Raw genomic sequence first — 72,089 nt, forward strand, 5'->3', positions numbered from 1 at the left:
GATATGATCTCAGGTAGTTTTAAAATCTCGGATGTATTGGTCCTTCGTAAATGTTCATGATCTCTCAAATTCGGTCATATCCGGATTTGTACGTTCTTGGTATAATTTAAGTACATATACAAATCAATATTCGCACCTACTTTTTCAACACAAGTAGATTACCTCTCCACTATTTACTAGTTGATCATCAGGGCACTTAAAAAGGTAAATCTTGATGTACTTAGGTATATACTACGTGTATAATCAACTATATGACATCAGTTTGTTTTGGGGAATACAAAAACATTATGGGTAATGGTCTTAGATGGAAATGACACCCTATATGACATTGAAACTAATAATTAAGCATTGAAATTTATCAAGGCGAAGACAGGATTAATTAAAGGATATATAACGTGATTCAGAGGAACAAAATAGACGCGAGACACTAAAATAATTGCTGCATACTTAGTTTGCGAGCAATTAAATATAGGTATATAGAAAAAGTAAATTCACATACCAAATTGTTCAAATTTGCATAATTTTAAGCCATCCGGTGGCGCGAAAAGAAATGAAAGTTTTGAAAAATTGAAGGCATTATCTGTCGAGATACAAAAACTGAAGACAACTCATCAAGGATCAATTCAGTTTTTCAAGATCTTCTCAATCAGAACCAATTGGTATTCTTCGGAAAAGATATCAATCCCTCAAAGTTTACTCAGAAAAGCCAGATTAGCTTCAGAGAGTTTCCTTCCTCTTTAACCTGCAGCCAGAGAGCTTCCTTCCTCTTTAACCTGCAGCTCCTTGGCCGGACTTTCTTACAGACAGGAAACTCACTTAAAAAATAAAAAACAAAACAAAACGAATTTCCTATGTACATGATTATTGAACATATTTAAATATTTACAGCAAAAAGGGTCTGATTTGCAACTTAACAGTTGTCCCCTTTTAAACACTGCTAAGTGTTAAAAGTACTATTAGTGCATCACACGCAGTACTTCACATGAGAGAATGTGAAATGAATGTGACAAAACTATTTTTAATCATGATTCCGAACTCCAATCAAAAAGAAACGAAAATCACATATTTTGTGCCCAAACAAATTTTTGACAGGATACTTTTCTATTAAAAATTGGTTTCATTTCTGTAGCCCATTTTTCAGAAAGAAGTTAAAATCAAAAATAAGAAACTAATATTGGAATTCCTCCCGAAAAACGAGAGCTCGAACGTGGTTTACATTCAGTACTTCGAACGTCGTTCAAGAGCAATTAAACAACTATCTAGCGTCCAGCTAATTGCTTTCAAATGATCGCCGATACTTTGGATTTGGCAGTGGGCAATTGGATGCGGTTCAGTTAAAAGCGCCATTCGAACAATCTTTCCAGCAAAAAGATAATACCACATGACTAAATGTTACGCACTTAATGTTATATAATATGGCTTTTTTGGTATCTTAGTCTGCCATAATTGTAACTATTTATAATGAAGCTCTGCTAGTACTGTGAATTATAAATTGCTTTGCGCGGTTCGGATGCGTGTAGTGCACTATTGGCTAATTTTTATTCCAACAGAAGACTAGTTTTTTAGCGTGTAACTTAATTTTTTAACAGATTTAAAAAAGACATTTTCTATAACAGTTGTCAATTACTCTCTCAGTTTAATAGCACGAAAAAAGTTCCGAGGAGTTTCAACTGATTTTCAGTCGGAGATCATACCGGAGATCATATCAACACAACAACGGAAAACCACCGTTTTTGTGTGGATATGATCTTCGGTAGTTTTATAACCTCGGATGTATTGGTCCTTCGTAAATGTTCACTGATCTCTCAAATTCGGTCATATCCGGATTTGTACGTTCTTGGTAAAAATTAAGTACATATACAAATCGATATTTGCACCTACTTTTTCAACACAAGTAGATTACCTCTCCACTATTTAACAGTTGATCGTCAGGAAACTTAAAAAGGTAAATCTTGATGTACTTAGGTATATACTACGTGTATAATCAACAATATGACATCAGTTTGTTTTGGGGAAAACACAAATATTAGGGGTAATGGTCTTAGATGGAAATGAGAACCATATATGGCATTGAAACTAATTTTTAAGCATTGAATTTTATGAAGTTTATCAAGGCAAAGACAGGAGTAATTAAAGGATATATAACGTGATTCAGAAGAACAAAATAGACGCGAGACACTAAAATAATTGCTGCATAATTAGTTTGCGAGCAATAAAATATAAGTATTTAGAAAAAGCAAAATTACATACCAATTTGTTCAAATTTGCATAATTTTAAGCCATCCGGTGGCGTGAAAAGAAATGAAAGTTTTGAAAATTTGAAGGTATTTTCTGTCGAGATTAAAAAAACTGATGACAACTCATCAAGGATCAATTCAGTTTTTCAAGATCTTCTCAATCAGAACCAATTGGTATTCTTCGGAAAAGATATCAATCCCTCAAAGTTTACTCAGAAAAGCCAGATTAGCTTCAAGTTGCTGACCCCCCTCCCCAAGAAATTCGAGGGTTGCAACAAAAACTTGATACCAACCTCTTAAACAGAGCTTCCTTCCTCTTTAACCTGCAGCTCCTTGGCCGGACTTTCTTACAGACAGGAAACTCACTTAAAAAATAAAAAACAAAACAAAACGAATTTCCTATGTACATGGTTATTGAACATATTTAAACAATTACAGCAAAAAGGGTCTGATTGGCAACTTAACAGTTGTCCCCTTTTAAACACTGCTAAGTGTTAAGAGTACTATTAGTGCATCACACGCAGTACTTCACATGAGAGAATGTGAAATGAATGTGACAAAACTGTTTTTAATCATGATTCCGAACTCCAATCAAAAAGAAACGAAAATCACATATTTTGTGCCCAAACAAATTTTTGACAGGATACTTTTCTATTAAAAATTGGTTTCAATTTCGTTGCCCATTTTTCAGAAAGAAGTTAAAAAAATCAAAAATAACAAACTAATATTGGAATTCCTCCCGAAAAATGAGAGCTCGAACGTGGTTTACATTCAGTACTTCGAACTTCGTTCAAGAGCAATTAAACAACTATCTAGCGTCCAGCAAATTGCTTTCAAATGATCGCCGATAGTTTGGATTTGGCAGTGGGCAATTGGATGCGGTTCAGTTAAAAGCGCCATTCGAACAATCTTTCCAGCAAAAAGATAATACCACATGACTAAATGTTACGCACTTAATGTTATATATTATGTCTATTTTGGTATCTTAGTCTGCCATAATTGTAACTATTTATAATGAAGCTCTGCTAGTATTGTGAATTATAAATTGCTTTGCGCGGTTCGGATGCGTGTAGTCCACTATTGGCTAATTTTTATTCCAACAGAAGACTAGTTTTTTAGCGTGTAACTTAATTTTTTTAACAGATTTAAAGACATTTTCTATAACAGTTGTCAATTACTCTCTCAGTTTAATAGCACGAAAAAAGTTCCGAGGAGTTTCAACTGATTTTCAGTCGGAGATCATATCAACACAACAACGGAAAACCACCGTTTTTGTGTGGATATGATCTCCGGTAGTTTTATAACCTCGGATGTATTGGTCCTCCGTAAATGTTCACTGATCTCTCAAATTCGGTCATATCCGGATTTGTACGTTCTTGGTATAATTTAAGTACATATACAAATCGATATTTGCACCTACTTTTTCAACACAAGTAGATTACCTCTCCACTATTTAACAGTTGATCGTCAGGAAACTTAAAAAGAAAAATCTTGATGTACTTAGGTATATACTACGTGTATAATCAACGTTATGACATCAGTTTGTTTTGGGGAAAACACAAATATTAGGGAGAATAGTCTTAGATGGAAATGAGAACCATATACGGCATTGAAACTAATTTTTAAGCATTGAATTTTATCAAGTTTATCAAGGCAAAGGCAGGAGTAATTAAAGGATATATAACGTGATTCAGAAGAACAAAATAGACGCGAGACACTAAAATAATTGCTGCATAATTAGTTTGCGAGCAATTAAATATAGGTATATAGAAAAAGCAAAATTACATACCAATTTGTTCAAATTTGCATAATTTTAAGCCATCCGGTGGCTTGAAAAGAAATGAAAGTTTTGAAAATTTGAAGGTATTTTCTGTCGAGATTAAGAAAACTGATGACAACTCATCAAGGATCAATTCAGTTTTTTAAGATCTTCTCAATCAGAACCAATTGGTATTCTTCGGAAAAGAACGCAATCCCTCAACATTTACTCAGAAAAGCCAGTTTAGCTTCAAGTTGCTGACCCCCCCCCCCCAAGAAATTCGAGGGTTGCAACAAAAACTTGATACCAATATTTTGAATAGAGCTTCCTTTCTCTTTAACCTGCAGCTCTTTGGCCGGACTTTCTTACAGAGTGGTCACTCACTTAAAAAATCAAAGACAAAACAAAATGAATTACCTATGTACATGATTATTGAACATTTATATATTTACAGCAAAAAGGCTGATTGGCAACTTAACAGTTGTCCCCTTTTAAACACTGTTGAGTGTTAAGAGTACAATAAGTGCATCACACGCAGTACCTCACATGAGAGAAAGTGAAATGAATGTGACAAAACTATTTTTAATCATGATTCCTAACTCCAATCAAAAATAAACGAAAATCAAATATTTTGTGCCCAAACAAGTTTTTGGCAGGATGCCTTTCTATTATAAATTGGTTTCAGTTTTTTTGCCCATTTTTCAGAAAGAAGTAAAAAAATATCAAACAACAAACTAACATTGGAATTCCTCCCGAACAATGAGAGCTCGAAGGGGGTTTATACTAAGTACTTCGAACTTCGTTCAAGAGCAATTAAACAACCAACTAACGTCCAGCAAATTGCTTTCAAACGTTCGCCGATAGTTTGGTTTTGCAGTAGGCAATTGGATGCGATTCAGTTAAAAGCGCCATTCGAACAATCTTTCCAGCAAAAAGATGAGACCACAAGACTACATGTTACGCACTGAATGTTATATATTGTGGCTATTTTGGTATCTTAGTCTGCCATAATTATAACTATTTATAATGCAGCTCTGCTATTACTGTGATTTATAAGTTTTGCGCGGTTCGATTGCGTGTAATCAACTATTGGCTAATTTTTTATTCCAACAGAAGACTAGTTTTCTCGCGTATAACTTAATTTTTTAACAGATTTAAAAAAAGGAACTTTCTATAACAGTTGTCAATTACTCTCTCAGTTCATTAGCACGAAAATGTATCGAGGAGTTTCAACTGATTTTCAGTCGGAGATCATATCCACACAACAACGGAGAACCACCGTTATTGTATGGATATGATCTCCGGTAGTTATTTAACCTCGGCTGTATTGGTCCTTCGTAAATGTTCGCTGATCTCTCAAATTCGGTCATAACCGGATTTGTACGTTGTTGGTTTAATTTAAGTACATATACAAATCATTATTTGCACCTACTTTTTCAACACAAGTAGATTACCTCTCAACTGTTTACCAGTTGATCGTCAGGAAACTTAAAAAGGTAAATCTTGATGTACTTAAAAAGGTAAAGACAGGATTAATTAAAGGATATATAACATGAATCAGAGGAACAAAATAGACGCGAGACACTAAAATAATTGCTGCATAATTAGTTTGCGAGCAATTAAATATAGGTATATAGAAAAAGCAAAATTACATACCAATTTGTTCAAATTTGCATAATTTTAAGCCATCCGGTGGCGTGAAAAGAAATGAAAGTTTTGAAAATTTGAAGGTATTTTCTGTCGAGATTAAGAAAACTGATGACAACTCATCAAGGATCAATTCAGTTTTTTAAGATCTTCTCAATCAGAACCAATTGGTATTCTTCGGAAAAGAAAGCAATCCCTCAACATTTACTCAGAAAAGCCAGTTTAGCTTCAAGTTGCTGACCCCCCCCCCCCAAGAAATTCGAGGGTTGCAACAAAAACTTGATACCAATATTTTGAATAGAGCTTCCTTTCTCTTTAACCTGCAGCTCTTTGGCCGGACTTTCTTACAGACTGGTCACTGACTTAAAAAATAAAAGACAAAACAAAATGAATTTCCTATGTACATGATTATTGAACATTTATATATTTACAGCAAGAAGGCTGATTGGCAACTTAACAGTTGTCCCCTTTTAAACACTGTTGAGTGTTAAGAGTACAATAAGTGCATCACACGCAGTACCTCACATGAGAGAAAGTGAAATGAATGTGACAAAACTATTTTTTAGTCATGATTCCTAACTCCAATCAAAAATAAACGAAAATCAAATATTTTGTGCCCAAACAAGTTTTTGGCAGGATGCCTTTCTATTATAAATTGGTTTCAGTTTTTTTGCCCATTTTTCAGAAAGAAGTAAAAAAAATCAAACAACAAACTAACATTGGAATTCCTCCCGAACAATGAGAGCTCGAGGGGGGTTTATATTAAGTACTTCGAACTTCGTTCAAGAGCAATTAAACAACCAACTAACGTCCAGCAAATTGCTTTCAAACGTTCGCCGATAGTTTGGTTTTGGCAGTAGGCATTTGGAACTTAAGCTTAGGGATGCTAGCATAGGTCTTAGTCTGCCATAATTATAACTATTTATAATGCAGCTCTGCTAGTACTGTGATTTATAAGTTTTGCCCGGTTCGGTTGCGTGTAATCAACTATTGGCTAATTTTTTATTCCAACAGAAGACTAGTTTTCTCGCGTATAACTTAATTTTTTAACAGATTTAAAAGGAATTTTCTATAACAGTTGTCAATTACTCTCTCAGTTCATTAGCACGAAAATGTATCGAGGAGTTTCAACTGATTTTCAGTCGGAGATCATATCCACACAACAACGGAGAACCACCGTTTTTGTATGGATATGATCTCCGGTAGTTATTTAACCTCGGCTGTATTGGTCCTTCGTAAATGTTCGCTGATCTCTCAAATTCGGTCATAACCGGATTTGTACGTTGTTGGTTTAATTTAAGTACATATACAAATCAATATTTGCACCTACTTTTTCAACACAAGTAGATTACCTCTCAACTGTTTACCAGTTGATCGTCAGGAAACTTAAAAAGGTAAATCTTGATGTACTTAGGTATATACTACATGTATAATCAACATTATGACATCAGTTTGTTTTGGGCAAACAAAAATATTATGGGTAATGGTCTTAGATGGAAATGAGAACCATATATGGCATTGAAACTAATAATTAAGCATTGAAGTTTATCAAGGCAAAGACAGGATTAATTAAAGGATATATAACATGAATCAGAGGAACAAAATAGACGCGAGACACTAAAATAATTGCTACATACTTAGTTTGCGAGCAATTAAATATAGGTATTTAGAAAAAGTAAAATTACATACCAAATTGTTCAAATTTGCATAATTTTAAATCATCCGGTGGCGTGAAAAGAAATGAAAGTTTTGAAAATTTGAAGGCATTTTCTGTCGAGATAAAAAAACTGAAGACAACTCATCAAGGATCAATTCAATTTTTCAAGATCTTTTCAATCAGAACCAATTGGTATTCTTCGGAAAAGATAGCAATCCCACAAAATTTACTCGGAAAAGCCAGATTAGCTTCAAGTTGCTGACCCCCCCCCCCCAAGAAATTCGAGGGTTGCAACAAAAACTTGATACCAATATCTTGAATAGAGCTTCCTTCCTCTTTAACCTGCAGCCCCTTGGCCCGACTGTCTTAGACTGGTCACTCTTAAAAAAATAAAAGACAAAACAAAATGAATTTCCTATGTACATGATTATTGAACATATTTAAATATTTACAGCAAGAAGGGACTGATTGGCAACTTAACAGTTGTCCCCTTTTAAACACTGTTAAGTGTTAAGAGTACTATAAGTGCATCACACGCAGTACCTCACATGAGAGAATGTGAAATGAATGTGACAAAACTACTTTTGGGCAGTAAAGTTATTGTTCTAATCTGGGCTCATTGGGTTGAATAACGGAGTTCGAAGCTTCCGCTATAATACGTTTGTAAGTTGCAGAATTGAACTTGAGCCCAGAGTAACTCCTATTTTTCAGACAGAGACGAAATAGCGAACAAATCTGAGCTTTACGACATCTGAAGGACCGTCAATTTTCACATTTGGTTGGACCCAGTGATAGTAAAAATGAAACAGCAAATGTTCGCGGGCACTAAATTTCATCTCTATTCTATTCTATGAATTCAAATTCGCAATTGTTGATAGGAACTGTTTCATTTTCTCTCGATAGATTTTTCCATTCCATAATTGATAATTTTAACCTTTATAACGATACATATAAATTGTAATGCGTAGTTTCGCCTCCTATTAGGGTAAGGCGACCACTGTCAATTTTAAAACACGCGTTAGATTTTTTGTTCATAAGCGTCAATAAAAAATTTTTCTTAAGAGGGAAGAAACAGTTCCTTATTGACCTGCAGGAATGTTACATGAAAAAGTCCTCGGAGTTAAAGGGATCAACTAATCGCTCTGTATACTTCTTTTTCAGATCCTCAGGTAACAAATCGAGATCGGATGAATCCTTGAAGACACCTTTGGGCAAATATCCTAGGAGCTTCTCGGCATGCTCCTGGATCAACTTTCTTCTCTCTTCCTCGATGATCTGTCTTCTGAACTTCTCCAAAGCCTCCGCTTGTTTTGCCATGTCCAAGTCTGCTTGTCGTTCTGCAACCTGCATCTTGCGTCTGTCCTCAATCAGCTGCTCAATTGCGCGTTTGTGTTCCTGTTGTTTCATTCTTCTCTTTTGAGCATTCATCTGTTCAATTCTGTCATCATTCGCAAATTTCTCCAACATCTTTCTTCGGAACTCTTCCTCTTCCGCCAGCTCGGCTTCCCGTTGCAATTCCTAAACAAAAGCGCTATTATGTATCTCAACTCATAACTCATGGAATAAACAAGCATAATTTGCAACCAAAATTATAGAGTTGATCGAGCTAACGGTTTGAAATGTAAAAAAAAGTACAACCGCAGTAATACTCAAGTTTGCTTAATTATAGACGCAAAAACAAAATCCAGCTATTTATCTCAAGAACCGGAATTTGCAAATCAATCAAATATTACGTCTTGATGTCACAACATTCAATTGCTACAAGTATTGACCCTTGCAAAAGACCAATACACACGTTTGCATCAATTCCCAAATTTTTCAAAAAAAAATGTAGAAAAAAATATCTTTATAGTTGTACCTTCAATTTCAATCTCGACAACAAATTTTAGCTGTGCAATTTATTAAACATATACTGTTAAGTCAATCATAAATTTGGTACCTTGAGCTGTTGCTGTTGTTCATACGACCTCTGCAGTGCTATCATGTCCCTCAGTCGTTTCTCAATCGCGTCTCTTTCCTTCATTCTTTCGTTCTCTTCCTGCTCTTCCATCAACAATTCAGTTCTAATCCTCTCCAGCTCCTCGCGATCTGCAGCTTCTTGTGCCAATTTGCTACTCAACTCCTCCACCAATTTCTGCTTGACAGCCTCTCGCTTACGAGCATCGGCCATTCTGTCCTCCTCCCGACGTTGCTGCATCTTGGCGAACTCCAAAATCTTTCGATTCTCCTCTTCTAGCGCTGCTTTTTCTGCATCTTGCCAATCTTTGCGTTTCTTCATAAACTCCGCAATGTATCTCTGAGTTTGTTTTTGAGTTTCCATTTTGATCTCTTGTTCTCTCTGATCTTCTTCGTAAATCTTTCTCACGATTTCATCAATCATCAATTTATCTTTAAGGAACTCTTCGTAAGCTTCTTGTTTTCGCTGTTCTTGTTCTATGAGTTGGTTCTCTAGCTGGCTCTGGTAGATCTCTTTCTCTTTCAGTCTCTGAAGTTCTAGAACCTTCTGTTGTTCTTCAGCCAACTCGTGTTCTTTTTTCATCTGCACAGCAATCTCCGCCTCTCTCGCCTTCTTGTCGTGTTCAATCACCTAAATGAGCCAAAAGACAATTATTTCACACCCAAACATGTTTCCTGAAAACGCTAAACTAGTGAATATTTATTATTGGTCCAAATTTTATTTTGATAAGATTTTTCTAGAACAAAAGATAACATGCTCAGTCTTCCTGCAATAACTTTTTGAAAAATCTGAAAAATTTTACTAAAACAACCACAACTCAATTGAACCCCAATAGATCAAAATATAGTCCTAAAACGTGAAGATTACTATTATAAAAAATTTGTGATAATGATCTCCTATGTTATTACGAAGTTCCATAGCTCTTTTACATAATCTTTCTCCAATTTTTGCCAGCAGCGAATAGCTCTGTTACATAATCTTTCTCCAATTTTTACCAGCAGCGAATTATTGTACGCTGACAGAGTCAAAAGTCCTTCGTAAAATCTTCTAAAATTAACAATTGCTGTACAACCCACCTGTTTTTCCATAATCTGAGCCGCCCTTTCCTTGGCCACGTATCCCTCCTTCAGTTTGGCTTCCAACTCTCTCAACTCAATGCTACTCTCTCTCACCTGCTGTCTCATTTTATCCTCACTCATCTGGGCCAGCTTGGCTCTCGCCAGCTCAGTGGCCAGTGCTTCCTCCCTCGCAATCTCCTGTTTCCTTTCTTCCTCCCGGTGGAACTTGTCATAAATTGCCTGTTCCATCAGCTGTTCTTGTCGCATTGCCTCCACCTACGCAACCAACAAAGAGCTCAATAATTTAACTTGAAACTGTTTTCAAAATGCACCAGCTACGGTTTTCAAAAAGCACCAGCTATCAGGTATTACAGGTATTTAATAACTCATTCTACAATTTTTTTCTCGCCACTGTTTCTATATGACGAACGGCGAGAGAAGAGTGGCGCGAAGAAGCAGTCTAATCACCTACGCAGAAGGCAACTTGTAATCGCATTAAAAATCTATACACAGGATGTTACTGACTTCTCGACATTTTTCATCAACTCAGCTTCTCGCTGGCCAATAACAACGTTGTGGCTGAGTTTTTCTATCCATTTTGTAGTAACTAATCTTGGCGATTAGCTGAAAACGAGACAACACATTTGTCAGTGACCTTTCACTACTATAAACAAATACTATGACGCATATTACTGAAACCTATGATCACGCCTGAAAATGTTCGATTTTTCTCTGGATTTTTTTTCTGTTTGGGTCAACCCCAACACCCCCCTCTAGTGTGTGTGCATACTATTCGCACCCTCAAGTGCACGTGCCATATTTTTACATTATAAATTACTATGTAATGCCAAGTGCTCTGTATATGGGGGGTGCATAACATAACGTAGTGGGGGGGGGGGGGGGCACAGAAAATATCCCTTCCCCCTTTTCTCCTTTTAACCTGTCTAATTTGACGTTTGGCATCTGCCCTCTCATCCTGTGCACTCTGTGCCTCCACTAACTTCATCTTCCTCAATTCCTTCTCCAATTCCTTGTTAGCGTATTCCTGTTCACGTGCCTGAGACAGCCTCTGTGCCTCCGACTGGTGTGTTCGCCTCAAGGAAGACATAATTGCAGATGCAATTGTAATTACAGACAAATTCTAACTGAAAAAGTTAAATCTCAGTTTAAATGTTGAAACGTGGAATGAAAACGTTTACTCAATCATCAGGCTTTTAGCTACGTATGTAGACGAAAAAGTAGTAACTCTTTCAAAACCAAATTTGTCGTACAGAACCTAATAAATCTTGACTTGGTGATTACAGATGTCCTTTATTGTTCCGACCCCTCTTGAGGGGGGAGGAACTATATACACAAATGGGTTTTTTTGTTCAGACAATTTTGGCCGATCGATATATTCATCGTAGAGAGTTGTGAGTGGTATCATTAGAAAGCTCGTCCAGCGTAGAATATGGAATTATACAGATTTTTTATTTTCTCTATTTACAGGGAATTATCGAGGTTTAAACTTCTGAGGAAAGTAGAGTGAATTCCGTTGTTTTTATTCACATTTTCCGGAATTTTTGCCTAAAATTTCGGCAATTTTGCAAAATTTAGTTAAAATTTTGAAGAATAGTGTTGTTAATTTTATTTTCAAAGACAAAAAAAATAACGTCGAATACTTTCATTATATTTTTTTTCAAAAATTCCGGCTAAATATTTCAAAATTCAGTCTTTCTCATCAAAAACAGCATGAAATAAGCTTTTTTTTGCAATTTTTACTCGTTGACTATCAAAAATGCATTTATTTTTGATTTTTTAACTTACAAATTATCTATATCTATCACATTCGAAAAATTATGTGTTCCGAATGGGCGAACAGCATTAGCAGGGCTATTTTTGGACCAATCTTGGACTGTTACAATCCAAAGAGAATTCGGATTGTAATCAGTCGATCTTTTTTATTAAAAAATCGATCTCCTTTATATTAATTAAAGAACATATCATTTCAAATCAAAACTCAATGATTGATCCAATTGGCTTCATAAGCAGCTAATTCGGATCCAGAGCTTACTCCGGGCTTTACCTGCTTAGCCACTTAATGACCTCCGGGCTTTACCTGCTCAGCCCGTTTTTTAGGACAAAAAGTCAGAAGGGTAAGACAAAAAAATTGATGGAAAATCGCATAAAAAAACCACAGAACTAATATAATTGCTGCAAACTTCGTTTGAGAGCAATTAATCAATTATTAGAATCGGGAGTTTTAAAAGATAGTAGCTTGCCATTTAAAATAGCCAATAACATTATTACGCGTAGTTTTTTAAAAGGGTAATACCTGTCCAATAAAAAAATCAAAATTTTCACTGAATTATTCAAAATATTTGTTAGATATGAATAACGATGATCAATAACAATGTTTACGTTTGAAATTACAATTTAATCTAGACCAAGTTGAAAAATTACAATGAGCGGAAAACCTGATTCTTCTCCATTACAAAGCATGTTAGATTGAGATACCAGCCCCTGTCAATTCCAGATTCTAGTTGAAGTGCTGTACCCGTTGAAAACAAAAAAATTATCTAGTTGCCCACAATAAATAAATATACCCTTGTATTTATGCAATTGAAAATGGAGAAAAACCCTTTGCACTCAAAGCATGCTCACTTTAGCACTTTTGTCAATTTAGAGCAGCATTCATTAACTTTTGCCGAATTGAGTTTAGTAGTAACATTTTCAATAACATGAACGAGATTACTTCCTTTGCACGCTTCTCGCATCACTTCACAATTTTGACACACAGTCCCAATTGCAACTAGGCATCTGAATGTAGTCTCCTCGTCGAGAATATCACGTGAAATCATTTGGGAAAAGGCTGGTACCAGGTACAGGTAACTCATTTCAGAAGACTCTTTGTGAGCCAACACAGAAAGATTCAAAATCAAAGTTGATAACGCTAACGATACGGGATTGATAGTGCTACTGCTGTAGCTTTCAACAACGTGCGTTAATTCTGAAGCACAATTGTTCAGCGCATTTTGACCGCATGAATATCCTGACAGATTGGCAAGAAACCTCATCGCCATAGCTTGCGACGGCTTTGATGGCGAATTCCGAATCTCAATAATTCTATCCAAAATTGCTTTCATTTTTGGCTCTATCGATTTGCAAAATTTTTCTGATTTAGTGAAATGTATGCAGATATCAAAGAATGGGAACACAAAGTCAATTTCCCAAGTGAGAAGACAAGATATAATGTCGGAAGTTGCGTTGTCGATACTACTCAGATCCGGATTGGTAAATAGCACCATTTTGAGGGCCTCTGAAGGTAACTTGTATTGTGTTTTTTCATTAAATTCCACAATCTTTTCTGCATCTTTTGCGAAATTAGAGTTGAACAGTGTCAAAAAATCATTGAGTGGGAAATACTCATTTTCCGTCAAATCAGCACTAGTTGATACCCCAGACATTGCGGAATGTCCAGTGTATGGATCTACATTGCCAAGGTTTGACCCAGCTCTGAATGCACTTTCTTGGTTGGGAGTTGGTGTTTGTGACGTCATTGGAGTTGAGTTGGCATATTGGGCATCTGGGTTACCAGTGAAAGGATCAACGTTCCCGGTAGAACGACCAAGTTGAACACCTAACACACAATAAAGAACCTGCAGCTTCTGTAGCTGTTAAGAATAAGAGTTCTGACTTTTTAAACTTAGAAAACATAACCGACTAACGTCGGGCGAAATGCTCTCAAACGACCGGCGAGCGGTTGATTTCGTCATTAGCTACCACGGTTTAGTGAGGCTAGCTTTAGCTTAATTGAAGGGGCGTCAGGTGAGCGCAGCGGGGGGTGCAGTAAAGCCCGGGGGTCTCATGGGTGGCTACCGTGGGGGGGGGGGGGCAACAGTGGAGGAGGGGCAACGGTGGGACGGGGGTCTATGATGTGGGGAACGGGAAGTTCTGGGGGGGGGGGGGGGGGGGAACGGGAAGTCCCACCATAGGTGTAAGTCTCCAAAACAGTTTCTGTGAATCGCATACTTGGATACTAGTGAGCTGAAAGGCTCTAAGAGAACTTAATGCCCGCTGGTCGCTACCTGTTTATTCCGTTTTTGAGGACGAAAAGTCAAATGGGCCAGACGAGAAATAGGTCAAGCGAAAAATAGCAAAAAAGACCAACAGGACTAATATAATTGCTACTAACTTCCTTCGAGAGCAATTAAAAGCTTTTAACTAAACATCTTTGAATAATGTTTTTTGAAGACACAGCAAACATATTTGTTCTGTTCTTTGTCATAGAAAACAATGTGTTCAAAATGGGATTACAGAATAATATTGGCTCGCTCTAAATCACGGTGCTCCCGTGGGAAGAGTTTTAGGGCCATTAATTTTCATAATTATTGTAAAGGATCGATGTTAAAAGAAACCAATTAATTTAAAGAAAAAAACAGACTAAAAGAGGGGAAACCTAATTAATGGTTTCCAACAATGAAAAATGGTTTTCGACAATGGAAAAACATAGCCGGCAGATTGTCGGAAAATAGCCGCGATAGACTCCTGTGGCCTTCCATGAATTGAAACAACTAAAGAAATAAGATACAGATTGAACAGGCTCTAATACTCAAGAATTAGCGCATATAAGTTTGGGACCACTTAGATGCACACTATTGACCTTTAATTAGTAAATGTTACATAAGTGAGTTCAGAAGTCGTTTTTTTGAGTGGGGTAAGTCACGCAATTGACCTAAAAGCAGAAATGACATCACAAACACAAATTTTAGCTGCAAAGCACTAGAAGTCACTGAAGTCATTGAAAAAGTCAATTCCAAGAAGTCAGGGTGAGACAAAACAAAAATCAATTAGACGATAAAAAAAATTAGGAGCGCAATATTAGCTGCCTGGAATTGCTGACGCGGCCATTAATTAACAATTGTTCGAAATGCCCATTTCACTGTCTACAACCAACTGATAAATTAAGATATTTTCGGTGTACCTATTGATAAAGAAATTAAAGCTTACGTCACAAGGCCTAAGATATCAACTAAGATAAATATTTCTGAATGCCTAATGCTCGGAGCGCTCAAAAAAGAAACAAAACACGCAAAATAAATGCAAGTTTAAACTTTAGAAAATGTTATTAGCTCGCTGGAATTTTTGAATAAATAGGGGGTTAGGTTCGGAGGGCTTGATCCGGTTGGGTTTGACGGGAGTGGAGTGGGGGGTTGTGAGGCGTAGGGAGTGAAACTCCCCAGAGTCAAAGATTAAGATTCGCCCTTCGCACTATGAATTTGTCTCCTCAAAATAGTTTAGATGAATCGCAGTCTTAGCGACTACTAAGGCGTAAGACTCAGACACTTGCTCAGTCACTTGCTGTCCTCCGCGCTTTAGCTGTTCATTCTGTTATTGAGGACAAATAGTTAAAGGGGTCAGCCCACAAACCGGTCAAGCGAAAAATCGTTTCGTAAAGACCAAAGGACTAATATAACTGATAGAAACTTCGTTTGAGAGCAATTTTTTAATTTTCATTCAAGTTCAACCGCGTATTGTTACAAAATTAATTCTATTATTTTATACGGACAATATAGATAGCATAAATTGAGGAAATGCGACTCAAACTTCCTAAAAATATGCTAATTAAACAAGAGAAGGATCTATTGTGTTTCGCTCCAAGTGTTTTTATGACTGACCCCCAGTTACAAATTATTAGTTTTTATATAGCACGTTACTATGTAAAAAAACATAACCGACTAAACGTCGGAAGAATTGCTCTCGAACGACTAGTGGGAGCTCTAATCAAATGCAGCCTGTTTGAGTTGGGGGGGGGGGGGAATGGGACCAAGAAGTTCAGAATCTATTAAGATTTAAAGTGAAAAATGGCACCAGTTTCGGTGCACTTTTCATTTGACTTTGAGTATTAAATTGCCGCCAATTGAGTTTAGCTGCTTGAAATTGTGATTGAGAGGGAATTTTAGATCACGCAAAACGCAAAAAGTCAAGGGCGTAAAAGTCACTCGAAAAGTCAAAACGGTCAAACAAATTTTGAATAAAAAAAGACACACGTTCACAAGAATTGCTTCTCTACGAGAGCAATTAATAATGCACATGCGCCTGCGGATCATAAAACATATATTCCCACTAAGCTGTGGGCCGAAACAGAACGTATCCCAAGAAAATTTAAGTGAACTATACATTTAGAGGCCAGGAGAACTGCATCAGAAGTGCACAGTTACTTCAAGGCTTCGAGTGTGAAAAGTGAAATCACTCAATTATTAAACGCGGCGCGCTTTTCGTTTATTCTTAGTAGTAACCGGGCAATAATTGAGTTCAGCTACTTAATATTTTGAAAGAGGGAACAATTTAATTCGAGCAAAACGCAACTCAAGGACCTTAGAATCAATTGAAAATCAAAAACGATTAGGCGAAAAAAATATAAGACACATGATTACATTAATTGCTTTGAGAGAAAAAATGTTCAATAGAACGCTCCATCTATTGCATTTGTAGGCTACAGTTTTTATGAATGAAAATATATTGAAGACATGCTTGATAAAGCGCCAGAGGTCCGTTGTGAAGCCCGTCAGAAAAATCATTGTATTCCAAAACGCCAACTATGTACTAAAAACACCTTTAATTGTAAAATCAAAAGTAAATCAGACTAACAATCAGACTAACAATTAGTCTGACTCAGCCAGTCAGACTAACAATGGTCCTATTCTAAATGGTCCTAAGGCGTAGCTTCAACTGTCCCAAAATTGACATCTACCATTTTTACAACTGTTTGCAAGATGCACTATTTGAAAATTTTGTTTTTAATTAAATGTGGACACATTAGAATTACATTTCAAAATAATCTAAACATTCTAAAAGTTTAAACATAACCGACTAAACGTCGGAAAAAATTGGTCTCGAACGACTAGTGGGAGCTCTAATCAATTGCAGCCTGCTCTAATCAATTCAGTCGGGGGATGGGGGTAAGAAGTAAAAGTAAACGCAAAAAGTCAAAGGCGTAAAATTCAATCGAAAAGTCAAAACGGTCAAGCAAAAATTTTGCATAAAAAAGACACACGTTTACAATAATTGCTTCTCTACGAGAGCAATTAAAAATTGGTGTGAGCAGAATCTCGGATCTGCATGTAAGTTCAATTTCAAAATATCGAACAATAGCATATGAGGTAATTCTATATATTCAAACTACAGAAGCATTTGAAGAATGGGATGACATACCTTTAGTGTTATTTATGATGAAGTTAGCTACTTGGTCCAAAAACAAGGGGTCCAACTCGTTGTCCAAAATAAACTGTCTAGCTGCATGCCAGGGATCCTGTGTCACATTGAAAGGCAATTTAAGGGCTTCTTTATCATCGTCGAGCTTGACAGAAAAAACGTAATCGTACTCTTTGCCTTTGTAGAGCTGCTTGCCAGATGTCACCTGGGTGCCACCGGATCCTCCCAACACCTGGCCCACTTTCTCCCATTCGTTCTTACTCGATGACCACTGGTAGCAAAAGGCTATATCTGCACCTTCTTTGATCATGATCGTTTGACCCTCTCTGCGCCCTGCTTGGTACAACGCTTCGGGACCTGGAAGCTCGTCAATTTTAAGATCGCCAATAGTCGATTTGCTCGGGACTGACGATGTTGCAACTTCTTCAGAAAAAGCTTTCAATTCGTCTGCAGGAGCGATTCGATTCGGATTTGCGGAAAAGACTCGAATAGAGGCATCACTGCATCCCACAGCTAAATCTCCATTCGGAAGAACTGACAAACACCAATTAGACTGAGCAGGCATTGCTATAGATTGGACAGGATCAGTAGAAACTGCATTTGCAAGATTCCAAACTTTGACGGTTTTATCTTCGCTGGCTGTGAAAAGCAACCCTTTATAATGTTTTATTGCATATATAAAATTAGTATGACCGTAAAAAATCTGCAAGCAATCTGCAGTCATTAGTGACCATCGTCGAACTGTGGCATCATTGGCACATGACACAAACTCTTGTTTCGAAACGACCGCAATGCCTCGAACGCAATCGGTGTGACCAACGAAAGTCTGCACACATTTTCCAGAACTCCAGGCTTTGATTGTTTTGTCAGCGCTGGCCGAAAGGATCTGGTCGGACTCTAGGGGAAGCTCCACGTCCCATACAGCAGCCTCATGGCCTAAAGTATAAAGACATTTTATGTTATTCCTTACTTAAACATACTCCAGTACCATAATAAGGGGACACAGGCGCTGTCATCAATACCACTAAGCAATAGAGAAAAGAACAAATTTCAAGTAGCGAGCATCTAAAATTGGGCTTTATGGATTTATTCCGTTTCTATTCTTGATTTCGTTTTCTTATATGAATCCGTTCATTTTGAGATTGATTTGCTTAGCAACTGCCGTTTGAAAGCATTTTGACCAGAATTAGCAAAGAATAAAACTAGCCTAGAGAAGTCAAACAAACTTTTATTCGACGAAGTAAAAAGACAGCCGGAAAAAATCCTGAAACATCTCGAAGTAGAAAATGAACTTCCTACATAATTGTACTAACCATTTTGAAACGATAAAACCATCATTTTGAAACATTAAATGGTTCTTCACTACATTTTTATGAAGAACCAACAAAAAATAGTTCATTTAGAGAAAACTGAGGAAAGGGAAAGGAAAAAAAGGGAGCACAAAGTTAAACTCTTTTCAAAATTCTCAAACAAAACTTTCCAGAAAATGCTAAGATGCAATTTCCCAACCGTCATTTAGAGAAAACAGTACTTCTTCCACTCAAACATTGACCAACCAAACACCTGGCAGGAATATTCAACAATAAAAAGAAAGCAAAGAAAAAATGAACAAAAAAGAATTGGAACTCGTGTTATTTTAATTCAGTGAAAAATTCCCTCTATAGCATTCAATGCCACCTGTTAGGAGCAGCAGCTAAAGATTAGGTCTTAATTACAAATTGAACAAGAAAAGTAACAGTGCGAAGCAAAATATCAGAAATAGGCAATTAAGGTTCAAATAAAATCGAAGATCGGCCAAAATGTGCTCAAAATTACCACCACCTTTAACAAAAATAACTCAAACTAAACAATTAAATCAAAAGCAAGCCATAACAGCTAGAGCATCTAATCTTAACCACAGATCTCGGGTGTGGGGAGGGGGGGTTGCTCAAGCGAAAACGATGGCTGTGGGGTAGGGTTAGGGAAATCTGAACAAGAGTTTCAAATCGTCAAATTGCCAGGAGGGTGGCCGGGGTGTTGGGGTGACTGAGGAGTTGAACTTTTAAGATGCAGAACCACTCATCACATCATGGAACTGTTTCAGTGAATCGCATACCAGTAAGGCTCCAAGAGAGCTGCTCAGCTACTTTATGCCCTCTGGGCGCTGCCTGTTTACCACATTTCTGAGAACAAAAAGTCAAAAGGGTCAAACAAAAAATGGGTCAAAAAGAAAAACCGCATTAATAAAAAGACCTTTTTATAATTGCTACAAACTTCGCAACACCTAAAAAACCTATACCTGGGAAAAAACTGGCATTTTTTTCTTAGAAAATGCCGTTCGTGATCAAAAAATGTGCACAATTAACTGAAATTTTTTACACCTACTTTTCTCGCTATCTCTAAAAACACGGCATGAACAGAAAATCTCTCTCTAGTCTTTCTCTTTTCTTAATCAATTTGACCTAAACACTTTGTTTTCAAGCATTTGAATTCCTGTTTTAAATGCTCCAACAAAATTACCGAGAAAGAAAAAGACGCTCCGCCAATACTCTTCGAGTCGTACAAATTAGGGTCACAAATCAGACAAAAAAGAAGGCAAGCGAGTTGGAATCTCATCAAATAAATATACACAATTCAGAAATCATAAAAAGATACTTAACAGTGCGGTCACTTAACTTGTGGATTTTGTTTATTGGAAAAAAAGAAGTGTTAAGTAACTGCTTTTAGCCTACTAAAAATACAGCACAAGCAAACATCACAATGCAAGGGCAGCTCTGTAGAAGGAAAGAACAGCTGAGAAAATTCGTCAGAACTCAAGAAATACACACTATAGTACCAAAAAAACTATGCACAATAAAGAAATAAAAACCGTCTGAAACACAAAACAAGACATCTTAAGTTGAAGTCAGTTCTCTAGTAGCGAGTCCTTTCGTTTTTAGCGTTTTTTGACGTCTAGTAGACGGTTGGTATAATTTCCACACACCGACATGATTCAAAATGGCACGAATGACTCGAGGGTTTTCAAGAAACTAACAATTTTCTATCAAATAAAGGTATATTAATGGTGCCGTGATGAACTTAAAGGTCAACTCATGAAGCCCGACTGGTTTATGCACCAACCACCCTGCTCTGCTATTTTTTATTTGATCCACGATTTAATCAAATGAGGTCGGTTCTTATAACTGCCCTCTTTTTGAGTGAATGATCCCTTATTTCAGCGACGAAAACTGGGTTACTGAGCTCCGCGAGTATGCTATAGTAAAATGTTTAAATTAGTCCAACCTGCCATAGTCTGTACACATTGTCCCTTGAGCCACTGTCTCACAGTTGAGTCCCAACTGCCACTGACTATTAGCCCCCTTGGGCCCGACCTGAGAGCACTGACGTTGCCAGAATGGCCCACCAGCTGACTCACTGGCTGGTTCTGGTTTAGCTCGAATATGCGGATAGTGGTGTCCGTACTGCCAGTCGCGATCAGAGGTCTGTCACAGTTCGAGTTGGGCGGAATAATGCAGATTGAGGACACGAAGTTTCCATGGCCCGCGAAGGAAGGTCCTTAAAAACAAATCAAACATAAGAGCTTATTACAATAGGCCATTATTAAGATTTGAACTAAAAATCAAACAAACTAAAAATTAAGATTTGAACTAAAAATCAATCAAACAAACAAAATCAAGCGCTGTTCATTTCAATTTCAGTGGTTTAAACAACTCTAAAGCTATTCATCGAAAATTAAAACGATAGCAATAGGCTTCCGAAAAAACAGACATTACCACGGAATCTGATTGGCTAAATTTTCTCGAATTATTGTGTAAAGCGCTTTAAAAAAAATAGGGTTTGCGAAAGCTTATTTAAAATAGTTGGTTAATCCAATTGAAAAATTAGAGCATAAATCAGAAAGTTCTGAATCATACCCCAGCACTATATAGATCTTTAGTCAGATCCAACATGGAATACTTATGATGAACAAATAAATATTCGATGTGAAAACAATATATAATGACGACGAGAACAAATCGAAGCAATCCAAGCTTGTAAAGAAGTAAATACGGATATCAGAATATATTGAGATAAAAAACATTTGCAAGTAAGAGCAGATAAAAAACTTTTGCCTCTGTCATAAAACTTTGGCATAAAATGTCACTCATGAGCTCAGAAAACAAGGTCACTCATACAATTTAGTTGAGTTAAAAAAGGCAACGGAAACATTTCCTTTTGTAGCGTCATCAAATGGTCCCAAAAAAAAAGACTACGATTAAAAACATCGGTTCCTTCTCATCATAGCCCCCCCCCCTTCTCCTCTGTTTATTCGTCAATTTTACCCACACCTCTTGACAAAAAATATAGTAACATGGGGGCTGGAATGTTGTGGGGTGCTATAATAGAAAAACCTAAAAATCAAAACCGTTACAATGAGCGAAACGATGATAAGGTAGTCGCATATGAGGATTGACGTATCAATGGGGTTAATGTACTTGGGCGTGCTAACCCAGGCGTTTGATGGGATAATGCAATTTCATCAGTTATTCCGTCACGCTCATTAATCAATACAAATGATTCTTTATGGCTTGAATAAGCAAAAACATTACTAAACATTGGAATTCTATAGCATGGTGAAAAAAGTTGTAAGTGATTAAAAAACGAGAACGACGAGAGGCGACAGTCATGTGCAACAATGGCCCTCGAATTCTTATAACCTTTTTTTATGTAGCTGGTGTTAAATCGGCAATACACCATCCTACTATTATTGTTGACATTTTTTTCAAAACGGTAATATATGCGAAGCTGGCTTTTTTCTTCAGTAAAAGTTTCACTTTTTGTTTACGCATCTCGGGGGAAAAGATCAATTTGCAGCTCTAGAAATGCAGTTTTGATTTATATTCAAAAATTCTGTTTTGTTGAATATAAATCAAAACTAGATTCCAAGAGCTGCAAATTGATCTTTTTCCCTGAGATGCGCAAGCAAAAAGTGAAACTTTTACTGAAGAAAAAAGCCATCCTCGCATATATATTCCCCGTTTTGAAAAAAAGTGAACTTTTAAAATTTCGAAGTCAACATTGAAACGGAAAAAAAGATCGGTCGGGGGAGCGGGAGACAGATAGTGTGGAAACAAAAGCAAAAAACGGAGAAATTTGAAGTAACTCCAGTAACAATCGCTACAATTCCAAAAAAAGAAACTATTGATTTAAACTATTTGACAAAAAAATTTTCTTTACAAAATTTTGTTAAAGATTTTTTATCCCCCTTTCTGTTTGCTGCTGATCACAAACTAGCACACAGAACAATGTTTATCCGTATCGAAAAAATTTTTCTGTAGATTTCAGGAAATTTAGAGCTTTGAAAATAGCAAAAATCAATTTTGAAAAGGTAAAACTTTAAGCAGAAAATATATTTTTTGCTCTAAATTCTCGAGTTGTTTTCAATCTTTTTAATTCCTACTTTAAATTGTTGGAGAATATCACCTATTAGAATGCAAAAAAGAGAACGAATTAAACAGTTCTTCTCTTTATTGCATTCTAATAGGTGCTCTTATTAGAACGAATTAAAGAGTTGGAGTTGGCAGATCACCAGGTTCAAGAACTTAATACCAATGTTGATATAAATCATCTTGACTTCTCTGAATTTTGAAATTCGAACTGATCTTTTCTTATCCTCGAGCATTTCTTTCAATTGAAGAACTAATTTTTTTGACTAGGAAGCACCACGAATGAGTTTTTGAAAAGTAACAGAAAAACATTTTTTTCAGTTCATGTGAATAATAATTTTTTAAAATGTAGTATTTAATCCTATTCCAAACACGCAAAGTGCCAAAATCTAAGTTTAACTGAAAAACATTGATCCCCATTTCAACGAAAGGACTGCCTTTTAGAACAAAAGAAGCCTTTCTGTAGAAACGTTTCAAACAGGCAGAGTGTAAAAACTGTCAGAAAAAAAATAAGGAAAAGTTACTAAATATTGGCCACAAATTCCGGTTTCAAAACATTCAAAAATACATTCGTGATTGAAAAATCTAACGAATGACCCATCTACATTTTTTAAAAAATAATTTGCCCATTATGCTCATGAAACGTCAGTAACAAAAAATTTTCGAAAAAAACTTCAAATAGTTCATATCAAAGTCTAGTGTTAAAAATACGATTACCAATACAACTGCCTCAAAAATTCCAGAACACGGTTTCTAAAAAAAGACAAATAGGAACCTAATTGAACGGTGATGAAACTTAAAGACCAATTGCCAAAAATAAATTTCAAGAAGGTGTTTTTTGGTGTCGGGGTTTGTATTCGTGTGTGCTTGTTTGTAAATGTGTCTACGTAATGTCTGTACGTGTGTGCTAGCGTGAGTCTGTGAGAAGCTTTCAAATTATACTACACTCATCTTTCTTTAAAAAAGTTTCCGTTTTTGTCTCCAGAATAAAGACTGCATATGATTTTTTCAAACATTCAAGTATTTTTTTTCCAATGCAAACAAGTTGAGATAATTTAAGGTTGTTATCGCAACCTTGAGAGGTACTTTCGAACATTCGAAGCTACGCATCGACTCGCACGATCCCTCTTGTTTAAAATACCCAGCAGCAATTAGATGTTGTCAGAAAAAATATATTTCTTTTGTCGTCGATACAATGAAAATTTTGTATGCCGTTGGTTTTAAGTTAACAATGGTTTCGATGAATTAAGTAAAACCTTAAATATGCATACTAGATTAACTGAAAATGGTTGTCAATGAAATTGAGTGAATTTGCAAGTCTCATCAAATATTGAAAATTTACAATAATTTTTACAACTCCAGCATATCTGAAAATCCTTTTATTTCCCAAAACAAATTTAACTTTGAGTTTTATTCAGCATCAAAAAAGATTAGTTAAGTTTTCAAACGATTAGTCGCCCGATCAATTATGATAAATTATTTGGGTTTAACCAGTGAGCGGGACATTACGCGTTGTGTTTAATTCTGTTTCGCTTTATATTTCAAATTATCAATAACACATTTTCCATACAGCTATTTAAATACAGAAGTATAAAATTTAATCGCATGCTTCTTACTGCCGAAATTTTCATATATTTAGTCTATAAATGAACTTGTAAGTTTGTGTTGTAAGGTTGTCATAAACTATGACTCAATTAACGTCCCTGGTTCATAAATGACCTTGCCTCTAAAAAACAGACTGCCCAATTTTTGGTCACACCTTCACCAATTGCCATATTACTCATAATTATCGTTTCAGTTTACCAATAGTTTGTTGATTACATTGTATATGTTATATCACATTATTCCCATTTACCATTTCAGAAAGACTTAAGACCTGATTGAACACGTGTTACTTCTTACGGTTCCTCAGAACGACCGCCAGAACTACGCTCGCGTGATACCAGCCAGAATGGCTTCAATTAAATTTGGGACATCGTGAAGAAAAATTTAAAACCATAAAGCAAAATCACAGTTCGATATAAACAGCAAATCTACCAAAAACTGTGCATTTAGGTCATTGGCTTATTTTCACCTAAGTTAACTTAGTCACTTTTTATTCCGCGTTCTTTTCTATTATATCTAGCTCTTGAGTACATAACAAATACCTTTCAGTTTAGTCAAGTCACGTTGAAACGTACAGAGCCCCACAAGAAACCATCTAATTACCTAATTTCTTTATTCAAAACTCGGGAAAACTAATTGGATTGTTTTGCATTATCTGGGTTGCTTGCTTGCAAATCTTTTCCATAGATACCCAGGGTTCTTGTTTATCCTGGCTTCTAACTCTGGCTTATTCAATTTCATTCAATGATACTGCAAAATCACGAAACAATTATCAATTGTTCATTTGTACATGCTTGTTATAGCCTGTTAGCAGAGTAAGTACTTAATTATTCTAATAAATTACCCGATCAACTACTTTTCAATCAGTTCTTTCATTTCAAATTGCTCAATCAACCATTTTGATACCAATTCTAATTTGAAAAGTGTGACTGAATTTCTTTGTTTTCAACAGCTTGAGACCCAAAGAATTATTTATTCACACTGAGATTAAACAGCAGAACAGAGTCAAGATCAAAGAACCGCAGTTGAGTGTAACATTGATAGCGGTACCTTATCATTCTGATTGGCTGACTTGATTGAAGAGATTAGACCAAGATTAGGCTCTCAGAACTTGATCATTCTTGTAACATTCATACGCGTAAGAAACAAATTTCTAATGTAGCATAATTTGATTGTGACGTCTTTTAAACAACATGACGGCTTTATCCACGTTCACAATATGAAATCTTAATTTTTAATCAGATGTCAATTCAGCTGTTAAAAAATTATCAAGCCAAAAAAGTGAGAAAATATTAATTTTATCTTTTTCAACAGGAAGAAATAATTACATTGAAACATTTTTGTTCTTATTGACAATTCTTTTTTGAAAATATATCACAAAACATTACACAGAAAATACAGAAATATCACAAAAATATACAGAAAATAACACAGAACATTTATCTTACAAATTGAGAATTTGGGCGTCTCTTTTCGCCCCAAACTTACTTATCTTCTTCACCCCGAGGGGGTCTAATCGCACATTGCCAAAGGGACTAAGGGGGGCTTAAACAGCGTCTCACACTTTCAAACTCAAATCACCACTCCTACTAACTCTATCGCCATTATATAACTAACCTTACAACCTCCGAACAGCCAACAGTGTGAAAAGTGGCAAACTCATTTTGGTTAGTGAGAAAGTTATAACTATTGGTAAGAGAGGATTAAACTGTGTGGATTAAGAGTGATGAGTAATGTGGCACTTGTTGTCGCAGGGGGGAGGCCAAAACATATTTAGCCACAGCGGAAGACACACCGTGCTAATCCCAGCGGGTTTAACTCAATCAATAATCGCACATTATTTACATCGTTGTTCGTTTATTTGACTTGAATTCAACTTTTCAGCCCTGTTTGGTGGTTAGATTTTGACAATTAAGTTATAAGTAGTGCTCATTGATAATTATAACAATTGACACTTATCAATTAACAAGCCCATTAATTTAGCTTAGGTGGTCCTTGGTCAATTTGTCCAAAACAAGTTTGATTCGATCTACAATACAGTCAATACTTACAATTACAAGTGATTAATTCGGATAGAAACTATTCACCTTGCGATCAACTCAACAAAAAAAACATTGTAACTTTATTCACTATATGCTGTTATTCCCTTGTTTCAACGCCTGCTAAAACCGAATTTTGTTTAATATCTGCAGTTATTCCTATAGTTTTAACAGCTGCAAAAACCAGATTTCTTAAATTTACTCAATTTTAAGCAGTAAAAGTTTAACCGGATTTAAGGAAAACCTAAATTTTGCCAAAAATTTTACATATTTCAGCACCAAGATCGGCGAAGTTCAATTACAACAGCTAAGGAAGCAACACCATAGCCTGAGATCCGTTTTATGTTCTAAAACATCAAAATGGGGACATCTCTTCAGAACAGTACAAGTGTTCGCTTTTTATCATTGTTGATTGGAGGTATGGCTATTCTTGTCTCACAGCCAGTAAATTGCAGTGGTATTGACAGTGGAGCGAGCAGTTGCTTCGAATACGCCATGCCCCCTGGTTGCTATTGCGAGAGTGCGCATTCTTACACCGTCAAGTAAGTAAAAAGGAAAAGTCAAAAGTCGAGCAATTTACTCTTGAACAAAGATTTTAAGCAAATGTGATGACAAACATGTGCTTCAATTATTAAACTTGCACCGTTCGAACAAAAAATGCTCTACCTCAGAAATAATTTTCATGCTTAACCAGAACACGGAATTTCTAACTTTGATTTGAAATATTGTGTAAAAAGTTAGAAAAATATGCACATTATTTTATGTACATTAGAATAATGTATATTATAAATTGGAAAAATGAATATACAAAAAATGTACTTTAATGCTAATGGACTCTTCTCATGGTTTAACAGCAAAATCAGTTTATTACAAGTCTCAATTGAAAACATTTTAGCACCTCCAATTGAAATAGTCACAACTGGAGTCTATTACCTTCAAGCAAATGTCATACGAACAGGTACTAAGACTCAAACTAATTATTTGGCACAGCCTTGTTTATCACGAACATGAACCGATCTAGAACTGCTACATCTAAAACCAATCGTAACTGCCATAAAATTTTTGATGTCATTTGAAAATTAGAAACTGATAACAGTTTAAAAAATAAAATGTAACTGTAAAGCGTACGTTATTAAAATGAACCATTCTCGGTTGACCGTTTATTTATTTTTCAGGTGCACTGTTTTCCCCGATTCCCTTCCTAGTATTGTCAAGCGCTTGATTGTCCAGAAAGCTATGCAGGTCAAACCCGGAAGCTACGACCCTTCATCCCGCCTAGTTGCCATAACCTGTCGCGATTGCTCTATAGCCAGCATACCTTCCAATGCGTTCGTCCAATTTCCCAACTTACGAGAAATTGACTTTTCCCGAGGACAAATTTTTCACGTTTCTCCTGAAGCTTTCAACGGTCTTGTAAACCTGAAGAAAATTGACCTCAGCTTTAACAGGCTGACTGATTTGCATTCAGACGCGTTTGTACTCGTTAAAACAACCCTGGAGGTTCTCGAAATAAACAACAACAAAATTGACAAGATTCCGCTGAGTGATGTCAGGAACCTTAATCAAGTGCAACATTTGAGCACCTTCGAATTTCACAGTAATTCTATATTTTGCAGCTGCGAGCTATTCTATGTACATCAATTGATTGAGTTCAAGCACATTTCGTCAAAATACAACGAATATTATTGTTATCAGAAGCCTCGATTTTTGACATTCGGCGAGGAAAATGAGTTCTTGGAATCAAACTGCCCTTCTCACTACGAACCAATGATAACAAATATCAGCGCTATCGATTGCTCATCGATTCAGGTCAGTTTCTCCTACGAACCCTTCGTGCACAATTTTTCAGATCGCATCATATACGTGGTCGAGATAGAATTGCCAAAAAGTCGCACAGAACGTCACGAAATCCACCAAAAGCATTTCTCAATACCCAATTTGTTACCCAGAACAACTTATCAAATAAGCATTGCTGCCATTCAAGAAGGAATGAGTGTCGATAAAAGCAAGCCTCGAAAGTTCATGATCACACAATATATCAACGCTCAAACTGGCTCGATTCAAGAATGCCAGTCATATACAAGCGCGGCACTAGAGCTGCAAAATCCAAAACGATCAAACCTAATTTATCATACTGGAATTATCAGTGCAGTCGCCATATCAGCTACTGTATTCATTGCTATGATTGCAGCTATCGGCGTCTACTTCTGCAGGTCTTCTAGAGCAACTTTACTTCCAGCCTCAATTTTTAAACCAAGGACATGTTTCAATGAATTCAACATTGCAGCTAGCCAGCAACCAGCTTTAACAAACATGAGCTTCCACGACACCGCTCTTCACAGCGACGGTGATAAATTCTGCAGCAGTGATGCTTTAAGAAGACACATTCTTGCCAACCCGTGTATAAAGGTCGTCAAACATGAGAACATTGCGTTTAATAGGGTCCTCAAAAGCGGTAAATTTGGAACCATGTACTCCGCAGAAGCCTTTATGATAAAGCCTGAAGAATACCATAGCAACGTCACAGTAATCGAGTTCGCTCAGCGAAGCCTATACGAACGGACCGGTTCGAAACTCATTAACTTTTGCCGTCTCAGCCATCCAAACATTTTGGGAATCCTCGGTATACAAGAAACAATTGGACCAATCGCACTTGTTCTCGAATACATGCACGAATACCTGGACCTGAGAATGTTCCTGAAACGGATGCAGGCGCGGAGCCAGATACCGGCTCACGAAGACCCAGTCCAAGTGCTGTCGTTGGCAGTTGCCCAAGTTATAAGCGGGCTCTCGTACCTCTCGCAAAACGGATTTGTGCATGGCGATATTAGCGCCAGATCGTGTGTTGTAACTGGAAACTTCGGGATCAAGATAACCTTCACGGGCGCTCAAATAGATTTCTATCCTGAAGATTACTTGAGAACTGGTAATCGGTGTTTGCCTTTAAGATGGATGTCTTGGGAAGCTATTCAGTTCGGTTCGTACTCACTGCAAAGCGACATATGGAGTTTTGGTGTTCTGATATACGAAATATTTACTTACGGTGACAAACCATTTAAAAACCTGAGCGATATGGAAGTCGCTTGCCACATTACTGAAAAGCGTGGATCTCTTGCGTCATTTACAAAACCCTTAATATGTCCAGACGAAATCTGGAAAATAGCCGAGGACTGTTGGAGACATGTTCCGAATGAAAGAATCACAGCTTGTGGAATCGAGAACCGATTGCTGCAAGAAGTTTGGAACATTTACATCACAGAGAATGACGATATGACACAATCCGAGTTCGAGCAAACTTTCAAGTCGGAAATGGTTCGTCGAATGAGCGAAAGTCGAATCAATCTTGGACAAAGCGAGTTTTCATCTTCAGACGAAGAGACTCTATACGGCGAAACTTCCCAAATATACACAGGCCTGGAAGAAACCACAACACATGCGGAAGTGATTCTTCCAGCGTTGGTCGTTACCGCTCTAGAAGACACGAACTACTTAGACCCAAAACTTTTCAACTTGGAAACATCTGCATAACTTTCCAAACTTTTGTGTAAAATTTGTGCCTTTTGAGCATTCACTGTTCGCTGTTCTCTATTTTTACGTAACATGTTTGAATAGTTTTGTATTTGTGCTTTATTTATTTATGGGCTTCGTACCAGCTTTAATGAATTAACATGTAATACATTTTTCCCCACATAAACTATGAAAACTTCAGACGTTACAACATGCAAAAAAACAGCAGAAGGCGCTGATCAAAAAATTTTACGGTTGCAAAGCATTGTTACATGAAAAATTGACACAACTAATCACCTAAATGGTAAAAATTAACTTCATTAACAAAAATAGATTAATTTGAAATGAAATCATTTTGACCACGTTTATAGTTCTAGATAATCAATAAATTAGTTTTAGACAACGAAGCTCGGTAGGGTAGCATGGGGGTAGTACCTTAGATAAATTCACTGTCAAGGGCTTCAAACGGTTTTATTCGGGCTATTCTCGACTAATAAGTTTTAAAGTAAAATTAGAACCAATTTTGGCGAAATTTCACTATACTTCCCATAAGTAAACCCATCGCAACTTAATTTAGCAGTTTTAATTTCAGAATGAGCGGAATTTGGATCCCGAAAAAATCAAGTGCAAAAAGTTACACAAATTACTCAAGCGAACGAAAGAATATTCTAGAACAAAACGGTTAACCAAAAGTTTGCAGTCGTATAAACAACAACAATTCGAAAGCAAATTAAAAAATTATACAGAACAAGTCTTTGATGTAAAATTAGACAAAAGAATGTTTGAAAATAAACTGATAAGCTGTACTTGAATTGATTTCCAACTTGAAGTATTTAATTAAGCGGTGAAAAAAGCGTATTTTTGGATTACCGCCACTCTTTTTCAATTTCCACAATAAAGCAGTTGAGCCATGAAATTTTAGCATGTCTAAATTTCAATCACCGTTGTCGCAAATTCCGTGTCGGTATCATTATAAAGCTCATTTTTTTCCAGGAGTTATCGAACTTTAAAAATGTGAAGAGTTGGCATTTGTGTTTGATTTTGTTCACTTTTCGCGTCAATTTTGGATCAATATCTTAATTAAAAACTGGTTTTTTACAGTAAAAAAGTGAAAAAAAAATTGTGTTCCGTAAAGACGAGAACTGAGAAAAAAGGCTACTTTTTGTCTAATCGGAAAGTTTACAATCTAAAGGCTTCGATTAAATTCGTGAGCTCTTTTGAATTTCCTTTCAAATTTTTTCCCCTTTTTCTCGTGTCATTTTAGTTCTATTAATGAAGAATCCCATTTATGACCAGAAGGGCAAAATGAAGATTTATTTTGTTTTCAGGGGCCATCGCTCAAGGATTTAATGGTTTCGACACTATTCAAAATTTTTAATAAGTTTCGTGTTTTGCCTGCATTTCTTGCGTTTTTTGAGTCTTAGCCTCGTTAACTTAAAGCGCAATTGACTTCCTAAAGCAGATTTAGTGAACTTGCCGAATGCTTTTAATGCGTGCCTGACGGATGTCGAGAGTTTGGAAAAATTTTCTCAGAAAACAATTAAAAATTTACCATTTTTAAACTCATTTCTGTGAACTTAGAGGTTTTTCCAAAAAAAAAATGATAGGTCAATTATGCTTAATATTGAATCACAAAATAGTCTGCTCAGCGGTTGTTTCTAATTATTGGTTTTATGACTGTGATGCTGCGTCTTCATAAAATTTTGTGATTATTGGATTTTTGTTTAGAATTGTGACTCTTAAGAAGTCTTGTCACCTTATAGCAGGTCAATTATGCTTAATATTAAATCACAAAATAGTCTGCTTAGCGGTTGGTTTTAACTATTGGTTTTATGACTCTGATGCTGCGTTTTTTATAAAATTTTGTGATTAATGGATTTTTGTACAGAATTGTGACTTGTCACCTTATAACAATACTGAAAGTTCCCATTGGCGTTCAAATTTCGATAGACAAAAATAAATTGCGTAAAAACTTATGGTTTCAATGGCTTCGACCCTTCATTTTGTGGGTATTTAGTGCATTCCGTTGAAAGTGTTGGTTTTAATGGCTCTGATAGTTCGAATTGTCAAACAAACAAAGAGTTTTGTATATCAGTTCATAATGGTTGATGGTTTGAAGTCGCACTATCAGAATGCTGACAGATCTAACTGTTATTGAAAAGAGTATCAATTTCACATATTCAAATTTTTTCACTGAAAACCTTATTTTTTGATGACTTCGACACTTTTCCATCGCATTTTCTCTTAATTTTTCTTTTTTTTACCGCAATTGTTGTTTTTTATGTAGTCGTGAGAAATTTCTGATTAAGGACAGGTCTCAATAGCTTTTAAATGGATGGGGATAAGGAACCTAGCCAATTCGGCCGGTTGAAAGCTAGTGGTTTTGATTATTTCAATTTTATCTGCTTAAAATTTTCAGAACTCTTCATTATATGTTCCCGTTTTTGTCAACTTGCAACTTGGTCTCTTCGATGGGAGGTCCCATCCCTTTTATTATCATCTAAACTTAAGCTCATTTTTTATAATTAATTTGTAGCCGATAATTGTTTTATCTTGGACCCTAAACTTTAAAATTTATTTTTGAATGTTAAATTTTTTGTCCTTTAAAATATTCGTTTTGATAACAAATCTCATTGGTCAAATGGATCCCAAGTGAACATTTAATATTTTTAATTTATATATGAACGGAATATTATAAATAGAAATTGAAATGATAACAAGATTAAAAGCTGATGACGTTAATGGCTTCAATACTTGGTGTTTTCGCAAATATATCGTAAATTTTTCTGTATTTCTGTATGTGGTTGTTTTGCAGTCTTGTCTCACGGCTTATTCTTTCCAAAAACAGATTTCTTGAGCACTTGTAAAGAATTATCAAACATTTTCAGTTAAAAGCTAATGTTTATGACATTTTAAATTATTTGGTTAAAAAAATTGATGGATTTTTGAACTTCGCCCCTGTTTTTTCTCTTTCTGTTGACTGGTTATCTAATTCCTTTAGGAACAGGTCCCATCTGCTTTGTAGTTGGAAACCAGTAAACTTTTGTAGTTTAGGTTTTATCTGAGGATTTATCTGATGTTATTTTGATTTTGCTATAATGTCCAATTAGATTGAGTTTTTTTGCCATTTTTGGTTTTGTTCATTTTGTCGTTCGCATTGTCTCGTAGTCTTATTAAAAGCAGGTATCATGAGCTCTCTAAAGCCGCATGTCATTCAATAATTCATTTATTAGTTTGGGTTAGTAACAATTTTTTTTACCAAAAAATTTATTTGTGTATATCTCTACTCATCATTTGTTAGACAAATAAGTCAAAAATGTGGATGAGCGCGCCGGAATATTATGTGCAAACTCACATTACAGAGCCTCTTTGTTTGTTTCAATATTTAGCAACGCTGCAAAAACTTTAAGAAAATCGGAAAGGTAGCAATTTTGGTTTCAATTGATCAATTTGAAAACTATCCGTTCCGATGACTTGCTGGGTTACAACTTGTGGAGAGGCTAACACTAAGCAACGAGTCTAACACGGAAAATTTGCGGGAAATCGTAGACATACAATTTGAAAATGGATTTGAAAAATAGCCAAGAGCAGCTTACCATCGGCCAAAAAATGGAACTCCGACATATAATAGGGCTTGTATACAATTTTAGTCTTTCAAGCAACCAGATCTCGGACATTAACTTCCAGTTTTTCCATTACCATAATCTTTTCCCTTGGCTTATAATTTCCGAATAATACTGAAAATCTCAGAAAATTTGATCGAGATTAGAAAAGCATCTGAAAATTTGGGCTCGTTGGGCTTGCTAATGAAGCTATTCTCAGCTTTCTACGTTAAACAATAGATCAGCGAAAACATTTAACCTTCTGTTGAAAATACCTGGAGAATATTGTTCCTCCAACTAAACGATCTATTAGCGAACAGTTTTGCGTTGACATTATACTTAAAAATCAACTTCTCAACAGCAGATAAATATACATCCAAAATCAGTAGAATATAGCTACAGCAAATATAAATTTCTTCGACATTTCCAAATTTTCCAAGAAATAAATAGTTGTGCACGTTTTTTGCCTCATTGTCCTGACCAACTCTTACCAGCTGAAGCTGGCTTTTTAATAAAAAAAACTTGCGAATCAATTATGTAAAAAACAAGGAGGCCCGGTAATGTGCGTTTGCACATAATGTTCCGACCCCACTAATCCATATCTTCTTTAACTGCCAAATGAGGAAGAAATAGACAACTTTCAAATATTGTTTAAAAATAATTGGTGAATGAAATAAAATCTCTTCCGACTCAAATTAATTAGAAAAGTAAATAATGCCACATAAGAGTGCCGATGAGACCTGCCATTATTAAGACTGCGAAAAAAAGGCCGACAACAAAATCAAACAACAACAACAAAAACATTATTTAATCCAAAACCCAAAGTCATTTTTTAAAAAAAACATTTAATAACAAAGTCGAAATTGCGTCAACTAAAAGCCAAAACAGACAAATTATTTTGTAGTTCCCAAGAAAAAGCATGGGACTAGTCTTATTGATACTCAGTAACAAGTAGACAAAAAGAAAAATGATAAAATTTTTAAAAAAATGTATATAATATTTGAAAACAAATAATTTCAAATAACGAACACCATTAGATATCAGAAAACTTAAAATAGGCTTATGTTCATTCGTAACTCCACATGAAGACATTGAGACATATCATAATCCAGAAAATGTACGTCTACAATAGCAAACTACAAATACTGAGGAAAAACATTCAATTAAATTTTGCGAGAAAACGGTGTCGAAGCCGTTAAAACGATCATTCAATAAGTAGAAAGTCAGCATAAGCTTACGGAGCTTGCCTTCACTGAGAGGTGAAAAACAAAAGTGAAGGACAAAAACCAACCTGATTAAAATAATTGCTAACAACTCCGCTTGAGACCAATTAAAAATGTCAAAATTCTTATCTCACAGTAACTCGCCAGTCGAGCACACAGACATATACACGTTCACACAGGGAGTCCCATACAAACAAATACGTAAGCAAACACGCACACACTAAGTATAAGAAATTGCTTTGGCATCAAAATCAGGTTTAATGTCTGAAAATAAAGCTTCGAAAAAATTCAAACCCTATCGTTCCAACATTTTTCAAAATGGGGGAATATACATGCGAGGCTGCCTTTTTTTCTTCAGTCAAATTTTGACTTTTTTAAGCATCGTAAAGAAAAAAAGTACCATTGTATCGCTTGGGATCTAGTTTTGATTCATATAAACATAACCGACAAACGTCGCAAAGAATTGCTCTCGAATGACTAGTGGGAGCTCGAATCTATTACACCCTGCTTCATTTTAGTAACTAAAATCACTAAGGGGGGCTTCAAATGACGTCCTCAGAGGACATTCTACACCACTATAACCACTAATACATTTTAAATAGAAAACACAATTACTCCAATTCGGCGCACTTTACATTTGACTTTTAGTAGTGAACTGCCACTTGAGTTCAACTGCTCACACCTTTAATTGAGAGCAAAACTTAAATCACGCAAACCGAAAAAGTCCCTCGAAATACAAAACAGTCAAGCAAAAACTGGAGGAGGTGGGGGTAACTGAGGGTCTCGAGTTTGAATAGGTAGAAGGGACTATAATGAGGACAAAACTTCTCAAAATAAACTTTTGACCTTGAGTATTACGAGCACTTGCTTATTACTATTTAATCGTTACTAAGCTACTGTCAAAGTCCAATGTTCGAAAACATAAGTAAACATTCTAAAACAGAAGTCACTGTTCGAAAACAGAAGTCAAAAGTTCAAGTCATGAAAAAATTTGCTTCCGCAAAAAAAACCGTGCAATCTCAACACTCATCGAGTCGTCAGAAGACCAGCACGTTTACAATATTTGCTTCAAACTTCGTTCGAGCAATTAAATTATCAAAAATTTAAAAAAAAAGGAGAACACTAACATTTCTAAGAGAAAATCTTAAAAACACATCACTCTGGGGGAGAGAGTTAGTTCCTTTGAATGTTAGACACAAGTAGAGGCAAATTGCGGAAAAATGTCAATATTAAGAAAAATAGAAAAATTACTTATTATTTGCAACAAATTGTTGATTAAATGTTTAAAAACAAATTTATGTTTTCTTACAGTCGCTTCCAACAAGATTTAAAAATGTAATTGTTTCAGTATACCCATGAAAAATCAATAACAATTTTTTAATGAAAATCTTCAAAAAGCTTAAGTTCATTTCAAAGTTTGCCAAAAAAAGGTTTTTTTAATGTTTGTGGTATTGGGGTTAGTTTTTGTGTGCTGTGTTTGTCATGTTTTTTGGTTCAAACATTACAAGTAATTTTCTCCAATACACAAGTTACTTTCGGATACTACCAACGGTTCCTCTAACAGAAATTATTGGTTGTTTTTGCAATCTTGAGAGACACGTTGTAACATACTGCGCTACGCACAGACTTGCAAGAACAATCTTGTTTCTTTCCGAAGATTTTCAAAAATTGACTTTGACTTCTCAGATCGATTCAGTTTATCAAGAGCCTTTCATTTATACCACTTTTACTGTTCTACGGAACAGATGTGATATTGACCAGCCATAGACATCTCAACAAAAAAAGTACCGCCAAATAAAAGTAATACAGCGAAAAACCGATTTACCAACGATTAACAAATTTACCAACAATCAACCACGATTATGCAACTTTTTATAGTGAAATAAAACCGAACTCGATTGTTTATTCTAAAATCAAACACTGTTCAGGCGAATGTTTAGATGAGCAACACTTCATTTGCATAACGTGGCTTATCTTATTATGCTAGATAAGATATTTTAGGTTGGCAAAAAATTGAGTAAAGAACATGAACATTCCATTTAAATATAAAATCCCTGCCCCTCTAAGGGTTCGAAACAATAAACAGCTGATATTTCTTCCCTATTGTTTAGATTATCGCGATCATAGCTGCAGGTGACGAGTTAGTTGTACAGTTAGTCCCGTAAAGTTACAACGGATGCCAACGTTTGAAAAAAACAAGAGGCAAATAAGCATCGATATACTCGTACATGAATTTTTAATTCGACATTTGAAACAATCGTTAGAGTTACAATATTATTGGATTAGCTATAATCTTGCCAATAATATCATGATAAGACTAGAGCTATAAACTTTCAGCTAATCACCAAAGAGAAAATATCTATCAGCATTTCCAGCACAAACGAATTCTCAAACCCTTCAATTGGTCAAAATAACTGGTCAGGCTCATAAAAATGTCTTCTAAAGAAGCTAGAGCAATTGCTATTTGATAAAACTCCCATTAGTGTACTACCTTCTTGAAAGCCTCTCGGTGATTTGGATTTCCATTGCCGCGCACTGAAATCACGCGATCCAGATGCTAGAATTGGATGTCCAGGACGCCCGTCGGACAATCCTGTGCTGGAACCGGGCTCATTCGTAGAACCTAAGTCTGCCGAATCTAAGCACCTGACATCCTTAGAATGTCCGAGCAAAGTACAACTTAGCTCATAAGGTACGTAAGAGTCTTTGTCAGTCATTTCAATCTTAAAATTAAGTAATGGTTAAGTGACTCTGCTTGAAGTCACAGAACTTCTGGCGTTTATCGAGAACCGCGAAGCGATTTCTGCAGAGTCACATAACTATAATAATAATAATAATAAAACAGAATTTAGGAAAAAGTCCAAGGGTTTTACATTAACAGCAGTTTGTTTCGTTCAGTTTATTAGATAACAAAATTCAGTTTTTTTTCACGTTCATGCGAAAAACCGTTCACACGAAAAGCTTTCCACGAATCCGTTCACACGAAAAGCTTTAAAGTAGTAGTGGTAGTAGGGCTTCTGTGATACTGCTCAAGGGTTCTGGACCCCTTCAATTTGCAAGTTCTAAATTTTAAACTTGCTTCTACAGTTGTTTGTCGTGCAATCGCATACCAGTCTCCAGGGGCATTTATTCCTCTCATAGTAATTGTTGAATTTGTCCAAGAAAGTGCGGAGCAATCTTTTCTTCAACCCAGTTGTATCACGCATAGCAACGCCAAGAACATCAGACAATCGACATCTTTGAAAGCAGTTATCGAGATTTTTCCTCGCTGGTCTCGAAAGCTGAAACAAATTGCGGCGGGAGGACTCTGTGTTGTTGTTGGGGATATTCTTTACAGAAGGGATTTCTCCCGATCAAAACAGTTAAAGAAAATTAGTCCATGTCTCTCTGCAGTGTTGACAGTCACAACAGATCTGCCACGTGCAGACGTTTTCTGGTTTGTACCGCATCATGTGTAAAGAGAATTTTGGGATCTATTCTGTTTCGGCCCCTCAGTCTTTTTTATGATCCCCAGTTACAAATTATATGTTATATAATAGTTATATGTAAGAAAATAGCACGTGCACCTGGCGGTCATAAAAAATTTATGCTCACTAAGCGGGGGTGGGGGGGGGGCACAGAATAGATCCGAATTTTGAGTAAACTGGTATCGTAGCGACCTTCAACTAAATTAGCTAAAGTTAGGATGTTTATCTGTATGTATATAGGCAGTAGCAAAATCGACTAGTCTCTTTTGTACATTTTTAAGTTGTGTGATAACATAGCGGCTCATAGTAATATGCCGCATTTCTGTGCCTGGTCCAGAAATGCGGCATAGAACATGCCATACATTGGCTTCGCCACAGTTTTGATGATCCCGAAAACCAAGCAATTCTACTAATTGATGCCAAAAACGCATTTAACGTGCTCAATAGATGAACAGCATTAGAGAAGGTAAAGCCTTAGGCCCATCATTGCATGTTGCCTTACAGAATTCCTATAGCCATCCGTCTCATCTCTACATCGGTAAGTCGATCATTCTGTCCCAGGAAGGTACGATACAAGGCGATCCCTTTGAGATGGCGATGTATGGAATCGCAATCCTACCCCTATTAACAAGATTTCACAATGACTCCTTTACACAAAAATGGTTTGCTGATGGTGGTAGCGTCGTCGGTAAGTTGAAAGATATCAGCACGCTCTTCGACAAGCTCACTCAGCTTGGTCCCAAATACGGATATCTTGTGAATACTCCGAAGTGTCAGTTGACAATTAAGCCAGGAGGAGAGCGTCAAGCGTCAACTGTGTTTGCAGGCACAAATATTGATATCACGCAGGGCGCTCGAGTCTTGGGATCAGTTACCGGGAGTTCTAAGGCCATTAAAATTTTCCTGTAAGATGCAGAAAATAAATACAAAAAGTTTGGACAGACTTGGTCAATTTGCTCTCAACTCTCCCCAGAATGCCAATGCATGTTTGACGAAGGGGTTTCAACAGAAGTTGAGCTTCCTCTAGCGTACTACACCCTCCATGGACGGGGTTCTGGACAAGGTGGAGGAGCAGCTTGGCCGAGTCATACCCAACGTCGTCGGCAAAGAAATAATCCAAGAGGAAATAGATCCTTTTTTCTCTCCCTCTCAGAGTGGTTGGGCTTATTGTCGCCCTCCCACAAGATCTTCATAAAAATCTTGAGCAATCAATTTAATTCTCAAGTCTATTGGCGTCATTCAATAATGATTCCTTCGAAATTCAACAATGTGAAATAGAACAAACCAAGATCAGTCAGAGAAAAAAAGCAGACATGCAACGTGAAATATTCTTGTTAAATCCTGAATCGAAAACCATCTACGAGAAATGAAATATATCCAGCTGGTCTCGGAGAAAGGAGCATCAATGTGGCCTAACGCGCTTCCGTTATCAAAAAATGGTTTTGGTCCCTTGAAGACTTAGTTCCGTGATGGAATAGCACTTCGATACACCTGGGAAGCGACGAACACGCCAGCCATAAGACCATACTGAAAAAAATATAGCGTCATAAATGCCCTATATTGCGCCAAAGGAGGGCATACGCACCTACGAGACAACGAAATCAGAGACGTGTTTTCAAACCTGATAGATGACGTTTTCCACGATGTCTATCTAGTGCCAAAATTTCAGTCGCTCGATGGAGAAGCTTTCCCGAGTAATTCCAGATGAATTCCTACAGATGTTGACCCTCGACTGGACATCAAAGCAAACGGTCTGTGGGGCCTCCTGCTATAATCGCACTTTTTTACATTTGAAGATTTTCAACACTCACGCAAAGAGCTGCCCTAAGACCACAAAAGACGCATACAAATATCAAGAGAGCATCAAGCGAAACAATTACGAAGAGCGAGTCCGCGAAACCGAATACAGCTGCTTCAACGCAATGGTTTTTGCTTGCTCGGGTAGTGCTGGGTCATCAACATCGCGCGTTATGAAACAACTCGCAATCAAAGTTGGCAAAAAACGCGGAGAACCGTACGCCGACACTATAAGCTTCATCCGAGCGAAAATCAGCTTCGCACTTCATCTTCGACTTCAATTAGCGCCGTCGAGGAGAACGGGAAGGATGCACTGAGTGTTTAGCTGCCTAACTTTATTCCCTGATATTCCATTTTAATTTTAATCCTTCCATACCAGTTTCCTGTGTAATATATACAATAAAGCTTTTCTTTTGCCAAATAATCAATCTTTTCTTTATAATTCTTCTTGGTTTTGCTGTTCATTGACGTTTATGGTTGATTTTGAAACAAATTGGCAGTCAGTGAAAAATTTGTTTTGATGCTCCGTATAAAAAACGTTTTTTAGTGCAGTTTATGGAACTGAATTTTTTCCAGAATGACCTAATTGCCGTGCATTTTGAATTTTTGAAGCGATGCAGTTTTTAATACATTTTTGCAGTCAGTTTTTAATACAATATTGCTTGGAGTGCAGCATCCGGCTAAGTGCTACTCATCATCCCTTATTTTCCGACCTACATCCATCGTTGCCGGATGGTGTATACGGTCTTTTCTATAAATTTTTTAGTAAGCACTTAGACAATAACATAGCGGCTGAAACCATAACAAGGATTGCCGTACACGCTGCCGATTGTAGACTGGAACAATCTGCCAGAAGAGGTTAAATCCAGCCCCAGTCTAAGCATCTGTAAAAGAAGACTAGACAGGCACTGGGCTCACCTCCACACGAATGTCAACGAGACGAAAGGCAACGAAATTGAACATCTGGATAAGTAGCAACTTTTGGCATTTTAACTTCTGGCACTACAGACTTTCGGCAATTTAAAATTTGCACGTCTGTTTCAACTTTATTTCCACCGGAATTTCGTACAGCTAACTCGTTTTGCTTCAGGGTTTCTTTGATATCCTCTTCTTCTACTCTTGGATAGTAATATAGCTGTATCAACCTTTCGATAATTCCGCTCATCCCGCTTTTTATCTTTATTATCAATTTAACGTAATTAACGTAATTGATAAGACAACTAGCACTAAGATATAAAAAAAATTGCTCGTCTTCCGTACCTTACAAAAAAACTATGTTAGGCTAGAGAGTCCTGCTTCATCATGAAAAAATAAAAAAAGTTTAAAATTACCAATGATAGTCCGATCTGATAACTACTATATTTTGAAACAAACTTTCATCAATGGCTAACAAAATCTGCGTTTTCATGGTTTGGTCCATTTTTATTTTTCAATCGGTTTTTTTCGACATTGAATTCTTTTGTTTTTGAATGATTTGCAGGATTAACTGCTAATTCAATAGACACATTAATAAAAACTAATTCAATGAGCAAATAAATCACCTAAAGTTATAAGCCGACAGATTTGGGTTGAGCGACAAATTTTCAGAAATCAACATCTCTGGTCGGGACAGGTTTTCTGGTCGACAGGAGTTGCCTCTGGGAGCACATCCATGGTGCTAATCCACATCTCAAATAATTTTGTGAAGGTCCGCCCAGTGCCCGTCTAGTCTTCTTTTGAAGATGTTTAGACTAGGACTGGACGTAACTACTTCTGGCAAACTGTTACAGTCCTTAGCCTCTCCCACAGTGACGCAATTCCGTCTGCTTTTGGGTCACTTGAATCAACTCGAAGTAACGGAATGCTTAGTCTGACTATTCGCTTCTTGATCAAAACTAGACATTGTAAGTTTGCAATCTTCTATTACTTAATAATCGAGCTAAAGCAAAAAAAAACAATTTGTCAAATTGAAATTACTTCTGATATTTAAAACAAACTTTTTCCGAATTTACGTTCACCGTCAGGTAAAAACTGTTTCAAAAATTGTTAAAGGGTAAACTGAATATGTATTTATAATTGTCTAAGACCACAATGTAACCAATTCTAGGAACTGTTTTAAAAAATCAAATCAAAAAATTTTCATTGATATAATAATTAGTTTATTTACAATTCATATTTTATGCGCTTATAATTTTCTTTAAAGACATTCCTATTCCCAATTTTTCGATTTTGGCCCTGTTCCTGTATTTCTAGGGAAATTCCGAATTTACCTTAACCCCAAGTACCCCTATTGTGTAGGTTTTGCAGATTTCGTTTTGTCATTCACAAAATTTTTTAACCCTATCAATGTTTCACAAGTCAAAATTATGATTTGAACTATAATTTAGCGTGAATTCCTGACCCTTCTATTCGTCGCATGTGTTTATTCCCGGCTTCAAGTTGCTGATGTATATAGCTTCGATAATCATGAGTTTCTCTTCTGTGCGACGGGCATCCAGAACTTTCCACTCAATGTCATTCGTGGAGCCACTACCTTCAACAAATGTTGATCCACCTGTGAATCCTTTTTTTGCCGTTCTGATATCCTATTGACAAGATTTTGGCTTGTCTGCGCAACATAGATGGATCCGCATCCATTACATTTTATCTCATATACCACGTGGAATTCCAGGTCTCTATCGAAAGATGGTTTTAGGGTGGAGAGGCACGATCTTAATTTTCGCGTTACGAATACGACTTGCGCGTCGCATAATTTTTTCAATTTGTTTGCAAGTTTTTAATTAAGGTTGCCTCTGTATTGTAGAAAAATTGTTGGTTTATCATGAGATCTAGTCTTCCTTTTTTGATGTTTTTGGTATTGTTTTCAATTGATCTTTGCCGCCAGTTATTATCTTTTTAAAAGTGTGGTTCAATATTTTTGAAGACCATTCATCTGGTTACTGATTTTTGGTCGAGCATTTTTTGTTCTTCTCAAGCGCCTGATCGAAGGCCAATCAATTAAATGTTGCTTTAAAAATACTGTGAACCGTCCCTTGAAAAACATTTTCTTTATTCTGAAGCGGTGCACAGCTGCAAAAATTCAGTGTTATACCTGTGTGAGTTGGTTTTTGATATAAATTACAGATGATATTATTTTTGCTGCTCACATTTACTCTGATATCAAGAAAATCCAAATCCCCTTCCATGTTCGTTTTTTAAGTTAATTTGCAGGAGTAGTAATAGGGTGAGCAAGGCTCCCCGGGGGGGTGTAGACCCCATGTATTAAGATAGGGTATAGGAGTTATTTTTGAGAGAGGGTCTACAATAATGTATTAAGATAGGGTATAGGCGGCGTACATGTATTATGATAGGTTATAGCGGCGCCACGTATTAAGATTAGTTATAGCGGGCGCCACGTATTAAGATTAGTTATAGCGGGCGCCACGTATTAAGATTAGTTATAGCGGCCGCCACGTATTAAGATTAGTTATAGCGGCCGCCACGTATTAAGATTAGGAATATCCTCCGCAATGTATTAAGATTGGGGATAAATCTAGGGGTGTTCCAGGGGGTGAGTAGTAAGGCAGGAGCAGACCAGGGTGATTCTCCGGAGCCACTTGTCACTTGATTTTAGAGGTCATTTAGGGATTCGCAGGGAATTATACATAAAGCGCGCAGGGAATTGTACAGTCAGCGCGTACGTACAGGCGGGAAATTATACATGCAGCGCGCAGGGGAATTGTACAGGCGGGGAATTGTACAGGTAGCGCGCATTAACGGATAATTTCCCTCGCAGTAAATTTCAACATTTTTTGGTTTAACCACAGTAATGTATTAAGATTAGGTATAGCCGCCGCAATGTATTAAGATTAGGTATAGCCGCCGCAATGTATTAAGATTAGGTATAGCCGCCGCAATGTATTAAGATTAAGTATAGCCGCCGCAATGTATTAAGATTAGGTATAGCCGACGCAATGTATTAAGATTAGGTATAGCCGCCGCAATGTATTAAGATTAGGTATAGCCGCCGCAATGTATTAAGATTAGGTATAGCCGCCGCAATGTATTAAGATTAGTTATAGCCGCGGCAATGTATTAAGATTAGGTATAGCCGACCCTAAATAGCAAGATGGCGCAGTGGAAGCGTGCTGGGCTCATAACCCAGAGGTTAGTAGATCGAAACTACCTCTTGCTGATCTGGCATTGTCACAGTACTAGTAGACTTTTACTCGCTCATAACGTGGAAAAATGTTAAAAGAAAGAAAAAAAATTGAATTAAAAAGTACAAAATAACAGACACAGTACAAATTAAGCACATGCAAATACAAAGTTAATCAAACGTTTTAATGATGATAGTACAAAAGAAAAGAGTACTAAAGTACATTTAGCCGAGTAGTTAATAAAGTCGACAACAAAAATTTGAGTAACTTACGAATAATTAATGAATTTAGAAAAAAATTACTGTCGTTTTTATTACACTTCGACTTATTTTACATTAAATTTATCTAATTCTCATATAATTACTTATAAAGTTTAAAACATGAACATCATGAACATTGTTCAGTTTTGTTTGAAAAAATTTAAATAGTTGAAATGCTGCAAATATTGTGTAAAATCCACACAAATTATCAGTTTTCTGAACTGGCTGTTGTATCATTTTCTGATACTTTTTATTCAAAAATTTGTATTTTGTGATTGGACGAGCCAAAGAATCAGCATAGTAATAAGTTCGATTGAGTCGAGCAATCATTATCCAATGCTCTCCAGCTTCACTGCTCGGAGAAGTGTTGATGATAGCAAAGCTGAATGTGGGTGGTCTTGGAACACAATCTGCTGGAAACGATCCAATATAGCGGTATTTGAGTTCTGGGATTCGTTCAATAATCTGTCTCAGGGAAATGTTATCCATGACAAACAAATTTTCTCTGCTTTATTTCGCAAGTACCATTAACACACGGATTTTTAACTGTACAGTCAAGCTGAAAAAACTCATTCTCTTCAAAAAAGCAACAATCATTGGACTTTTTACCTTGCTCTAATAAAACTTTGCTTGTCTTTTTAATTTTGTCAACAGAATTGTTATGGGATTTGGGGAAGAATAAAATAATTATAAAAAAGTACAAGAAAAATTAGGAGAGGAACGTAAACAAAAAAGTTTGAATTAGTTCGCCCCCAGTTAACGTCCATTTTAAGAAATTATTTGGTGAAGAGAATGGCAACTGGGTGACGATAAAATATAACCCACAAATGTTCCAATGCAAAAAGCAATTGTGTAGAACCCATAAAAAACTGAAAAAAATATGAAAAAATTTTCGTTAACGCAAAAATCTTCAGACAATTTTAGCAACCGTTCCGAACTGATCAATTTTAACAGTGGACCTCCTTTCTCCTAGAACAATTAATTCTGTCACGCTTCTTAGCGGGCGATCGAAAAACATTTCTAATCGGATACTTTCACCGCTGAGCTCAGGATAAAGAATATTTTCTCCAGCATCTTGAAGTGAAGTGAGATCAAATACAAGTACGTAATGGTTCTGAAATAGATTATGTGGTAACGCGGGAATTTCTTCGTTAAAATTCATTGCTTTCATTGTTGTTACATAAGCCCTACAGTCATTGCTTGTATCAACTGATACCATAGCTCTACCTCCTCGAACAATTCTTAGTTCCCGTAAACCAAATTTCTGATAATGGAATAGATTTTCTCGAAAATGTCCTGTGAATGCTGAATTTTTGTTCATCGCAATAGCTATTCTTCTGATTGGAGCATTGTTAAAAACATTTTCCTGAATAAACTGGTTCTGTCCTGAAGGAATAAAAATTGAGCGTGCAATTGTTTCCATAAAGTTGTAACAAGCAGGTTGATGAGTTAATTGATATTTGATAGTCTGGTGATACACTTCGTTAACAACAACACGTCTTGTAAACAGGGAACAGTCAAGAACTTTAAGGGAGACGTGAGGATTGTAGGAGATCATGTAAAAATTGGGTCTTGCACGAATCAATTTCAATCTAACATTTGTATTTGCTAGCAGTAACTTTTCACATTGGAATAAATCAATTGCTAATTTACCGTAATAAGTAGTTCCATTTTTCAGCAAAAGTTCTTCCTATCGATCTATAAAAGGGCTTTTCTCAAAATCGCTGGGTTCCTTTTCAAATTCATATCCATGACAAGCCAAAATACTTTCATTATTTCTTGTGGAAGCTTTAAATTCATTGGAAATTAAAGCTTTGTGTCCATAGAGACCATTTGAGTTGTAAACCTGTTGATTGTTCAGATACACCTCACAGTTGGAGAAGAGCGAGTGCAATAAATTGTTGACGGGAGTTAGATAATGTAAATCGTCATCTGTGAAAGACATTCCCACATTTCCTTTTCCATGTTCGTCTTTTTTCATAAAGTCATCAAACAATCTTCCCTTTTGTAAACCAACTTTGATTTGAAGGTGAATATCTCTCATATCAAGATATATGCTTCTATCTGTTCCAAACTCGAACTCAATGCTGATTTCATCCAATGAAGTACGGGGATAAACTTCTTGAACGTGAGAAGATTCAATTGGTTCCAAAACAGGAATTTTGTCAAAAATCTCCAAGCAAGAGTTCGTAAAGTGACCATAACGAAAGTTGCTATCGTTTGTTGATCTAGTATTCATTTTAGCTTAGAAAAAAAATCTCTTCTAGTTCGACGACGTCGACTGGTTTTTGGGGGAGTTCTTCGAATAATGCGACGTTTCCTAACTTTTCCACCACCTAGCTGTTTACGTAATGTTTTCTTTCCAAAATCTGCAGCCACAGATTTGAATTTTTTCTTTCCAGTTAGAACATTTCCAATTTCTGGTGCAGCTATATCAAGCAAATCAGCACCAACTCTTTTTGCTGCTGGGACAACATGTCTCCTCAAGAATGGAATAGCTGTCCTCCCAATTGTTTGTGTTAATGCTCCGAATCCTCTTCCGCTCTGTCTTGAATAACCACGAAAATACGGTAAATCACTATCAGCAACCATTTTCTACAACTTTAAATCTAAAAATGATTGTTAGAAGTTTTTCTAAACATTAGTACCGCTCTTGTTACACCAACAGAGTTGAAAGGAACTTTTTCACCATAAGAGTCCCGGAGCTCGAGTTTTATGCTGTGGAATGAGTTTTTTAGAATTTTTTTAAATTGTAAGTTTGGAAATTTTTGATAATTCTTGTATTGTCCCGTTGAGATGATATCTCCATTCTTAACTTTTGATATAAACGGAATGTATCGTAAAAGAGCAGCTTTTGTATCACCCACAATATTGTATTCAACAATATCACTATATATCATTAAGGTGTGTATTCGTACAATGTCATAAGGGAACTTGGGAAAATGTGGACCAGCACCACTCATGAAAACACCCATACCATAAACAGCTTCTTCGCATCCAAAAACATGGCAAAGATTGGCACTAAAAATGACAAGTAAAGAGTTCTGATTCGGAAGACTCAAAGATATTCGCTGAGTAATTTTGTTAACGTGTAACTTGATTGGTGTTTTTTCATATTTTTCACGTTCCTGAATTTTTTTGTTCATTTCATTGACAATATCAGAGATCGAGGGGTATAGACCTGGATCAAGTGTGTAATAATCCGATGGTTTTGTATCCGGCGTTGCTTCATCTAGATAGAAGAATTTACCCTCTGTTATGTTTTGGTACAAGGAAGTATACGACAGTTCTGTTATCGCTACCTCCCATTCTCCATCAAGATTAGTTTGTTCAGGTAGAAAATTCGTGAAAGAACTTAGTGTATTGTTTGGGTAACAATCAAACGACGCATTGGAAACCAACTCAACAGTGAAAGAACTCATCTTTAAATGATAAACTTTGAAAGCTCTTGTTCATAAAATTTACCTAGAATTTCATCACCTTGTTCTCCACAGAGGTTATAGGTTGGCGGTTTAAAAGTAGCAACTTTAACAATTTTGAATATTTCATTTGTGAACTGAGATTTATAACCTTTTCTGAATGGAATATCTTTTTTTGATATCCGAACATTTTCACCCGCTTTAAAACGAGGTCGATTATATTGGTCAATTGGGTTTCTGGAAAAAATTGACAAATAGTCTTTGTTTGTTACGTTTTTTGGAGCTTTACCTGTTGAGCGATTAACTCTTGTGTTCATAGTTCTGAGAAAGGAATCCATTTTTCTCATGTATTTGTCACCATTTTCTTCCATATAGCGATAAATAATGTTTTTCAGAGATTTTATAGCTCGTTCTGCTACAGCAGCTTTTGTTTCACTTCTAGTAGAGTAAATTTTGATTTTCTTGTCCGTACAAAACTTTCGAAACTCGCCGCTAAACTCTGTTCCCTGATCAACCCATACTTTCGCTGGCATACTTTTTTTACGCAACATTTTTTTGAAAGCTGCAACTGCATCGGTAGAGTACTTTGACTTCATTGGTTGCACACGAACAAAGCAAGAAAAGACGTCAACACATACTAATAAATACTTCACTCCATTATTACTATCCGATAATTTATCCATAAAAGCTAGATCGAGAGACCAGATCTCATTGATTCGCTTAGCAAATGCTGGTAATCTTTTGAAATGTCGTGTTGCATGACGATACTTTGTGTAGGAATCTTTACTGTGTAGAAAGTAGGCAAATTTCTTTTTGGATAACCCACTTGCCTTTTGTAGATTTTTAATTGATCCATATGCGGCTTTTCCATCTCTATACAGCCTGTGTAGCTTGGCTTTTTCAGATTTTGAAAGGAATCCAGCTCCCTCTGTCTTTGCTTTTGGCATCTTTGTTTATTACTTTTTGCGAATTTATTCAGGTAGCATCAAGTATTGTGTAATATATGTCGGGAAAATCAACGTTCTTTCTTTTTAATGCAAAAATAAAATCTGCAAAAGCTACTTCTGTATCCCTTTCATCTAATAAAATTGTGTCGTTGAGTGATAGGTTGACTCGCGGTGAATTCAAAATTTGATCTACAATTGATTCGTTCTTTAAAGATCTGGTTTTGTTGCTGATTTCCTTGTAATTAGGGTTCAAATGTGTTGGGACAGAAACTGGCTTCTGCTCAAAAGTGTCCAACTTTTTAACTTCTAATTTGAATTTCTGTTCGTAAAGGTGTTGAGGAATCAAAACAAACTGTTCCATTTCAAGACAATCGATTAATGATAGATGGTGTCAAAACTGATATGAGCTCTATTCCTTTTCGTGAACTTAAAATTGCTCTTCTTTTATTTATTCCGGTTCTTTTTAGCACGAGTTGATGAATTTCGTCTCTGTACTTTATTACGTCTTGTTTTTGTATTTCCTGTAGTTGTTCTCCCGAGAAGGTTTACTATGCATTCGTTTAGAAACTGAATGAAATCTTTTGGACAATTTTTTAGGAATGTTTTCTTGAAGTTCTGGGAATACGTTTGGAACGTTATCAGCGTAGAGAGATGTTGTGTGTTCATCGTTCAAAAAAGTAATCTCTTGTTTCGTTTTAGGGAGAAAAAAAAGTGAGAATAGAACCACTGTTTGTGCAAAATCTAAGAGAGTCGACTGTTTTCGGAGTCAGATCAATGAGTAAGTGACCATACGGGATTGAAGTAGCTTTTGTATACCAATCTTTTAATTGTGATCCTAACCCGAGCTGTTGACTAAGAGTATTAATCTGGAGAACATCTCTAGGAGACTTGAAAAAAGCTATATGAGTATTTTGTAACTCAATATCTCTTCCCAACCTACTCTGATGAAAAAGATTATGCTTTATATATATTGTACTAAGTCCTTTGTGTCTTCCAGCTGTCGCGATTTTGACAAATTCTTTCGAGCTTGAGATTTCCTCACAAGAATCAACAAAAATCAGCAAATACTTTGTTCCATTAGTGGGTAGACTCTGAATGAACTCAAAGTCAACTCCTTGAATAAAATGAATGTTCTTAACGTTTTTGGACATTAGACCGTAAAGTGATTGATAATGTTGATAAAAATAGTAAATTTTATCAAAATCGGGTTGAAAAGTTCCAATAATTAGCCAATCAAGGATAAGATGAGATTTTCCAGACCCGCTTGGTCCCACCAATGAAATAAAAATGCGTTCCTTAGTAGAAATTATTTTGTTCATAGTTTAGGAGAAGGTAAAATATAACCGACTGTACTAGATAAGATAGCAATCCAAACTGTTGTTTCTTCACAGGTTTCGGCAAGAGTTATTCTTACTATACAGCACGCTAATATTAACAAAATAACAAAAAAATGGGACAAAAAACCACCAGAGATCTATTACAAGTCTGTCCAAAACATTTCCACGATTGTCGTTCCTGGTTATTATCATCAAAGACAAAATTACCTAAATTTAAACCATTATCTGTATGCTCGGTCATTAATACCTTATTTTTAAGGGAAAATCAATTTTTTGAACTGGGAATGCAACTTCTCTCTGATTTCAAAAGTAGTAAAATAAAAATAATAAATTACAAAACGATCACCAATACAAATAGAAATTACAAATATTATACGTTATCAAAAAAATCCAGAGTCCAAGTTCCGTAAGCATAAGCTTTCTTCTCTGCACAGTGAAATGCCTTTTGGGTCGATACGGATAATTGCTACAATCCCAGTCAGTATCCGAGTTATTGAGAAGTTTGGAAACTTTTGGACAACAAAGATCATCTAGATTCTCCACATCTTTACACAAGTAATTTGAGAGAAGATTACACTTCTCTAACCCTTTTGCAAAGTATTCTGTTGTAGGTGAACAATGTTGGTGAATGATTGATGACAACTCAGTGTATTCCAGTTTTCCATTGTTCCAATTAATCCCATGTACATTTTTAGTGTTCCACTTTGCTTGAAAAGTAGGTTTATAGTCTTTGGGTGGGAGGAAACTGTATCCCAATACAATTCCGTCCTTGAAAACACCCAACTCCTTGACAATTTTCCCTTCCAAGCACTCAATATCAAACACAACGAGAGACATTCTTTTTTCTAGGTTGAATTATTAAAAAAATGATTAGCAGTCTAACATTTTGAAAATTTGAGGATGATAAAATTTTAGAAAGACACAAAAGATTAGGCCAGTTAAATGTCCCAAGAAACATGAGCTTGGAAAATTTGGTAACATGTAACCGTATCCTGGACCTTTGTTTGTAGTTGCTTTAACCGCTCCAGCAGAATCGTGTAGTATAGCATGTAATCGAAAAACTTTCAATCTAGCAAAAAAGAAGTCTAAAAAGGAATTTCCATAACCAATAAGTCCTCCATGAGGAAATCTTTGGTTAATTTCCTCCAAATTTATATTCTCATCCCAAATTTTACAGGCCGCTAAAAAACAGTTTTTTCGTTTTTCATTTTCGGGAAACATTGAAAGGATGCTTCGTAACAATTGAATATGTTGACAAGAAGGACAATATCCATCAACTTTGCGTTCCTTCATCCATGTCAATGCAAGTTTTCTTAAACTTTTCAATATAAGATAAAAGTGTAGGGAGATGCTCTAGTAAGTTCTCGTACTCTTCTTTTTTCAATTCAATATTTGTCAGAAAACTCCACTGATATCCGTTCCAACGATGTTGTGAAATGGTAACTTGTTGTCTATCTGAACGATATATAAGACTTGTTCTGCGTAATCCGTTGTGAATAACCCACTTAAATTCTGAAATTTGGGACTCTATGTACAAATTTTCTAATTTGGGAAAATTTTGAGCTTCAAGAACAGTATAGGAATATCTTTTAAGTTCGTAATGATGTCTAACGTGAAAAACATTTGACTTATCTCTGAGACTCAAAAAAATGTTTGTTGAGCAACCAATATCCCAACTCATTCTCAGATCAAAGATTTTTAAAATGAAAAATTTATTGTAGAGAAGACAAAGACATAATACAAAATCACACAACAATTATTATTGAAATGTACATTGTTCAATGTTAGGAAAGTCATTCAAATTTTGAATCAGTTCCTTGAACTTGTCCAAAGTGTAGCTGACATAAGTCACCTGCTTGAACTCATTGTTTTCTTTGCGACGAAAGAGCCGAATCTGCACATAAATGGAGGCTGGATTCTCCTTAACGGATTGAATGAAAGTCACATATATTAGTCGATTTCGTCCTATGCTGACCTCTCTGACTTTGTGACATCGTTGCAGCACATCCTCCATACATGGGTTCTTATCAAATTGAGTCGGGTGCTCACTCAGTTCCAATTCCCCATTCAGGATATTGTTCTTGAGGAAACAGAATATCTTGAATTCGTAATCTCCAATTCGAAGTTGTTGGTACTTCTCAAATGTTCCAGAATTATCGTTTTTGAAGACTTGGAAAGTTGGTTTGGAATAATTTTGTCCGTTTTTAAAAATCTGGGACACAGTAAATCTCCCAAATCTTTTTGGGTTAGAACCAAAGTCTATACAAAATGGAACCGAATCAGTTCCAGTTTTAGGTTGAGAATCGGTAAACATAGACGGAGCACTCGAGTAACACGGAGAGACTTTAGAGAGAGACATTTTATCAACTTAATGTGACAGAGAGAAATTAATTGAATGATTTGACTTGTAATTTTACTTCCTCTATTGTTTCCGATCACCTTTATTTGGTAATGATGTCATTATTCTTCTTTCATTTCCAAATATGGAAAATTCAATTGCGTCATTTTGCAAAAATTCCTTATAAGGAAACTTAGTCAGAAATGTTAAGTTGAGCAAACATTTGAACTAGAGCAGCATATTTATCTTGATGTTTAGCACGTCTGTGTTGCATTAGCGAGTAATAGTGTTTGAAATATTTAGAACAAGTAAAACAACGGATTTTTCTGAGCTGCTGTCTCTTGAACTGTGTCATTTTTCAAATGAAATTTTCGCTGCGTTTGAACTGAATTGCGTTATTTCCTTATACGGTAGTATAAAAAAATCACTCCAAAATCACTTTGGTTACAGAATGGCAGCAGTTATGTGTCAAGTTTTACCTGACTTTTATAAAAAGTTTTGTGAGAAAGCCTTGTTCATTTGCGTATCAGTTAAGGATTATAAACCTTACTTGCTTACTAGTGAATACTCTGTTGCGTCTCACAATTACACTTTTTGTCCTCTGAAAAATTGTTCTTAACACATAATTCTCATTTCATCTTCCATTAATGAATTACTCCAGAAATTGGATGATTTATTTTTTCAATATCAGACAGTGGACTGCTTATACACCTTATATAAACATCAGTTTTTTGGTCACACAAAGAAAGAAGCAGGACTTGTTTTCACCCAATTGAAGAGAGCGGTACAACATAATTCGGAAAACAAATTTGTTGAAAAACTACCCAGCGTGTCTAAGAAGAGATTGAGTAGAAAAAAGTTCAAGAGACATCTACTGAGAGCTGAGCAAAGAAATGCAAGCACACAAACATTGAGATCATCCTTCTTCGACCGAATTCAGTCACTTAAGAACTCAAAGTATGAGAGTGAATTAATAAAAATCGTTGATTGTTTACTGGATGGTCATGGAATAATTGATAACCCCATGTTGTACTTTGAAGTTAGAAAGTAATAAAGTGTTTGAAATAAAATGTTTTATTATTAGTGTATATTCTAAAAGTCGAAATTTGAAGTCGATTTGTTTGTTAAATGTCGAATTTGCACACAACATTTTTTGTTAAAAGTCAAAAATAGAACCTCAGATTTTTCGTTAAAAATCAAAAATGTTACCAAACTGTGCGTGCAAAATGTGCAATTTTTTTCTCCTTTTTCTTAATTTTACGGTATGATTTTAAGCAAAAAACATAAATTTTAATCATTTTTAAAATGACAAGTTTTGAATCTGTTCTTGCAGCTTAAAAATCGGATTTGTAACAGTAATTTTTTCTTAAAAATCGAATTCTTTCTCGACATTTTTTGTTAAATATCGAAAATAATTTCGACAATTCTCTTAAATATCAAAATTAAATTCGGTATTTTTCTTAATTGTCGAAAAGCAAATTTTCAAAAATAACCAAGTACCTAAATTATCAAGTAACCTTTCGTGTCAATCTTTTATTCTGGAAAACTTGAAAAAAGTAGTTAAAAAATTATAAAATTGAAACTGTAAATTTAATACGAAACACCCAAAAGGTATTCAGAAACTTTATTATTTTCACGAACAAATACAAAATAGTTTACAAAATTGAACATAGAAATCATTCAAAAAGAGTTTCAATAACATATTCTGGTAAGTTCTGAATTTCATTACCGAAACCTCTTTGTCGCTCAATTCTACCAGGTAGTTGAGTTGGTTGAACATTGACTGGGGTATTAGGTACATCACTCAAAAAGATAGGGTTGTGAGCTGTTCCTTCCTCAATCGAAGGGGTTGTCATCGAGGGTGTAGTTGACATGTCAGTAGATCCATAGTACTGCGCTGGATCAAAGTTTTCCAGATCGTTAAATGACGTGGTGGTACTAGTATCGATACTCAACTCGCTATGTTCTCTACTACTTGAGCTCTTGAAGCTATTTGGAGAAGATTTTTTTCCACCTCGGGGCCTGATACCTCACCTACATCCGGTGTAGTGAACCAACTGTTTGGAATTTGCCCTTCCTCCCAAGGAAATGTGTACTGAATATTTCCAGCTACGTAGTTGGCCGGAAAATCAGATCCATTAACGTGAGGATAGTAGTGTCCACTGACAATAGCAACTTCGTGTCCCATCGCGTGAGTTCCGAGCTGATTCTCTGTGATTGGGACCTGTCCCTGATGATATGTATCAAATTGTTGTCGCTGGTGCTCAATAATGTGCCACACAGTAATGGGTAAAGTGATCAGAGACTCATACAGTCCGTTTGATAAATCTCGAACTCCTATCCGAGCAATATCCTCAGTAACAGAAAATGAGTACAGAAGGTTATTATTTTGAACGGTGAACTCCATTTTGGAATAAATGATAGAAGAGGTTTTTGTTAGAAAGTGATGAGAAAGGATGAAAAGATTCTTGTTGAGAACGTGATAAAAGCAATCAGTGGAGAGAAATTTATAAAGCAGCAAATTTCCTTTTTAGGAAGGGAACACGATATATCAATTAGATTTAAACAAAAGTTAGAACTAAAGTAAGTATTTTTTAACAAGAAGAAAGTGAATGTTGGAGCTCGATAGCAGGATAAAATGTTGAGGTGTAGTTAATATAATGTGAGAAAGTAGTGGTGATGTTTTCAGAGAAGTTGGATCAAATGATAATGTCAAAATCAACAACCTCTATATATAGTGTGCTCTGTCCAATCAGACAACAGTAACCAAAGATGTAAGATTTTATGAGAAAGAGTGACGTTTAGCTTGAAATTTCTGGACGAATTGAAATTCAAATCCAAATTTGGGTAAAATTTTCCAACAAGGTAGGAAGTGAAGGATACATACAGGTTTCCGACTATGCTTTTACCTAAAATGGACTATTTTAGTTGAAATGAAGTGACATAATTTACCAAAAAAAGTCAAGCTTTGATAAATTTTTTCCAATTGGTCAAATTTCAGATCAATCTCGGAAAATTTTCCATTTTTGGAATCAAATTTCTGTATATATGCGTTAGGTAAACGAATTCCGAACCTAATCAGTACTCCCACTGCATTGTAGTCGTTGTAATAATGGAAGTACAAAGCACTCTGTAGTGAAGAAGTTATTGTTATTGGTTCTGGGAGAGGAACAAAGTTTGTTTGTGAAATATTTCAGTACTGTTCCAATATATCGGGACGGAGTTCAAAATGAACAACAATTCGTATTTGCTTACATGCAATTCTGAGGATAAATCGAAAAACCGTTTCGCAATAAACTCCTCATATTCAAATTTTTTAATAGAGAACGTTGCATACTCAAGTCCTTTACTAAATCGGATTGTTCTGTTGGATTTTGTGAAAATGTCCAAAAAATTGTAAAAAAGTATGAATCTACATCAATTTCGTCAATTTTGTATGAATCAGGTATACCTTCTTTTCTATTGTAAATCTTCTCCAATATTTGTAAGTGGTTTTTGATCAACATATGCAAAACATAAGCAAAACGATATCATTAACTTTTACAACAAGTTTCCTAATACTAAAATTTGATTGATTTGTAGTTTGTAATATGATCACGTTAACGTCAATTGTATATAAGTTATCTTCAATTAAAGTAGGAGTTTTCTTCTCTAATGTTTTAATATTATTGTAAAAACACATTTAGTGTTTTATCGATGAAATTACAAAATTAGTTTGTTTACAATAATATTTGTATTCTCTAAGTGAGCAAACATCTGACAGATAGATTTTGTTAAGAAGTCTGTTTTGGGATGAATAGTAATGTTTTGTAAAAAAAGTAACACAAATCAGCAATATGACAAATAAATATAACTTAAGATTTCCGATTTTCCTCCAAGGAATAAGGTTACACATTTTGGATGTTTTCTCGATTTAAATACAATGTAGAATGTAACACTGTGACTGCTTCGTAGGAAGTTCTTGAACTTTCGTATTGCGTAATGTTACTAAAAATAGAAATTACGTCATATCCTTATATGGAAATAATTAGTCATAAAAATTATTCTAACTAAAAAACCAAAAATTGTATTCATTCTCACTTTGTTATCAGATACAGTTGCTCGGCAATTTACTTAAAGTTTATTCAATTTATTATGGATCACAACAATACAATGCCTTCTCTTGATAGAAATCTACCTGTCAAATGCGCAAAGTGCGAGAAAATGGTTGTCAAGCAGCAAATGGCTCGACACAAAAAATCGTGTGATAGTGGGACTTTGTCCCAAGTGTCCCAAGTGTCCACATTTCTACACAAAGAGGAAAGAGGACATGAACTACCACCTTGCTAAGCATCACGCTCCTCAAGAAAAGAAGCTTAGTACAGTGTGCACTATATGCTTGGAGTAATTTCCAAGTTTTTATTCTCTTCAACAGCATAAGAGACGGAAACACGGAACATCGACCAAAGTTGGAACCAAATCCAGCGAAAGCTTGAAAGAAGTACTAGAATCGGAGGAATTGGATAGGAACAACAAACAGTTACAGCAGGAACTTAGTGCTTGTCAACACTTCTTTGACAATACTGAGATGGAGAATGGGAAACATAGAGTATTCAATTTTAAATTGTCGAGACTTGATCCCAGCGAAATTAATAAAAAACTGAAGGAAGTGTTTGAAAAGCTTAACTGTGCTGCAAAAATAAATTTATCCGTGGGATTTATTTTACGAAATGTTGACACAGACGAATACCGATACTTTTATGCTCATGAGAACAACACCTTTTTTGAGAAGTAACATTTACTGTGTTCTAAGGGAGACTTAGTCTCACTTCAGGATAGAGTAGAGAAATTGGATTTGATTGAGACTTGTGCTCAAGAAAGGGCAAACACAAAATGGCGGTATGCACTAACTACGAATGTAACAGTTTTCTGTGCTCTTCTCAACATTATCCCAATGGGATGTTTAGATGCTGTTATACCTGAACAGTTGTTGAGGAGAAGCGATGTAAATTGTCTTGTTACGAATGGATACGGAGAAACCTACCAGGACTACCTTTGCTTGTTTAGAGCTGTGGCTGTTCACTTGTATGGATCAGCTGAGCTGGAAACAAACGCAGCTAAGTTGTTCAGTGACTTTCTCCACGAGTCTGGTCATGACGCAATTAACTTTAGAGGAGAGTCAATGGATCACCTTGTGTTTGTTGAAAACGCTATAAAACACAACATTTTCATTTATGACATTGACATTGAGGACGGGGATTTTGTAGGTGAACTTGCCAGAAAAATTATTGAGATGTACGAGAACAACATTAATCTACTGCGCTACAACAACCACATTTGCTATGTTGATGATATCAACACATTCTTCAAACGATTCCGCTGTCCTAATTGTGATACCTTTATTAAGCGTGCTGGTAATTTCCACCGTCACGTGAAATCTTGTAAAGATAGGATACAGCACATTTATCCGAAGATTGTTTTCACTTTGAGAGAAACTTTGTTCGATAAACTTGACGGTTTTGGAATTGGATATGAAGAAGAACAAAAACTGTTCAAAAAATTGGCTGTATTTGACTTCGAATCAATCTGCGTTCCATCTAATGAACTAAAAGATACCAATACAACTACTTGGATAGGAAAACATGAACCAATATCTGTGTCAATTTCCTCTAATTTATTACAAGAACCTATTTTCCTTTGCAGCAAAGACCCCAAGACACTGATTGTATCTTTTGTTGAAGCATTAGAAGAACTAGCTAGCAGAAGTAAAGCAGAAATGTTGCAAAAATTTTCCTCAATTGAAAATGGAATTAATTTCAGAGTAAGTTCTATTTTCGAGAAGCTAAATGGAAGGAAAGATGAGAGTACTCCAATGTTTGAATTTCAATATATCGAAGAAGAAGAAATTGATATGTCGACTCAATTCCTCCAAATTCAGAAAAATCAACTTCTCGAACTACAACAACATTTTGAACGTTATGTCAGCATTTTACCTGTATTTGGATTCAACAGCGGGAAATATGATCTGAATCTTATCAAGTCTTATTTACTACCCTACCTCATTCACGAGCGCGATATTCAACCAACGGTTATTAAAAAAGCTAATCATTTTGTATCCTTTAAATTTGGTGATGTTCATTTTCTCGATATTCTAAACTTTCTTGGTGGAGCAACATCAATAGATTCGTTCCTCAAAGCTTACAAGACAAAGGAGACCAAAGGATTTTTCCCTTATGAATGGTTCGACTCACCAAACAAATTGGATGTAACTTTCCTTCCACCTTACGAATGTTTCTTTAGTAAGTTGAGAGATCACAATCCCTTGGAAAAAGAATTTACGGATTTCCCAAAATTGTTGAATAGTGGACTTTCCCAACAGGAGGCTCTGAAAAAACTTAGGTTGAAGGTAGCGCCCCCCTCGGGATTTGACAACTACAATTACCTGGAAAGTGTGTGGGAGCACGAACAAATGACAACTTTTCAAGACTTTGTCAGGTGGTATAATAACAAAGATGTTGTCCCGACACTAGAAGCGATGCAGAAAATGATGGAATTCTATCATAACAAAGGGATTGATATGTTAAAACTGGGTTGCACACTACCTAATTTAGCAAATATTTGTCTACACAAATCAACTAATAGCAAATTCTATCCTTTCGTTGAAGCAGACAAAGATTTACATGATAAAATATGCGAAGATATGACCGGTGGTCCCTCTATTGTGTTTACTAGAAAAGCGATTGTGGATCAAACCTATATTCGAAACAGAGAACATTTGCAAATCAATTGTGGGTATAGACGCCAGTCAACTTTACCCCTTCTCAATGTGTCAAGAAATGCCCACTGGGCTTTACACTTGATGGGAGTTTGATTCAGACTCTCAGAAGTTTAAAGCTAGGCAAAATAAATCGAGGAAATTTGAGAACATGGTTATGTCGTACCTACAATCTCAGCGTCCTAACTGCACTATTGAAAGCTACTACACAACTGGAACTCAGAAAAAGATTGATTGTTTTAATGTAGACGGATTTTGTGCTCACTGTAAAACTATTTTTGAAGCAATGGATTGTTACTTTCACTTTTGTGCATGTCAGGAAGCAAGAGCAAGCATGTCAGAGGAAGAGACTCAGAAAAGATTAAAGAAACGGGAAAACGATGAACTAAGACGAGACTATTTGCAAAACAAAGGATATAAAATTGTTGAGATATGGGAATGTAACTGGTGGGAAACTGTCAAAGGTGATGAATCTGTACAAATTCACGTGAGAAACAATTTCCCATTCAAGCTACCTCTGACTCAAGAATCTCTACTTACAAAGATAAGAGAAGATAAACTATTTGGTTACGTTCAGTGTGATCTGGAAGTTCCAGATGGGTGGAAATACAAGTTCTCAAACTTTCCACCAATCTTTAAAAACTTTAATGTTAGTCGAGCAGATATTGGTGATTATATGAGGGATTATGCATTTGATAACGATTTACTCAAGCAACCGCAAGGCATGTTAATTTCAAGCTTCAAGTTGGAGAATGGAACAGTCATAACACCTTTACTCAACTTTTACCTTAGTCTTGGCTTAAAATGCACCAAAAATTTATCGCTTCGTTCAGTACACACCCAAAAAATGCTTCAACAATTTTGTCCAATCGGTTGTTGATGCTAGAAGAGTTTGAGATAAAAATCCTGAATCAAGCGTTGTAGCAGAAACAATGAAATTGTTAGGGAATAGTTCCTATGGTTACCAAATCATGGACAGAAGCAGACATACAGAGACAAAATACTTGAACGATGAAAAGACACACAAAGCTATTAACGGAAAATTGTTTGTTTAAGAGACTTAACAGTGTGTCAAAGGAACTATAAGTAGTTGAACTTGTAAAATCAAAAATTGAGCACCGTGAACCGATAATAGTCGGCTTTTTTATACTTCAGTACGCAAAATTACGTATGTTGGAGCTTTATTACAATTTTTTTGATAAATTTTGCGATGTGGACACATTCGAAGAATTAGAAAAGGACACTGACTCCTTATACTTAGCTCTAGCGCACGATAATTTCAACGATTGCATTCGTCCATCTAAAAAAGCAGATTGGGAAGCTCTGAGGGAACACGATTGTGATGATTTTTTCAAAGCTGATGCTGTACAAAATTTCTTCCCTAGAACTTGTTGTGATAAACATAAAAAGCACGATAAGCGTGAACCAGGTCTGTTCAAGGAAAAATTTAGATGTACTGAAATGATTTGTCTCTGTAGCAAAACATATTGTTGCTACGATGCCAAATCGGATAAGTACAAATTCAGCAGCAAAGGACTGAACAAACGAACATTGGAAGAGACTGGAGATGGACCATTGGAAAAATATCGGCGAGTGATGGAAGAAATGATCAATTTAACATCTACAAATAGAGGATTTCGGACAATCAACCACTGCGTCGCTACCTATGAACAAGCAAAGAAAGGACTTTCATATTTTTATCCTAAACGAAAAGTGTTATCTGATGGAATTCATACTGTACCCCTGAACTTGTAATTTATTTAATCAATTTTCGTATTGTGAGCGCTCTCTGTTGTGTTCAAAATTACTTATAATGTACTTGATTAATACTGTGTCTGTCTTTTTGTACCTTCATAATTCATTCTTTTAAAAATTTTGAATTTTCTCATTTTTAGTGGATATATCTAACCTTAATGCATTGCGGCAGCTATACCTAATCTTAATACATTGCGGCGGCTATACCTGATCTTAATACATTGCGGCGGCTATACCTAATCTTAATACATTGCGCCGGCTATACCTAATCTTAATACATTGCGGCGGCTATACCTAATCTTAATACATTACTGTGGTTAAACCAAAAAATGTTGAAATTTACTGCGAGGGAAATTATCCGTTAATGCGCGCTACCTGTACAATTCCCCGCCTGTACAATTCCCCTGCGCGCTGCATGTATAATTCCCCGCCTGTACGTACGCGCTGACTGTACAATTCCCTGCGCGCTTTATGTATAATTCCCTGCGAATCCCTAAATGACCTCTAAAATCAAGTGACAAGTGGCTCCGGAGAATCACCCTGGTCTGCTCCTGCCTTACTACTCACCCCCTGGAACACCCCTAGATTTATCCCCAATCTTAATACATTGCGGAGGATATTCCTAATCTTAATACGTGGCGGCCGCTATAACTAATCTTAATACGTGGCGCCCGCTAATCTTAATACGTGGCGCCCGCTAATCTTAATACGTGGCGCCGCTATAACCTATCTTAAAACATGGCGCCCGCTATAACTAATCTTAATACGTGGCGCCGCTATAACCTACCTTAATACATGTACGCCGCCTATACCCTATCTTAATACATTAGTGTAGACCCTCTCTCAAAAACAACTCCTATACCCTATCTTAATACATGGGGTCTACACCCCCCCCCCCGGGGAGCCTTGCTCACCCTATTACTACTTGCAGGTTTTTGTGTAATGCATTTGCAAATTTTCAATACTCGTCCAAGTCACCATGAACCGTGAAATTAATGTCATCCACAAATTTTTAAACACATTTCTTTAATAATGTTGATTGTTGCAGTACGTAAAAATCCAAACAACATCCAGCATGTTGGCGTTTAACTTACCTGTTATCTTTAAGCATCTTATATGAAACCAGTTCTTGCATGACTCACATTTTTTTTCTTTTTCCTCGGAATGTCACTAACCGTCTGCAGTCTCTGCAATGCCCGTTTTGATCAGATCTAGAGATAATATTACTAAGCTCTGGTTCTTACAGTGATGCCTCAAACGATTTCATCCAAACTCTTGCTATTATTACAGACATTGATGCACCCATAGCCAGACAACCTGATTGTACATACCAGATCCCGTTAAGTTATATATGAGCATTTGTCACTGCTAGCCTTAAAAAACTTTTCATTGCCGCCTGGGTGATCGCGGAAGCTAGGTTGCTTGAATAGAGTTCTCTAAGAGCAACTTCTATAGCCTCTCCAACCCGCACGTTGGTGTAAAAACTTTTTGTGTCAAGAGATACTGCTCGTTATCTTCAAGATAGAGTGACTCTAAGGCATTTCTAGCATCTTGCGTGTTGGCTTCCATTTTTGCGCCTGACTGATTCTGGAATAACGGTGTCAGGAATCTGTTCAAGTTTTTGTAGCTGCTATCAGGTATCGAAAGAATAGGTCGGAGTTGTGTATCTTTTTTATGTACATTTGCTAGGCCATAAAGAATCGCTGGTTTTGAACCAGTGAACCTGAGTCTTTGATACATTTTTGTCATTAATTTTGCCCGGCTTCATCAGTTATTGCAGGCTGTTATTTATCTGCTTTTCATTTCTGATCAAAATTTCATCTTTTGCTCCATTGATTTTTTGAAAAAAAGTTGATCCAAGTTTAGCACATCATCAAGTTTTTCCCTGTACATTGACTTCTTCATCACTCAGAAACAGCAGCCCTTTGACAAAAGGCACCGCCAGCAAACGTTTGGCTTAAAAGTAATCGTGTTTTTTTACCCCTCTATCCAATGGGTTTTCGCGTACGTTTTTTTCATACCATTGTGCGGACCCCTCAATTGCATAAAACTTCCAACCCTCATGTTATATTTGCGCGTAATTCACTTAAAGTTTTATCAACGTCTGCGAAGAACTGCACTTCATTAAACTTGTCTCTCACAGGGTGTTTAGGTCCGAACGATAGGATGTCAAGTACAAACTTTGGAAATTCACCACCATCTATTATCACGACATACATTACTATGGGAGCCACTCTGCAGTGGTCTATTCTGTCTCTCTGACAGTTTCTCAAGTTTTCCATTAAGTCTATTTTAAACCATTTCGGAGTGATTCCTTATTTCACGCCTAATGCGGCTAACAACGGATGGCATCAGTTCTGGTCTCACCTTCTCCCTAAATTTACTCTTCTCTGTTTCAAAATTTTCCCTGAACACTTTAAGCCCTTTTCCGCACGGCTTATTTATTGTTTTAGGAGTTTCTGTTAAAAACTGTGCACCACTTGTTTAGAAAAAAGCTTCAGTTTTAGGAGCGTGAAACCTCAAACAATCCGGAACGATATCACTGTTAATGCATTGTTTTGAAAATTCAATTAACTATTTGCAGCTAGTGACCTTATTTAGGGCTTTCGAGTAATCAAGATAGAGTTTGTAACATTTCAATAGTTTCAAAATCTACTGAGCCACGTCTTTGGCAGCAGCAAACACATGGAAGCTCAAGGGCAGGGGGCAATGAAACCCAATTGTTCAGGAGCTCCTGTTCAGTCTGTGTCTGTTGCATCTTCCTTGCCTTGGCTCCAGTTTTCCTCTGCATTTAGCCCAAGTTCCTTCCTGAGTAGCTCTCTTAATTTCTTTGATGGCGTAATACTGTTTTCAAGCTCCTAATCTCCCACCCAGCGTGTTGACGCAGTTCGCAATACTTTTTTGGCTGAGTCTTCGTTTTTCTCTTTGAAATTATACGCTTCTTTACGCTTAGCACCAGTACCTCAGACTTCAGCAACTCCTGAAAAATACCTTTTGTGCCTATCCGTCCACAGTAAACAATAGCACTGAAGCGGTCTTTGTTCGTTCTCAGAAAAGTTATCAACTCCGGCACGCTGCAGGGTTGGTAGTTGTTGGCCTTGTGCCGTGAGATTGTGTTATATATCAGATCGTGCCAAACTATTAGGTCTTTTCTCTTGCTCAGATGACTCTTCTCAAGGAAATTTTAAATTTTGGAGTTTCTGTTGAATGAGAATCCGGGAACCAATGTCATTTTCCCTAAAAACTGTTTTACATGGATGGAGGAGACTATAAACAGCGTGGCAAAGCAAGCTTGCAGCAAAAATATGCACAATCTTGGTATATCTTTAGAATTCATACCCGCTAAAACGCTGAAACACTGAAAATGTCACAAAATATTTTGCAAATAGCCCATCCTTAGGCACTGTTTTCAAACAATTGACAAAATAAATAATGTAAAAGAAACGAATTTGTCGCAATACTTTTTTGGCTAAGTCTTCGTTTTTCTCTTTGAAATTATACGCTTCATTACGCTTAGCACCAGTATCTTAGACTTCAGCAACTCCTGAAAAATACTTTCTGTGCCCATCCGTCCACGGTAAACAATAGCACTGAAGCGGTCTTTGTTCATTCTCAGAAACGTTATCAACTCCGGCACGCTGCAGGTTTGGTAGTTGTTGGACTAGTGCCGTGAGATTGTGTTATATATCAGATCGTGCCAAACTATTAGGTCTTTTCTCTTGCTCAGATTACCCTTCTCAAGGAGATTTTTAATTTTGGAGTTTCTGTTGAATGAGAATCCGGGTACGAATGTCATTTTCCCTAAAAACTTTTTTGCCTGGATGGAGGAGACTATAAACAACGTGGCAAAGCAAGCTTGCAGCCAAAATATGCACAATCTTGGTATATCTTTAGAATTCATACCCGCTAAAACGCTATAACACTGAAAATTTCACACAGTATTTTGCAATTAGCCTTTCCTTAGGCATTGTTTTCAAACAATTGACAAAATAAATAATGTAAAAAAAAAACGAAATTGTCGCAATACTTTTTTGGCTAAGTCTTTGTTTTTCTCTTTGAAATTATACGCTTCATTACGCGTAGCACCAGTATCTTAGACTTCAGCAACTCCTGAAAAATACATTCTGTGCCTATCCGTCCACAGTAAACAATAGCACTGAAGCGGTCTTTGTTCGTTCTCAGAAAAGTTATCAACTCCGGCACGCTGCAGGGTTGGTAGTTGTTGGCCTTGTGCCGTGAGATTGTGTTATATATCAGATCGTGCCAAACTATTAGGTCTTTTCTCTTGCTCAGATGGCCCTTCTCAAGTAGATTTTAAATTTTGGAGTTTCTGTTGAATGAGAATCCGGGAACCAATGTCATTTTCCCTAAAAACTGTTTTACCCGGATGGAGGAGACTATAAACAACGTGGCGAAGCAAGCTTGCAGCCAAAATATGCACAATCTTGGTATATCTTTAGAATTCATACCCACTAAAACGCTAAAACACTGAAAATGTCACAAAGTATTTTGCAATTAGCCCTTCCTTGGGCACTGTTTTCAAACAATTGACAAAATAAATAATGTAAAAGAAACGAATTTGTCCAATTAAAACTAATTTTGTTATTAAAAACAAACGTTTTCGCAAATTACCTTCATCGTCAGGTTAAAACTGTTTCACAAATTGTTAAAGAAAAAAATGAATAATTTATCTAAGACCACAATTCAACCAATTCTAGGAACTATCTTAGAAAAATAAATCGAAAATTTTAATTTATACAAATTTTAGCCCTTTTACAACCCATATTTACAGCTCTTGTCATTTTGTTTGAAAACAATCCTTTCCGCAATTTTCATTTTTGTCCATGTTTTTTTTCTAGGCTACTTCCGATTTTGTCATAAACATAAGTATCCCTCTTGTTGAGGTTTTGCAAAATTTGTTTTGTCATGCAAATTATATTTTTTACCCTATTTATGTTTCCCAAGTCAAAATTATGATTTGAACCAATATTTTAGCGTGCTAAATTATGATTTGAACTAATTTTTATCGTGCCAAAATTTCATTTCCAGTAAAGCAATTTTTGGTAAAAGCGATTTCTGTGGTTCTCCTTCGTAACGAAATTAAATTTTTCATGGAAAGTCAGTTATTTCTTTGTGTTATATAAAGAGTAACAATTATCAAATTGAAAATAACGCAAAGTTGAGATGAACTGAATTTACATAATAAGATTACTGCTTTTGTGTCATGACGAAACTTTCAATAACGTCACACTACCCTTCTTTTTAAAAATCCTCTCCCGCTAGAATAAGCTAAGCTCTGATTCTGGAATTAAACGTGTGATAAATAATGTTTTGCTCCGGTTTACAAGTGGCATCTTTTACACTCGGTTTTAATAGGGTTGTCGTATCCCAAAAAGCAAGAAGTAAGAAAAATTAAGCACAATAGTAGTCGACAGTGTAGGTACAGTGCAACTTCTTAATTCTTTACACCTAGTAAACATATTATATACTTATTATATATGACATAATACCAGTTATAATATATAATACATTATATATTATAACTTTATATAACATACAACTGAACAAGATAATTATAGATGAAGAGAATTGTCATTGCGTAAGTATTAAACTTTAGTAGACTATTTATTCAACAAAAAAACAATTAGAACGTTGTAAGATTTCAGTGTCATTGTTTTGTTAGAAAAGCAAATCTTGTTTTTTTGAGCACACTAAACCTTCGCGTCATTAATTGTAGCAAGTGCTTCATTTTGTGGGATTGGACCTTTTATGATCAGAATGGCCGTGCATTAGGTGGATTCAGTTCTATTCGATTGATCAAAGATCTCCGTTGACTGTGAGCTGCCACTTGAATTTTGCACAGCATACTTGTTTCGCTTCAGAGGTTCTTCGATATCCTCTCCTTCTACTCTTGTATAGTATTATAGCTGTTCAAATTTTCGATACTTCCAATCATCCCACGTTTTATCTATGATATCAACTTTTTCCACACTGAAACTGAATACAGGATTTATTTGAAAGTTTTTTTGAAAGTTTTGCGATAAGGTCTCGAAAAATCTTGAAATTTTGGTACAGAAAAGTGAACAAGATTTGCAGTAAACATGTTTCCCCAAAAAATTATTACAGTATGATTTTGTGAAAGTTTACTCGGTTTATAATTTTCTGATTTTGACGTATGGGTAGGCAAGAGGACGCAGAACTATGCAGTTTTTTTAAACCTCCGCATAAGTTTTTGGTTTCAAAGAAAGGATGCTTTATGAGATCAGCTAGCCGAGACACCATGCCTTGGATTGGGACCGATAAAAAGTTATTCCTTTTGTTTTGATTTTTTCGCATGTGTCTCGATCTGCCCTGATTTTGATCGACTTAAGTTTTAATTTTGTCCTGCAACCAAGGGAAATGATGCAGTTTTTAGGTCCAGGGTGTTCCATATGTTTGGGTTCATTTCTCTGATTAAGATGGTTCCCGCGTAAGAAACATTGAGGTAGATATCAGCAAACCAATTCCACATCCGAGATTCCCAACTTTTCAGGGGTAGCAGCAGACGTTTTTCTGTCTGACAAAAAATTGGCCCGCCACCGGAGATTGAAAAAACAATTTATCCAGATAAGATGATGAGAACATTAAAGTTTATCTCAATCATCTAGTGACATGATTTTTCCGTAGAAAAACACAGACAAGCGACAAGCTGCCTCTTTCTTAGATCAATAGAATCCATACGGTCTTCCCAGATCACGAGATATTGCCCCTCTACTGGCCTTTGTATAGCTTCCTTTGGCTCCAGCTGTGGCTTTGGCGCGTTCACAGATGTGTAGATCTGAAAAGCAGTCTGACTGGAAGCTTTCTTGATATTGTTGATTCCAGTCCATCTGGTGAATTGATTTGGTTCTCGTCTACTGAGTTTAGAATAAAATGATTTGCGTGGCGTCAGACAGATTGTCAATCCCTGACCCATCAGTTTTGCCTACAAGTCAAAACGATTGTTTTTGAAGACATAAAACGCAGCGTTGTTGCTTTTCATATCAGTACCAACATAGTTAAAAACTGATGATGTAAAAGTCACTTTTGATTTTTCTTCAAAGACTGTTTTGTTTTTGTTCTTGTTTTCGGCCGTCAATGCGCCAAATTTTTCGTTTTTTGGAGCTACCACCGGTGAGTTTTGGAGCTGCCACCGCAATTTCGTACAGCTAACTCATTTCGCTTCAGGGGTTCCTTGATATCCTCTTCTTCTATTATTGGATAGTAATATAGCTGTATCAACTTTTCGATAATTCTGCTGATTCCGCTTTTTATCTTTGATATCAATTTAACGTAATTAACGTAATTTATAAGACAACTAGCACACAAAAAAAATGAATTGCTCGTCTTCGGTTTCTTACAAAAAACTATGTTAGGCTAGAGAGTCCTGACTCTTCAAGAGAAAATGAAGGCTTTTTTATAATTACCAACGGCAGTCAGATGTGATAACTACGATGTTTTAAACCAAATTTTCACCAATGGCTAACAAAATCTGCGCTTTCATGTTTTGGGCCAATTCCATTCTTGAATCGGTTTTTCGACATTGAATCTTTTTGTTTATGATTGTTTTTGTTGTGAAACTGCTATTTCAATAGACAAATGATAAAGTTCTATCTCAATGAGCATACTTTTCGACTAAAGTTATAAAACCACAGATTTGGGTTGAAAGACAATTTTTCAATCAACTCGAAATCAACACCTCCGGTTCGGTCGAGTTTTCTGGTTGACAAGAGTTGCCTCTGGGACCAGCTCCATCGTGCCAATTCGCGTCTCAAATCATTGTGTGGAGATCGGGCCAGCGCCTGTGATTTTTCTTTTAAAGATGTTTGAACTGAGGCTGGACGTAAACTCTTCTGGCAGATTGTTCCAGTCTTTAGCCGCCCGCACAGTGAAGAATTTCCGTCTGCTTTTGGTTCAATTGAATCAACTTGAAGTAACGGGGTGCCTAGGCAGACTCTCTCCAATTCCTGCTCAAAACTGGACATTGTAAATTTGCAATATTTTATTACCTGAATATCAAGATAATATTTCATTTCCAGCATAGCAATTCTTGGCCATAAGCGGTTTTGTTGTTCTCCTTCGTAGCTAAACTGATATTTACATGAAAAATCAGTAATGTCTTCGTATTACATACAGAATAACAAATATCAAATTTAAACTAATGCAAATTCGAGATGAACATAAATTACATATCAAGACTACTGCATTTATGGCATGACGAATTTTTCAGTAACGTCACACTACCTTTCTTTTTAAAAATCCTCTCCCGGTAGAAAGAGCCAAGCTCTGATTCTGCAATTACACTCATGATAAATAATGTTTTGCTCCAGTTTATAAGTGGCATCTTTTACACTGGGTTTTAATACTTTTACGTTGTCCTCTCCTAAAAGCATGAAGAAAGAAAAATCAAGCGCGTTAGTAGTCGACGATAGTAGTTATTTTTTGAGCACATTAAACCTTCGCGTCCTTAATTGTAGCAAGTGCTTCAATTTGTGGGACTGGACCTTGTATGATCCCAAATGGTCGTGCATTAGGTGGATTCAGTTCTATTCGATTGATCAAAGATCTCCGTTGACTGTGAGCTGCCACTTGAATTTTGCACAGCATACTTGTTTCGCTTCAGAGGTTCTTCGATATCCTCTCCTTCTACTCTTGTATAGTATTATAGCTGTTCAAATTTTCGATGTTTCCAATCATCCCACGTTTTATCTATGATATCAACTTTTTCCACACTGAAACTGAATACAGGATTTATTTGAAAGTTTTTTTGAAAGTTTTGCGATAAGGTCTCGAAAAATCTTGAAATTTTGGTACAGAAAAGTGAACAAGATTTGCAGTAAACATGTTTCCCCAAAAAATTATTACAGTATGATTTTGTGAAAGTTTACTCGGTTTAGAGGTTTCTGATTTTGACGTATGGGTAGGCAAGAGGACGCAGAACTATGCAGTTTTTTTAAACCTCCGCATAAGTTTTTGGTTTCAAAGAAAGGATGCTTTATGAGATCAGCTAGCCGAGACACCATGCCTTGGATTGGGACCAATTACCAATTAATTCTTTTGCTTTGCTTTTTTCGCATGTGTCTAAACCTGCCCTGATTTTGATCGACTAAGATTTTTTGTCCCGCAACCAAGGGTATTGATACAGTTTTTACGACCAGGGTGTTCTATAAATTTGGGTGCATTTTTCTAATTGAGATGGTTCCCACGAAAAAAACAAGGTTGTAGATATGAGCAAACCAATTCCACATCCCAGATTCCCAACGTTTCAGTGGTGGCAGCAGAAGATCTGTGTCCAACAAACAGTTAACCCGCCACCGGAGATTGATAAAACAATCCTAGCAGACAAGATGACGAGAACATTGAAGTTTATCTCAAATATATTCTTCTCACATCCCGAGTTGTTTCCCTTCTACCGACCACTGAATAGCTTCCTTTGGTTCCAGCTGTGGCCTGGGGTTGTTCACAGATGTGTAGATCTGAAAAGCAGTCTGACTTAAAGCTCTCTTGATATTGATGGTTTTGGTCTATCTGTGGAAATGATTAGGTTTTTTCTACAAAGATTAGGAAAAATCATTCTTGCGACATCAGAGATATTCTCAATCGCCGACCAATAATTTTTTCTACAAGCCTAAACGACTGTTTTTGTAGGCTCAATACGAAGCATTTTTGCTTATTATATCACAACAAGCGTGTTTAAGAAGTGACACATGGTTGTCAAGGTTGAAATTTACTTGTTGGTTCGAAAAAGGGTTTAAGTGCGATCTCTTAGATATAAAAATCAATTTCGATTGCTCTTCTATAATTGTTTAATTTTTTCCCTTTGTCAGCCCTTAATGTGTAAAATCTTCCGGTTTTTATTCTATGCGTCAACGCGCAGTTTAACTAGCGACCAGAAAAAAATACGTTCCTTTTGATCTCATTTCACTAAAATAATCCGAATGTTTCTTTATCTATTCATGCAAGCATTCGATATTATCTGCGTTTCTTTTGGATTTGTATTGGCAAAATCACAAAATCCCCAAAAGTCCGCAAATTCTTCCAGGGACTGTCAAAAGATTACCTGGACCACATAGACTTACTCAGGCAATGTAGTTAAAGCAGAATCAATGATTGTTTGTACAAGTCAGATTTTTGTAAAACATTTTTTGGTGTCAATTTGAGCTATACTGATTTTATGATGTATCAATAAACCTTCCTCTTCGATTTTTCCCACAGCCAGTTCACACTGAAAAGGTTATCTGTTGCAATAAATTGAATAGCAAAATCTGTTCGGCAATCAACGGTTGAACTTCTCCATTTGTCGTTCAGTTTTAATAGAAGTCGTGCAATTTCAGCTTTCAATGCGATAATGTATTCGAGGAAAAGCAGTAAGAACCCAACATTTACAAATATTTTTAACAAATAGTGTTTTGCTCCGGTAACGTGTAAAAACTTTTATTTTGGAATTTAATACTTTAAAGATGTCGTCAATCATAAATATGAAGTAAGAAAATCTAAAAATGATAATAGTAGACAGTGAAGGTACATTTGAATTTGTTAATTCATTTCGTCTATATGTTATTTACAGCAAAACAGAATGGTTATAGGTAGAGAAAAAATTATCATTGCCGAAGTTTATGATACCGACTGCTCGTCCGTTCATCGGATCAAGTTTTTGCAAACGACGAAAGATCTCCGGTGAGTGTGAGCTGACACCTGAATTTTGTACAGCCAACTGGTATCAGGAGGGCTCTTGGATATCCTCTTCCTCTTCTCCTGGAGAGTACTATATGTGTCTTTTTTTCGGTATTTCCAATTAACCCGCTTTTGGTAAATGCTATCATTTTTATCCACACTGACACCAAATACAGATTTTAGTTGAAGCTTGCCATCTTGCGTTTTTTAAATATTTTCGAGTAAGGTCTGTATAAACATAAAAATTTTGTGAAGAAACGTGAACAACATATGCGGTAAGTTGCTTCCCCGAATGATTATAATTGTAAGAATTAT

At 36.1% G+C, this 72,089-nt stretch overlaps 3 protein-coding genes across 5 annotated transcripts; 1 reads left to right on the top strand and 2 right to left on the bottom strand.

Annotated features, from left to right (window-relative positions):
- Positions 1–8,327: 8,327 nt before the first annotated feature.
- LOC142344891 (meiosis-specific nuclear structural protein 1-like) lies at positions 8,328–11,480 on the bottom strand. The gene is made up of 4 exons (XM_075396936.1): positions 11,256–11,480; positions 10,334–10,591; positions 9,240–9,887; positions 8,328–8,818 (listed from the first exon to the last, which is right to left on the bottom strand). The coding sequence occupies exons 1-4, from the start codon at positions 11,421–11,423 to the stop codon at positions 8,399–8,401; spliced, it is 1,494 nt and encodes a 497-aa protein (XP_075253051.1). The 5' UTR covers positions 11,424–11,480; the 3' UTR covers positions 8,328–8,398.
- A 1,165-nt stretch (positions 11,481–12,645) lies between these two features.
- Positions 12,646–37,645, bottom strand: LOC142344893 (phospholipase A-2-activating protein-like). The gene is made up of 4 exons (XM_075396940.1): positions 37,382–37,645; positions 20,771–21,043; positions 17,510–18,445; positions 12,646–13,934 (listed from the first exon to the last, which is right to left on the bottom strand). Exons 1-4 carry the CDS (start codon positions 37,605–37,607, stop codon positions 12,955–12,957), a joined length of 2,415 nt encoding a protein of 804 aa, XP_075253055.1. The 5' UTR covers positions 37,608–37,645; the 3' UTR covers positions 12,646–12,954.
- Positions 24,901–30,239, top strand: LOC142344892 (uncharacterized). Of its 3 annotated transcripts, none has more exons than XM_075396938.1 (3): positions 24,901–26,186; positions 26,835–27,100; positions 27,734–30,239. In XM_075396938.1, the coding sequence occupies exons 2-3, from the start codon at positions 26,919–26,921 to the stop codon at positions 30,084–30,086; spliced, it is 2,535 nt and encodes an 844-aa protein (XP_075253053.1). In that variant the 5' UTR covers positions 24,901–26,186; positions 26,835–26,918; the 3' UTR covers positions 30,087–30,239. The 3 variants fall into 3 exon arrangements, with proteins under 3 accessions (XP_075253053.1, XP_075253054.1, XP_075253052.1); XM_075396939.1 differs by having other exon boundaries at positions 24,901–25,334; XM_075396937.1 differs by having other exon boundaries at positions 24,901–27,100.
- Positions 37,646–72,089: the final 34,444 nt, after the last annotated feature.

This window comes from Convolutriloba macropyga, chromosome 8, assembly GCF_964194025.1.
Source record: "Convolutriloba macropyga chromosome 8, txConMacr16.3, whole genome shotgun sequence".
NCBI lineage: Eukaryota > Metazoa > Xenacoelomorpha > Acoela > Convolutidae > Convolutriloba > Convolutriloba macropyga.

Excerpts from the sequence above, each read along its gene's own strand:
- LOC142344892 (XM_075396937.1), top strand. The coding sequence starts at position 26,919 with ATGGGGACATCTCTTCAGAACAGTACAAGTGTTCGCTTTTTATCATTG. Across the intron at positions 27,101-27,733 it reads GCGCATTCTTACACCGTCAA|GTGCACTGTTTTCCCCGATT; the intron begins GTAAGTAAAAAG and ends TTTATTTTTCAG.
- LOC142344893 (XM_075396940.1), bottom strand. The coding sequence starts at position 37,607 with ATGACTGACAAAGACTCTTACGTACCTTATGAGCTAAGTTGTACTTTG. Across the intron at positions 21,044-37,381 it reads ACCGAGAGGCTTTCAAGAAG|GACCTTCCTTCGCGGGCCAT; the intron begins GTAGTACACTAA and ends TTTGTTTTTAAG. Across the intron at positions 18,446-20,770 it reads ATGTGTACAGACTATGGCAG|GCCATGAGGCTGCTGTATGG; the intron begins GTTGGACTAATT and ends TTTATACTTTAG.
- LOC142344891 (XM_075396936.1), bottom strand. The coding sequence starts at position 11,423 with ATGTCTTCCTTGAGGCGAACACACCAGTCGGAGGCACAGAGGCTGTCT. Across the intron at positions 10,592-11,255 it reads CCAAACGTCAAATTAGACAG|GTGGAGGCAATGCGACAAGA; the intron begins GTTAAAAGGAGA and ends TTGGTTGCGTAG. Across the intron at positions 8,819-9,239 it reads AACAACAGCAACAGCTCAAG|GAATTGCAACGGGAAGCCGA; the intron begins GTACCAAATTTA and ends GCTTTTGTTTAG.